The sequence below is a fragment of the Anabrus simplex genome, chromosome 1, assembly GCF_040414725.1.
Source record: "Anabrus simplex isolate iqAnaSimp1 chromosome 1, ASM4041472v1, whole genome shotgun sequence".
Lineage (NCBI taxonomy): Eukaryota > Metazoa > Arthropoda > Insecta > Orthoptera > Tettigoniidae > Anabrus > Anabrus simplex.
This window is the reverse complement of record NC_090265.1, coordinates 743,998,769-744,070,857: the sequence shown is the minus strand read 5'-3', so window position 1 is coordinate 744,070,857 and position 72,089 is coordinate 743,998,769. Positions and strand designations below refer to the sequence as shown.

The 72,089-nt window shown below is 39.8% G+C and overlaps 1 protein-coding gene across 1 annotated transcript; it reads right to left on the bottom strand.

Annotated features, from left to right (window-relative positions):
• Positions 1-40,934: 40,934 nt before the first annotated feature.
• LOC136857476 (uncharacterized) lies at positions 40,935-57,006 on the bottom strand. The gene is made up of 3 exons (XM_067136151.2): positions 56,967-57,006; positions 44,933-45,156; positions 40,935-42,290 (listed from the first exon to the last, which is right to left on the bottom strand). The coding sequence occupies exons 2-3, from the start codon at positions 45,142-45,144 to the stop codon at positions 41,447-41,449; spliced, it is 1,056 nt and encodes a 351-aa protein (XP_066992252.2). The 5' UTR covers positions 45,145-45,156; positions 56,967-57,006; the 3' UTR covers positions 40,935-41,446.
• Between the last annotated feature and the right edge of the window lie 15,083 nt (positions 57,007-72,089).

The window sequence follows — 72,089 nt, the reverse complement described above, 5'->3', positions numbered from 1 at the left end:
AGGGGTTGCTGTAAGGATGTAAATGAGAGGGCATATAAGTCTCTGGTAAGACCCCAATTAGAGTAAGGCTCCAGTGTATAGGACGATCACCAGGTTTACTTGATTCAAGAACTGGAAAAAATCCAAAAAGCAGCTCGATTTGTTCTGGGTGATTTCCGACAAAAGGGCAGCGTTGCAAAAATGTTGCAAAGTTTGGGCTGGTTAATTTGGGAGAAAGGAGGCGAGCTGCTCGACTAAGTGGTATGTTACGAGCTGTCAGCGGAGAGATGGCGTTGGAGGACATCAGTAGACGAATAAGTTTAAGTGGTGTCTTTAAAAGTAGGAAAGATCACAAAGTGAAGATAAAGCTGGAATTCAAGAGGACAAATAGGGCAAATATTCGTTTATAGGAAGGGGAGTTAGGGATTGGAATAACTTACCAAGGGAGATGTTAATTCAATTTCCAATTTCCTTGCAATCATTTAAGAAAAGGATAGGAAAACAAACGATAGGGAATCTGCCACCTGGGCGACTGCCCTAAATGCAGATAAGTAGTGACTGATTGATTGGTCAACAGTATTCTGTAAAAACGAAGTCAGCTCCCAGACAAAACTATCTTTACATCGGTCTGTTTTCAGACCAACTTTACTTTGGGGGAGTAAAAGCTGGATGGGTTCACGATATATCATTATAACTTAAAAGTAACAGACATGATAGTAGCGAGAATGATTGCTGGTACAAACAGATTGGAACAATGACAGGAACGTACTCGGAATGAGGTGATAGGGGCTGAGTTAGGAATGAACGCGATGGATGAAGATGTACGCATAAACCGGCTTCGCTGGTGGGGTAATGTGAGGCGAATGGAGGAGAATATTTTATCTAGGAGTATAATGGACTCTGTTATGGAGGGTAAGAGAAGTAGAGGGAGACCAAGACGACGATGGTTAGACTCAGTTTCTAACGATTTAAAGGCAAGACGTATGGAACTAAATGAGGTCACAGCACTAGTTACAAATAGAACATTTTGAAATCGTTTGGGTAAATTCAGAGAGGTTTGCAGACTGAACGCTGTAAGACATAACAGTATGTATGTATGTATGTATGTATGTATGTATGTATGTATGTATGTATGTATGTATGAATGTATGTATGTATGTATGTATGTATGTATGTATGCTTGTATGCATGCATGCATGTATGTATGTATGTACGTATGTATGTATGTATGTATGTATGCATGCATGTATGTATGTATTTTTAAAAATCATTTATTAACAGCATGCTACATTACGGAACGTAATATTACATGACTGTATATACATAATGACAGTACTAGTTAATATTCCATATACAATTATATACACAAGACTTTTGTTAATATTACACTTAACAGCTATGCCATTGTAAGATGTCCAAATATATTTGGTTTATTAATTTATGAGTCCTTTAGGTGTTTGTCTACCGGCCAGTGGTCCACTGACTTTATAACTCTTCTACAAAGTATATGTGATGAATGTAGGAATGAACGATATGAATCTACTGTATTAATGATCACACTGACAAATGAACTAATTCGTTACATGGATGAATTAACGAATGGATCAGCCTTTTAATTAATGCATTCATATTTTTAACGGCGACACATAAATGGAGAAGGGCAAGGCAAGCGGCTTCCTACCCTTTAGTGTTGGCAGCCCTAAGTCGAGGAGGGTTTTATGTTTTGTGTGGAAGACGCTGGAGCGGTGGTGAAAATGGGAAAACACGGGAATCCATCTTTAGGACTGCCGACTGTACGGTTCGAACCCAGCATCTCGTGACTGCAACTTTTCGACTCGAACCACATAGCCAATTCTCTCTTTAATGGATCATTGGAGTAAGTCACTATGTATTGCAGTTGACGCCCTATGAGAGCTACCTGCGCGGTGTGGGGATAAATCCAGCATCCGAGCCAGTGAATGTTCGGACGGGAAAGGCGAGCACGTTGCAGACGGTGACCGACTGAACCATCCAGACATGTTGCTAGGTCATGGCCACGTCTCGGAGGGCGACGACCCTTCATTGAGCGGCATACCTCAGGTTATCGCCCTCTATTTCATGTGTACAGGCCGGACCAAAATGTACCTCTCACAACATGCAGGCTCTTTAAGCTTTTTACAAATTTGAAACGCACAGTTTCGGTAGTTTGTCTCACACGAGCTCGGGATAGAGCCCGTAGTCTAGGGAACAGTATTACAACGACTACAAGACGATAAATTAAATATAATTCATTTTCTCCTTTCTCCCTCTAGTCTCAACAGAATCATATACAGAAAACTTACAGGTACTTCAACTCCCCATCTACACTCACAATGTGGCACGAAAGGCTGCAACGTCTATAACGAACTACATTCTACATTCATGTAAATTATGATTAAGTTCTATTTCTTATATAAAAATTACGGAAGTACGTCCTATATTACTAACTAAAATTTCTGAAATAAATAAATAAATAAATAAATAATAATAATAATAATAATAATAATAATAATAATAATAATAATAATAATAATAATAATAATAATAATAATAATATAGTTTAAGTTTGCTGTTGTACATTTTAAAGTAACGTATCCAGTCAATATTTGTGCCTAGTTTAGGTAATATTTAATTGCATATTTGAGTACTTTTATGTGTTAAACCCTAGTTTTGCGGTAAGATTAATGCTAGTCATAGGGTTAGTGTGGCCTAGTGAAGAAACCATGCCTCATTTTGGGCGCCGATGTAAGTTCTTGTGGTTTCTCTACTACCAAACGGCGTGCGGACTGATAGGGCTCACAAAGGTCTGCCAAGTGAAAATAAGCATTTACATGAAGAGATTATGATGGAAACCAAGTGTAGCAATGAAAAAGAGAGTGAGATGTTGCTAGTGATATACAGAGGGTATCTATTGATCATACAAGAGACAAAAACATAGCTGAAGCATATCCTGATGTGGTTCAGAATAAAACTATTTCAGGTCAATGTAATTGCACTTCCCTGTAGAATTGTCTTGCTGTTATCTGAGTGACGAGATTTTCTCGTTCACTTCCTCGCTCTGCTCTGAACGGACATGACAGAGTGGCGTACAGTTTCTCATTTCGTTAAGCAATAATTCATTTCGGAGCAAAGTTTCTCTCATCCCTACAAGTTGGAGTAGTGAATTTTATATTCACCAGATTAAAGAGGAATGATATTTAAAAAAGAAATTGAAGAGCACAATGTTTTCACCAACAGGATGATGAGACATGTGCGGTGCTTTTACTATGTGCGGAAACAGTAATAGAAACGATTTGAACAAGTTAATTCACGAACGGAGCTGCTTCACACATTTTTGGCAGGACATTATTCATCACTCGCTGTAGTTCACGTTGACGAATACTGGCAATTTCCTGACAAATGTTATGTTTCAGTTCTTGTATGGTGTGCGCTTCGTCTTGCACACGCCATGTTTAATTTAAGCCAGAAATAACAATCGGGGGACCGAAGGGTCCATAAATTCGCACTATAGAAATACTTTGTGAATTCCTCTCATGGAATGGAAGTATAAGCCGTACCACCCCTGTGAGGAAGTGAGTTAGTATTCACCGTAGCTTATTCCTTCACTACTGATTTTTGCCTCATGCAAGGGGTACAAGAGCTCTTGGTGTCACGCTATTGCTCGTTTTGACTGTCAACACCTTCGATGACATGTTTAGTAAGGTCTCTGTAGCAGATGTATTGTAATTATTCGAAATGTATCATTATTTAAAGATGGTAGGGAATAACCTTCCTTTTTCAATGTTTACCCAGGACAGGAGGTGAAAGAAATCAAAGAGGAATTTGAAAAATGAATCACTATGCAAGGAGAGATAATCAAAACCCTGAGATTTGCTCTTGATTTTATCTGTGTCTGCACAAGATCTGGAGAAGTCGCTGAATGTTATGGACACAGTGTTGGATAAGGAGTACAAGATGAAAGTAAATAATTCCAAAATCAAAGTAATGGAGTGCAGTCGAATGAAGTGAGGTGATGCAGGTAATATGAAGTCTTAAAGGAACTAGATGAATATTGTTACTTGGGTAGAAGAAGTAAGGAGGACATAAAATGCAGGCTAGCACAAGCAAGGTAGGCCTTTATTAAGAAAATAAAATTGTTCACATCGTACGTTGATGTAGGAATTAGAAAGATGTTTTTGAAGACTTGTCCGGAGCGTGGAATTGTATGGAAATGAGACATGGACGATAACTAGCTCAGAAAGAAAGAGAATAGAAACTTTTGAAATGTGGTGTTACAGAAGAATATTGAAGGTCATATGGATAGATTGAATCACGAATGAGGATGTACTGAATCAAATTCGTGAGAGGAGATCGGTTTGGATAAATTTCACCATAGGAAGGGATAGAATGATAGGTCACATCTTAAGACACCCAGGACTTGATCAGTTGGTTTTTGAGGAAGGTGCAAGCGGTAACAACGGGACGGGTAGATCAAGGTATGAGTATGACAAGCAGATTAGAGTGGATGTAAGATGTAGAAGTTACATGCTAGGGTGGCATGGAGAGCTGCACCAACCCAGTCTATGCCTGATGATCCAACGCACACACATATTAAGTCCATAGTTATCAATATAAACGTCTTATTTGAAAGATTGGCTTTCATAGTGTTCGTCTTGAGAGCAATACGGCTGTGTTGGTGCTTGGTCTGTGGTTCCACACAACAATAAATAAATAAATAAATAAATAAATAAATAAATAAATAAATAAATAAATAAATAAATAAATAAATAAATAAATAAATAAATAAATAAATAAATAAATAAATAAATAAATAAATAAATAAATAAATCATATGTAAAATCAAATACCTGAACAAACACATGTATACGCTCAAAAACATGAAAATGCGGAGCGGGCAAACCCCGTGAAAGAAACGAAGTAATACATAGAAACCGAAACTAACATGGAAATCAACAATCTCATAAAAACAAAGAAATAATAAAGGAAAGAAGGTGTAAAGTACCGAGTCCAAGTCCACGAGAGATTTGCGTTGGGGGTTGCTGACCTCGTTGTTGTAGGGGCACGTGTTCGCTGAAGGAGGCCGCTGGACCCGAGAAGTGTAGGAGGAGACCACGCCTGTGCTCCAGGCGAGAGGCCATTGACCACAAGTATGTGTGGTGATGTTCACGTATGTGGCAAGTCCGGGATCCAGTCACGATGATCCCCGACCTAGATTACCGAGGATAAGACTGCGGGCTCATCAGGGTCACCAGAGCATTTCCTTCTAGTCAATATTCTGCGATATTGACAACTTTATAGCCTTCGTTGAGTGCCTCAGGGAGAATCTCTATCGAAATTCCATTGTTGGCAACGTGTTTTTATTATAAAACTTATTGGATGATAAATTGCTTGAATGAAACATAATAGGGATTTCGAAGAGAATTCGCTGTGAGCGATGTTCCAACCACTCCAGCAAAATTATCGATGCCAGAAATCTTTCTCGCTACTTTCATATCTGTTATTTCTAACTTATGAATAAGATATCCTGAATTCACCCAGATGTCACTCCCGTACAGAAAAATTCGTCTGAAAACAGACCAATGTAAAGACAGTTTCTGCCTGGAGCCGACTTCCTTTTTACGGAATACTATTGATCGCAACTGTCAACTTACTGCATTGGTTTTCCTGTAGCTTGATTCAATCTCACTTACTATACTACCACCCTTGGAGAACACACATCCTAAATACTTGAAATAATCTACGTGTTCCATTTTTTTATTCCCAGTCATGTCATGCTAATTACCATCTCATTCTCATTGTACCTATATGCAAGTTCCAAGATATTTGAATGCAGGCTTTCATCACAATCTCCCATTAAGTCCAAGTCGCCAGCATACGTCAAACTGCTCACTACATCTGCTCCTAATTGAATCCTTCCCCGCCATTTTATAGCACAAAATAGATTATCCATATATACTACTATGAACATCAAAGGTCTGATCCCTGTAAGTATCAAGAACTCATTCTACCATCAGTTCTCCCCGCAGCCCAATTGTCAACATAAATTCCTTTCAGTGCTTTTAATATTCTACCACTAATCACAAGTTCCCCAGTACAGGTAACATCATTTCCCTCCGTACTCTGTCATATGCCTTCCCTACATCTACGAACCCAGATATAACTGTCTTTTCATCTCTTAGTATAGGTATAGAGTGGCCTGGAACCACACTGGTTTTCATCAATCTTCCTTTCAAGCACTGATTGCACCCTCCCTTCCAAGATAGACCTTACCTGATATACTGATCAATGAAATACCTCGATAATTGTTGCAATCCTTTCTGTTCCCTAGCTTAGAAATAGGTGTAATTACTGCTTACCTTACTAACACTCCATGCTAATTTTATTAGTCTATGAAACCATTTCATCTCTGCCTTCCCACTATACTTCATTACTTCAGGTGTAATTTCATCTATTCCTGTTGTATTGTGAAAATTATCTTCATTTACCACCCTTCCTCGAGGGTAATTTCACTTAAGTCATTCTCCTCGTTCCCGTGAATATGGTTCCTCGCTTCTTCCGCAGAAATATTCCTTTACACGTTAAAAAGATTTTCAAAATATTGCTTACATCTATCCAGTGATTCCATGCGATCTACTATGAGTTCACTTTCTCCTCACTTTCTGATATACTTTATTACTGTCCTGAAAGGTTTCCCAGCTGCTTGAGCTACTCTTTCCAGGCTATTACTGAAATATTCCCATGGCTCCTTCGATTCTAAAAAAAAAATGTTTTATCCGCTCTGTTTCCTTCATCTACGTACAATTCCTCATCTGTATCCGATCTTGTTCGGGACAATTTTCGATAGGCCTTGCATTTACGTTTCAAGAAGCCCTCACTTTATCATTCCACCAAATTTTCTTGGAAGTTTTCATTAATTATATCCATGTACTGCAACCATACCACCACGCCATTGCTCCATAGAACCACATGACAGCATCATTATCCCCATAATTTCGAGCTACCGCATATAGCACCATACGCCAAGGCGTTCGATGGTATGGGAACTTTTTTGTCTAGAGTCAAATGCCACCTCATCTAGGAAATGAAGAAAAATAAACTTCAAAGGGATGGGTGAGCAAAAGCTCTTTCGACCGTGCAAGGATCAACTGCACTCCTACGTTCCAAAGAATCAAACCAACGACCTCCCAGGGCCATGGTGCGTTCGCGACAAAAATCATAATATAACACTTAACTAACTTAAAAGCATAAATGAACGGACGGAAATTTAGGATGCAATGTTTTTCCGGCAAAATGACAAGCAAAGAAAAGTTTTAAAACCTATTTATAATTCCTTGATTAATTGAAATTAACCCAGAATAATTCTACTATAATGAAAATAAAATATACAATGTCCGATGGACTAAATACAAATTTGGAGATGTCACTCCTTTCATTGAGAAATTTTAATAATTCATATTAGTTAATATTTATCGATTAAATGTCGAAGTTGTTTGTTCCATTCCCTTTTTGACATGACAATAAGTATTACATTAAATAATCGGTACAAACATTCTTTTAAAGAACAGAAATATCCTTGTAAATGCGACGGTTCTCATTACAAGCCTTCTTCACTGTTAGAAGAAACCATTATCTATGCGAAAAATTGGAGACAACTTGGAGTGGTCGCCTGACAAATTAATTATACTACTATATGTAAAAATGGATGTATGTATGTGTGTAGATGACACATCTTCTAAACCACTCGAGCAATTTCAACCAAACTTGGTACACTTATGAGTGACGTACTATCCGGTGACGAGCACTGGGGGGGGGGAGGGTAAGCCATCCGTAGCTCCCTTAGGAGTGGGGGATCAGGGGGGGAAAGGTATAAAAATAATTGAAAAGTGTGTCGAATCCACAGTTTTCGGGGTCACTGAGATAAATAGCGACATTCCACATTTTTTTAAAAGTCGAAGTTCAGCTCTCTTTTGGTTAGGGGTGAGGGGGGAGCGGTATATAAAATTAAACGATTAAACGAAAATAGTGTCGAATACATAGTTTTCGTGGTCGCCGAGGGGAATTGTACACTCCGGATTTTAGTATCAGGAGACAAACCACGTGGGGGTAATACAGCCTAGGAACCCTTACGGGTGGGGGAGCGAGGGGGTCAGATATACAAATTAAAGAAAATAGTGTCTAATCCATACTTTTCGGGGTCGCAGAGATGAATAGTGAAGCTCCGGATTTTTTAAAGTCCAAATTTAGCTCCCTTTGGGGTGGGGGGCGAGGGGGGAGTGATATATAAAGTTAAACGAAAATAGTGTCGAATACATAGTTTTCAGGGTCGCCGAGGGGAATTGTACACTCCGGATTTTAGTATCAGGAGACAAACCACGTGGGGGTAATACACCCCAGGAACCCTTAGGGTCAGGGGGGCGAGGGTGCTGATATATAAAAATCATCGAAAGTAGTGTCGAATCCATACTTTTCGGGCTCGCTGAAATGAATACTGACACTTCGGAATTTTTTAACGTCCAAGTTCAGCCCCCTCGGGGTGGGGGCGATGGGTGGTAGTATATAAAAATAATTAGAAAATAGTGTCGAATCCATAGTTTTCTGGGTCACTGCGCTGTATAGTGACAAAACAGATGTTTAGTATCAGGAGACAAACCACGTGGGGGTAATACACCCCAGGAACCCTTAGGGTCAGTGGGGGCGAGGGGGCTGATATATAAAAATCTCGAAAGTAGTGTCGAATCCATACTTTTCGGGCTCGCTGAAATGAATACTGACACTTCGGAATTTTTTAACGTCCAAGTTCAGCCCCCTCGGGGTGGGGGCGATGGGTGGTAGTATATAAAAATAATTAGAAAATAGTTTCGAATCCATAGTTTTCGGGGTCACTGCGATGTATAGTGACAAAACAGATTTTTAGTATCAGGAGACAAACCACGTGGGGGTAATACATCCCAGGAACCCTTGGGGTCAGGGGGGCGAGGGGGCTGATATATAAAAATCATCGAAAGTAGTGTCGAATCCATACTTTTCGGGCTCGCTGAAATTAATTCTGACACTTCGGAATTTTTTAACGTCCAAGTTCAGCCCCCTCGGGGTGGGGGCGATGGGTGGTAATATATAAAAACAATATAAAATAGTGTCGAATCCATAGTTTTCTGGGTCGTTGCTATGAATAGTGATACAACAGATTTTTAGTATCAGGAGACAAACCACGTGGGGGTAATACACCCCAGGAACCCTTAGGGTCAGGCGGGACGAGGGGACTGAGATATAAAAATCATCGAAAGTAGTGTCGAATCCATACTTTTCGGAGTCGCTGAAATGAATAGTGACACTCCGGAATTTTTTGAAGTCTCACTTCAGCCCCCTTCTTGGTGGGGGGTGATGGGAGAGTGATACATAAAAATAATCTAAAATAATATTGAATCCATAGTTGTCGGGGTCGCTGTGATGAATAGTGAGACTCCGGATATTTTATAAGTGGTGGGGGCGAGGGGTATTGAACATAAAAATAATCGAAAATAGTGTCGAATCCATAGTTATAGGGGTCGCTGAGATGAATACTAACACACCCGATTTTTTAAAAATTTTAGCCCCTTTAGGGTGGGGGAGGGGGAGTGAGATATAAAAATAATAGAATATACTGCCGAACCCATAGTTTTTCGGGTCGCTGAGATGAATAGTAATATTCCGAATTTTTAAAGTCCAACTTCAGCCCCCTTCGGCATAGGGGGTGAGAAGGTGAGAAAATAAATTGTCAAAAATGACCGAGATAATGGACGTGTGTATGTTCCAGTATGACTTACTACCTGGAAAACATACTTTGGGAGTACTACGCCCCTAGAACCACTAGGGAAGCGGGTGAAATATAATCTCTATTAAGGAATAGAAGTCAGTTTGGAGCGATATATATATATACTGTATTATATATTGAAATTAAGGCATTAAGGGGGTACGGAATGCCCTATGCTTCCAATGATAAAATCGGCTGTTGATATTGTACATTTTCTCTGAAACCGCTGAAGGTAGACACTTCAAATTTTTGCAGCTTGTAGTTGAATATCTTGGTCTTCTACTGAAATAGGCATAATTTTTATAAGGACTTAATTAAGAAAGATATACATTTTTATTTTGAAACTAGATAGTTTTGTCATTTAAAAAGGGCTATTTTTAATGGCATTTTCAGCAGATCTTAATTCTTACCAGGTCGCTACGCAACATTGCATCAACAGTTCGACACCCAATATTCAACCCTAACATTTACCGAACTTTGTTTTGTGATGTTTCCCTGGTTAAAACTTGAAACAGTATCATATACGCCAAAATGAAGTGTGCTGATACCCACAAACACGGTTTTGAGTAGGCGGCTCCAGATGACACTATTGACACATTCGTTCGGGTTTTGTGTCCTACCGTGCAGGCATTTTTTCAGGAGATTATTGTCAGAAAGATCCATAAAAATTGGCTTCATTTCATCCACAATAGGTGGTGGCAAACTATGAGGATGGTTATAGCCTACTTCTCCCCTGTTACTTTGCTCCTGTTATATTTTCACCAGCTGCCTGTCCCTGAAGGACACAAGCCATGTACTGGATTTTCATTACTGGAATAAATGTGGAAATACCTAGGTATGATTCCCAGACAGCTTACTTCATTGCTTCCACATTACCAGTATTTTGCCTGATTTCCAGACCATAGTAATTCTGGAGAGTATCAATGACTGAATCAGTCAATCTGTTCTTACCATCTAATGTTCTACCAACACTAAGTTTCTTTCCCTTCATGCTTGATTTTAGTCGTCTCAATCTTGTCCCCATTTGTTTCATAACGTGACCAACACATTTCAGTTTGGTTATATTTACATCATTTCCATAGGGTTTAGAATCCTGAACCGCTTTGACAGCCTTAGAGTCACCATCCTCTAAGTAATATACTGTAAATACCTAGCGTTGTACCACTGAATAGAACGTTGGTCAAGTGACTTGCAAGAGACCGTCATGTCTACTAACAGCAGAAATCTAGCGTGCATCATCACATAAATTATTTTAAAAAGCACTCTTGTAGTTATCATATCATCATAATTCATACACCGTTTTAAAGAGGACATATTAAGAAAAAACAATAATAAAAAAACGACAAATTTTTGGCAAAATACCCATTCCGTATCCCCTTAAAATGAAAACAGACGTGAGTTAATGAGACCATTCTAGGCATCATAGAAACTTAAAACTTGGTACCAGACAAGCTGATGACTTCAGGATCCCTAGGAAAATCTAAAATTCTGAAAATTCTCTGAGGGGGACACGCTGAGAGTTTCAAATCTGCATAAGAACACAGTTGGTGATATTTATCCAGAACGATAACTTATAGGTTTCATGGGCTTAAAAGTTTCCTAAAGTCCTAATTTTTAACCACCTCCCCCATATAAAGATGGCGGCACAATCTCCCAGACAAGTTAGAAAATTGAAATTTGGCAAAATTATAGCTTTGTTGTACGTTAAATTTGGCTGTATTTCTGGATTTACCTCAATTTTCCACTTTGTACACGTATAATTGATGGTTTGATTCACTTATAGGAAGGATGGTATCATCAAATTCTACACGAATATTGGCCCACTCAGTAGCCATATGTGAGCCAAATTCTATGTCTGAAGCTGTCGCATAAGTATCTGAAAAGTAATTCACTGTGTGAAAATCTTACACAAATTTCACTCTATTCAACGTTTCTGCAACAATCTTACCTTCAAATAGATGAGATACGAGGAAATATCATAGGGCCAGCCATTTAGATTGCTAAATGAGGCCAGAGGTGTCTTACCGTACAATCCGCTTTTCGACATCATGCACCGTTTAGCAGCAGATATTCTGTAAATGTAGGTGAACATGCATACACTTCCGTATGTCGATCTACGTTTATTCATTGAAGTCGATTTGTAACGATCTAGAAGGGGGTGTGTCTGACATTGTAATTAATACTTTACAAATCAATAGTGACTGTCAGCTGGAGGACGTCTGCTGTTGTAATCAGTACTCGTCACATCGACTTTAAGTGGCAGTAGGAATGGGGACCTCCTCCAACGCCTGTGTACTATTGTAATGAATAATTCCCTTCTCGATTTGACTAGCAGAGAACAAGGGAGCGTGTATTTTTCAAAACTCTTTTAGCTGATTCTCTTTATTGTTAGAAATAGGTGCCCTCTTGCAAGGGTGCCACCGATTATTAAAAAAAATTACCCATCAAAATGTGACTGACGTTACGCATAGTGAATTGCGGTAGACAAGTGGCCTGTCATTATCATCACAACTCCTCAACTCGCACTTTACATTGGAAACAACGTCTGCGGACCTTCCTATGCTGTTTCTCGGATAACGTCAAGAGATATGCAATTTAAAAAATCTTATTCACTTCATGTACAGTAATTTACTTCGATATCCGTATACAATGTAGAATACCGTAGCGAAGCACGGGTACATTTGCTAGTAGTACTAAATAAATAAAGAAAAGAATAAGCGAACACTAGTGGATAAAATCATAATCATCAAAATAATATTTGACTGATGTCGAGTCCAGAAATCGAACCCACATTACAATGAATCCGATGACAAATAACGAGACAGAACCCGTCTTGGAATCCAAACAAACAAATTAAACACAACTCAAGGAACATATTAAAAAATTATGTACACATATTTTAAAACAAAGTATAAACAATGTACGCATGTAACTGGCTGTATAACGTAAAATAAATATTGTGTGACAAAAAATCCGTAGTCTGCCTTGGAGTTCGAACCTATGATCACCAAGATGCCATCGACAAACTGGTCTCTAAAAACTCCCTATCTGAATTATTCATAAAGGCAACAAATCAATAATAATACTGGCGTTCCAGTTATTTAATTTCTTTATAGAAATAAACATGAACGAGTTAAAAAGGATATTTTAAATGTAATCGGGTTTATGTGAAACTCCAAACATTCAGTCTTAATGGACAGGCTTGAACAATAATATTGGCAGTGACCCTACTCAAAAGGGAAGGGCTAACGCACCTTTCTAAAATCATAAATCATACAACGTCTAACCACGCCAAATAATGGTCGGCCGCAGAATACTTCTTATCAACAACTCAAGGCGAGACGAATCGTCTCCCTGAAAATGCATCATGGTAAATAATATCATTTCAACTGATATCCTCATATTATATTCCAAAGCTCCACTGGCTTATTAATTCTCTGCCCTGTTACAATTCTTTAATTCAATATCAAGCCACTATTCATCTTTTCAATTTCACATCCATGGACTTAAAATGTCCAGGTTCACATCCATCCGACTACATAGAATATCTCAGCCTATGTTTTTCCTACAGTTTGAACTCAGACAAAAATCAAATATGGATTTAAACGTATCCATAATAATATTCTAATATTACAGAAAAACAAATACTTCACATAAAAGGAAAACTTTTATCTTCATGATTATTATGCCGATAGTGGCACTTTGAAGACACTATCACCATGCATTACCAAAATAAGCTTGAATATTCCATAAAATAAAATATACATATCACGATTTGAAATCATCAATAATACAAATCTATATTTTGCCCTCCTAATCTAAAGCACTCTTAGACTTAATGATATTTTTCCATTAAATCACGTACATGCATTACATTAAAATTATATTTTACAGGCCCGAAATTTTAGCCCATATAATAGAATTTCCATTCCCATCTAGCTGAATATATAAACAATATGAAGACCACTCACAAGTCTTTCTCTAATTCAAGAATACATGCAATTTACATTACAAACCTAATTTATGTGATCTACATATTACATAACTGTGCATTTATTTAGATAAAAATTTATATTTTCTGTACTTTTCATCATGTCGTGAAATCCATGGTTCGCGCCCAGGAAAAGGCCCTTATCGTTACATAGCCTCTCATAGCGCCGACGTGGATCACAGGTTCGAATCCACTTCTATTCCTGCTGAGCACGTTCATAATCCCAGGATCCTCTTCTTCACTGTAACAACTCTAATGACGTTGAAATAAGTTGCGTCACTCAAAAACACAATTTTTCAAAACTGTAACACAGTTCTCGCGGTCACGTTACTTAAATACTTTCAATACTATCACTTGGACAAAATTTTTCACTCCTCGTATTTGCAAAATGTATATTATCACTCTCGAATATAGGTAAGGTCAGAACACCAGCGGACCGTGGGTCTGCCTTCAATCTTTCACGTCAAGTGGATATTGTATCACCATGGCTGCCCATTTTATAACATTACCCCTACACAAACAATAGACGGCGGTCAGTCCCCACCACATTTTTTCAAATTAGTGGTTCTACGTGTTGTATGACATCGGTAATGCGCTCAAATGTGTGACTCAGACTCTTAAGTACTCCTGTTATATGCAGAACACGCATCGACCGGCGGTTTATTTAAAATTTATTATCAAAATGATGCCTTTACGGGAATCCCCCGTGCGGAGTCTGCGTACTTAGTTGGCGTGGGGACGCTACTAGTGGTTATATAATCAAATGATAGCGTATTTTTCCACATGTTAACATTTTAAAAACAACTCAAATTTTGGCAGAGGTCTATTATGAAAACGTATGACGTGCCAAGGTTTCCCTTACTAATTGTCATGCACATCTCGAAATCTTACCATATAAATCAATCTTGCACGTTATCATTGCCGTGTTTCGGCCATTTTTAGTGGGCGGAGTTATTAGTATTGATTTTCTTTCCTTGTCATTTTTCATAGTTCGCTCTCTATCTGAGGATTCCTCCAGCTATGACGGACTCGTGTTTACCAAGTTAGAGGCGTTGTGCAAACAGATGCAACCTAATGCAACTTTATGTGATATGTACAAGGGAGCTTAGCAAAAGTTTTCACTGCCTAAAATCATTATTAAATAAATAGTACACGACCGATACGGTCACAGTACGTCCTTCTAATTAATTCGTCCTGTAGATTATTTAAATTTATTTTTCTGCAGAGGGATTTCATTTCCTCTGTCGTAGGGAAGCATATAGTTAGTTCACTACAGATCAGATACTGGTCTGTACCACCGCAAAATCACCGCAAAGCCTGCACACATCTAACTGATTTCTTGAATTCAAATGAATGTGGTGCTCCTACCATCCCATGTGTTGCGGTGTTGCTTGAAGAATATATTCTTCACTGATAATTGGATACAAACATAGCAGTCCGGTGAATGTTTGCCAGTCCTATTGGATTCCATATCCCTCCCTCATTATTATATCATTCAGTTCAATTCCAATTCGCCCAATCTACCTACATCATTCGCTCAGTTACCTGTATAACAGAAACTATGTTGCGATCTGCGGTGTTCCTGATGTACAACTGTATAACACCCGTTAATATCCTCTCTCTTCCCTGTTATCTTTCCTCATACGATTATCATGAACTCCTAGGTTACAGAAAGCCATTCTCTTTGCTGACGCAGCCGCTTCTTCCTTCTTTACTCAATAAACCCCATTAGTATTCACAGCTGTCCATCGAATTACATTTCGTTCGTTAAGTTGTTTCCAAGGAGACCCTCTCCTGCAAAATGGAAGTGGGACTGCTTTACTCTCATTGGTCCGAGGCTTGCTTAAAATATTCTGAGCTCGGTACATTCTACCGTTCTTAACGCAGTCTCACTCCTGTTCCATGTCCCGACTCTCAGGACCGCTTACTAGCCCACAAACTAGGACATGACTACAGTAACCCACAACAAATAATTTATTATAGGAAAAGCACAACAATACATACTCCTTTTATAAATGTTATATTTTATCAATCTGTTGTTATAACACATTTTCAAAATTGTTTTCGAAGACTATTTGAAATAGGAACAAAAGAATTCGACTGTAAATATCGAAAGTGCAACGCCTGTATTGATAGACACGCCATTGTGACATTTATCAAGACTATACGTACATTCTGGCGAAAGTCGTCGACGTCACTGAAGTATGACCAGTGACAAAACCAGTAGGACCACGCGAGGCAGTCCACACTGGGCAGCTGAGAGGGGCATCATCTATTAAGAAGATGTACACGATATTTGAAACACATTTTGTTATACTTGTTCGTAATATTCATAAATTCCTCTGAAATGGATATTATCTAGGTTCTTCTTCTTGAGCTCATCTTGTGGGCATTCTGATATTCTTTTCTCTTATTGTTCCAGTGAATTGAACGAGTAAAATAATTGTCAAAGAATACAGGAAAACTACAGGTGACCCTGAGGAACGTTCTTTCCGATAATTTCCTCCTGCATGCTCCATACCCTGCGCTGATAGTTCCAGCCCACAGGTTGAATCCAAAACGAAGTGGTTTCCCACGGATAAATGGTTCACCGTAGCCTCATCAACACTGTGGTATTCATTATGAGGTACATACTCCTGAAATGTTTTTATTTCGGCACATTGAACATTGTAAATTCTCATTGTCACAACAATGAAGATGGTTCCGAATGAATTCAAAGCGTTTTGTTTACATAGAATTAGCAACAAGTTCATTGTAAGGATCGCGACTGCCCTCCCAGTACATTCTCCTTCTTGAAACATACGTGGCCACATTTTCACATTTCATTCAGGGAAATATCTCTCAAGCGAGTCCTGCACGATGAGTAACTATTAGTATGTGTAACAAGACGTTGGTCAAACAAAGATGAGAACTTTTCTAGTGGAGTGAGATTATTAGGAAGAAAACTGAAACTGGGCCATTCAAAGTTTTCAGTTTTCCAGTCATGTTTTGTCCATGTTATAGAAGACACAGTCAATTTAGTGCGAATTTCCTCAACAATGCCGCAGATGGAGGTTTTATTTACAACCTGTTCATCTACTACATCATCATGGCCACTGTAGGAAGATCATCCTCTTCACCCAAGTAGATGTTAGCACAGCAACAGTGTGGTTCTTTCTCGAGAATTGATTAAATGCCATTCAAAGACAACCTGCAATAGAGGAAAAAAGCGACACCTTATGCTCACTGTCCTATAAGAACCACGCTCAAATATAAATAAAAACCACACGGACGATTATTCACCCCCGAGAACAGAGACTTGATATATTAATTATTTGTAACTTCACCAACACCAATATTGGTATGCAAATATGAACAAAGTCCACAGTTCTAGCTCTTTAGACAAGCAACTCAATGTTGAAAACATCCTAGGGATATGAGCTACGAATTTTAGGTAAATAAAATATAATAAATTATGATAATATATTCTTTATTTATTCCTAAAAATTACAAACTTTTTGTTAATCGTTGTTATTCGGTCGATTAGATTAGCAATTTGCCTTTTTTAACCACTACGAGAGCTAATGTGAGTCGGTGCATTGTTTCAGTTAAGCACCACTACTAGTGCTAATGCGAGTCAGTGCATTGTTTCAGTTAAGCACCACTACTAGTGCTAATGTGAGTCAGTGCATTGTTTCAGTTAAGCACCACTACGAGTTCTAATGTGAGTCAGTGCATTGTTTCAGTTAAGCACCACTACTAGTGCTAATGTGAGTCAGTGCATTGTTTCAGTTAAGCACCACTACGAGTGATAATGTGAGTCAGTGTATTGTTTCGGTTAAGCACCACTACGAGTGCTAATGTGAGTCAGTGCGTTGTTTCAGTTAAGCACCATTACGAGTTCTAATGTGAGTCAGTACATTGTTTCAGTTAAGCACCATTACGAGTGCTAATGTGAGTCAGTGCATTGTTTTAGTTAAGCACCACTACGAGTGCTAATGTGAGTCAGTGCATTGTTTCAGTTAAGCACCACTACGAGTGCTAATGTGAGTCAGTGCGTTGTTTCAGTTAAGCATCACTACGAGTGCTAATGTGAGTCAGTGCATTGTTTCAGTTAAGCACCACTACGAGTGCTAATGTGAGTCAGTGCATTGTTTCAGTTAAGCACCACTACGAGTGCTAATGTGAGTCAGTGCATTGTTTCAGTTAAGCATCACTACGAGTGCTAATGTGAGTCAGTGCATTGTTTCGGTTAAGCACCACTACGAGTGCTAATGTGAGTCAGTGCGTTGTTTCGGTTAAGCACCATTACGAGTGCTAATGTGAGTCAGTGCATTGTTTTAGTTAAGCACCACTACGAGTGCTAATGTGAGTCAGTGCATTGTTTCAGTTAAGCACCACTACGAGTGCTAATGTGAGTCAGTGCATTGTTTCAGTTAAGCACCACTACGAGTGCTAATGTGAGTCAGTGCGTTGTTTCAGTTAAGCACCACTACGAGTGCTAATGTGAGTCAGTGCGTTGTTTCAGTTAAGCACCACTACGAGTGCTAATGTGAGTCAGTGCATTGTTTCAGTTAAGCACCACTACGAGTGCTAATGTGAGTCAGTGCATTGTTTCAGTTAAGCACCACTACGAGTGCTAATGTGAGTCAGTGCGTTGTTTCAGTTAAGCACCATTACGAGTGCTAATGTGAGTCAGTGCATTGTTTTAGTTAAGCACCACTACGAGTGCTAATGTGAGTCAGTGCATTGTTTCAGTTAAGCACCACTACGAGTGCTAATGTGAGTCAGTGCATTGTTTCAGTTAAGCACCACTACGAGTGCTAATGTGAGTCAGTGCGTTGTTTCAGTTAAGCACCACTACGAGTGCTAATGTGAGTCAGTGCATTGTTTTAGTTAATCACCACTACGAGTGCTAATGTGAGTCAGTGCATTGTTTCAGTTAAGCACCATTACGAGTGCTAATGTGAGTCAGTGCATTGTTTTAGTTAAGCACCACTACGAGTGCTAATGTGAGTCAGTGCATTGTTTCAGTTAAGCACCACTACGAGTGCTAATGTGAGTCAGTGCGTTGTTTCAGTTAAGCACCATTACGAGTGCTAATGTGAGTCAGTGCATTGTTTCAGTTAAGCACCATTACCAGTGCTAATGTGAGTCAGTGCATTGTTTCAGTTAAGCACCATTACGAGTGCTAATGTGAGTCAGTGCGTTGTTTCAGTTAAGCACCATTACGAGTGCTAATGTGAGTCAGTGCATTGTTTCAGTTAAGCACCACTACGAGTGCTAATGTGAGTCAGTGCATTGTTTCAGTTAAGCACCATTACGAGTGCTAATGTGAGTCAGTGCGTTGTTTCGGTTAAGCACCATTACGAGTGCTAATGTGAGTCAGTGCATTGTTTTAGTTAAGCACCACTACGAGTGCTAATGTGAGTCAGTGCATTGTTTCAGTTAAGCACCACTACGAGTGCTAATGTGAGTCAGTGCGTTGTTTCAGTTAAGCACCATTACGAGTGCTAATGTGAGTCAGCGCATTGTTTCAGTTAAGCACCACTACGAGTGCTAATGTGAGTCAGTGCGTTGTTTCAGTTAAGCACCATTACGAGTGCTAATGTGAGTCAGTGTATTGTTTCAGTTAAGCACCACTACGAGTGCTAATGTGAGTCAGTACATTGTTTCAGTTAAGCACCACTACGAGTGCTAATGTGAGTCAGTGCATTGTTTTAGTTAAGCACCACTACGAGTTCTAATGTGAGTCAGTGCATTGTTTCAGTTAAGCATCACTACGAGTGCTAATGTGAGTCAGTGCATTGTTTCAGTTAAGCACCACTACGAGTTCTAATGTGAGTCAGTACATTGTTTCAGTTAAGCACTATTACGAGTGCTAATGTGAGTCAGTACATTGTTTCAGTTAAGCACCATTACGAGTGCTAATGTGAGTCAGTGCGTTGTTTCAGTTAAGCACCATTACGAGTGCTAATGTGAGTCAGTGCATTGTTTCGGTTAAGCACCATTACGAGTACTAATGTGAGTCAGTGCATTGTTTCGGTTAAGCACCACTACTAGTGCTAATGTGAGTCAGTGCATTGTTTCAGTTAAGCACCATTACGAGTGCTAATGTGAGTCAGTGCATTGTTTCAGTTAAGCACCATTACGAGTGCTAATGTGAGTCAGTGCGTTGTTTCAGTTAACCACCACTACTAGTGCTAATGTGAGTCAGTGCATTGTTTCAGTTAAGCACCATTACGAGTGCTAATGTGAGTCAGTGCATTGTTTCGGTTAAGCACCAATACGAGTGCTAATGTGAGTCAGTGCATTGTTTCAGTTAAGCATCACTACGAGTGCTAATGTGAGTCAGTGCATTGTTTTAGTTAAGCACCACTACGAGTGCTAATGTGAGTCAGTGCATTGTTTCAGTTAAGCACCACTACGAGTGCTAATGTGAGTCAGTGCATTGTTTCAGTTAAGCACCACTACGAGTGCTAATGTGAGTCAGTGCATTGTTTCGGTTAAGCACCACTACGAGTGCTAATGTGAGTCAGTGCATTGTTTCAGTTAAGCATCACTACGAGTGCTAATGTGAGTCAGTGCATTGTTTCAGTTAAGCACCATTACGAGTGCTAATGTGAGTCAGTGCATTGTTTCAGTTAAGCACCATTACGAGTGCTAATGTGAGTCAGTGCATTGTTTCGGTTAAGCACCACTACGAGTGCTAATGTGAGTCAGTGCATTGTTTCGGTTAAGCACCAATACGAGTGCTAATGTGAGTCAGTGCATTGTTTCAGTTAAGCATCACTACGAGTGCTAATGTGAGTCAGTGCATTGTTTCGGTTAAGCACCACTACGAGTGCTAATGTGAGTCAGTGCATTGTTTCAGTTAAGCACCACTACGATTGCTAATGTGAGTCAGTGCATTGTTTCAGTTAAGCACCATTACGAGTGCTAATGTGAGTCAGTGCATTGTTTCAATAAGCATCACTACGAGTGCTAATGTGAGTCAGTGCATTGTTTCGGTTAAGCACCACTACGAGTGCTAATGTGAGTCAGTGCATTGTTTCGGTTAAGCACCACTACGAGTGCTAATGTGAGTCAGTGCATTGTTTCAGTTAAGCACCACTACTAGTGCTAATGTGAGTCAGTGCATTGTTTCAGTTAAGCACCATTACGAGTGCTAATGTGAGTCAGTGCATTGTTTCAGTTAAGCACCATTACGAGTGCTAATGTGAGTCAGTGCATTGTTTCGGTTAAGCACCACTACGAGTGCTAATGTGAGTCAGTGCATTGTTTCGGTTAAGCACCAATACGAGTGCTAATGTGAGTCAGTGCATTGTTTCAGTTAAGCATCACTACGAGTGCTAATGTGAGTCAGTGCATTGTTTCGGTTAAGCACCACTACGAGTGCTAATGTGAGTCAGTGCATTGTTTCAGTTAAGCATCACTACGAGTGCTAATGTGAGTCAGTGCATTGTTTCGGTTAAGCACCAATACGAGTGCTAATGTGAGTCAGTGCATTGTTTCAGTTAAGCATCACTACGAGTGCTAATGTGAGTCAGTGCATTGTTTCGGTTAAGCACCACTACGAGTGCTAATGTGAGTCAGTGCATTGTTTCAGTTAAGCACCATTACGAGTGCTAATGTGAGTCAGTGCATTGTTTCAGTTAAGCACCATTACGAGTGCTAATGTGAGTCAGTGCATTGTTTCAGTTAAGCACCATTACGAGTGCTAATGTGAGTCAGTGCATTGTTTCAGTTAAGCACCACTACGAGTGCTAATGTGAGTCAGTGCGTTGTTTCAGTTAAGCACCATTACGAGTGCTAATGTGAGTCAGTGCATTGTTTCGGTTAAGCACCATTACGAGTGCTAATGTGAGTCAGTGCATTGTTTCAGTTAAGCACCATTACGAGTGCTAATGTGAGTCAGTGCGTTGTTTCAGTTAAGCACCACTACGAGTGCTAATGTGAGTCAGTGCATTGTTTCGGTTAAGCACCATTACGAGTGCTAATGTGAGTCAGTGCGTTGTTTCAGTTAAGCACCATTACGAGTGCTAATGTGAGTCAGTGTATTGTTTCAGTTAAGCACCATTACGGGTGCTAATGTGAGTCAGTGCGTTGTTTCAGTTAAGCACCATTACGGGTGCTAATGTGAGTCAGTGCGTTGTTTCAGTTAAGCACCACTACGAGTGCTAATGTGAGTCAGTGCATTGTTTCAGTTAAGCACCATTACGAGTGCTAATGTGAGTCAGTGCATTGTTTCAGTTAAGCACCATTACGAGTGCTAATGTGAGTCAGTGTATTGTTTCAGTTAAGCACCACTACGAGTGCTAATGTGAGTCAGTGCATTGTTACAGTTAAGCACCACTACGAGTGCTAATGTGAGTCAGTGCATTGTTTCAGTTAAGCACCACTACGAGTGCTAATGTGAGTCAGTGCATTGTTTTAGTTAAGCACCACTACGAGTGCTAATGTGAGTCAGTACATTGTTTTAGTTAAGCACCATTACGAGTGCTAATGTGAGTCAGTGCGTTGTTTCAGTTAAGCACCACTACGAGTGCTAATGTGAGTCAGTGCATTGTTTCAGTTAAGCACCACTACGAGTGCTAATGTGAGTCAGTGCGTTGTTTCAGTTAAGCACCACTACGAGTGCTAATGTGAGTCAGTGCATTGTTTTAGTTAATCACCACTACGAGTGCTAATGTGAGTCAGTGCATTGTTTCAGTTAAGCACCATTACGGGTGCTAATGTGAGTCAGTGCATTGTTTCAGTTAAGCACCATTACGAGTGCTAATGTGAGTCAGTGCATTGTTTCAGTTAAGCACCACTACGAGTGCTAATGTGAGTCAGTACATTGTTTCAGTTAAGCACCACTACGAGTGCTAATGTGAGTCAGTGCATTGTTTCAGTTAAGCACCACTACGAGTGCTAATGTGAGTCAGTGCATTGTTTCAGTTAAGCATCACTACGAGTGCTAATGTGAGTCAGTGCATTGTTTTAGTTAAGCACCACTACGAGTGCTAATGTGAGTCAGTGCATTGTTTCAGTTAAGCACCACTACGGGTGCTAATGTGAGTCAGTGCATTGTTTCAGTTAAGCACCATGACGAGTGCTAATGTGAGTCAGTGCATTGTTTCAGTTAAGCACCATTACGGGTGCTAATGTGAGTCAGTGCATTGTTTCAGTTAAGCACCATTACGAGTGCTAATGTGAGTCAGTGCATTGTTTCGGTTAAGCACCAATACGAGTGCTAATGTGAGTCAGTGCATTGTTTCAGTTAAGCATCACTACGAGTGCTAATGTGAGTCAGTGCATTGTTTCAGTTAAGCACCATTACGGGTGCTAATGTGAGTCAGTGCGTTGTTTCAGTTAAGCACCATTACGGGTGCTAATGTGAGTCAGTGCGTTGTTTCAGTTAAGCACCACTACGAGTGCTAATGTGAGTCAGTGCATTGTTTCAGTTAAGCACCATTACGGGTGCTAATGTGAGTCAGTGCATTGTTTCAGTTAAGCACCATTACGAGTGCTAATGTGAGTCAGTGCATTGTTTCAGTTAAGCACCACTACGAGTGCTAATGTGAGTCAGTGCATTGTTTCAGTTAAGCACCATTACGAGTGCTAATGTGAGTCAGTGCATTGTTTCAGTTAAGCACCACTACGAGTGCTAATGTGAGTCAGTGCATTGTTTCAGTTAAGCACCATTACGAGTGCTAATGTGAGTCAGTGCATTGTTTTAGTTAAGCACCACTACGAGTGCTAATGTGAGTCAGTACATTGTTTCAGTTAAGCACCATTACGAGTGCTAATGTGAGTCAGTGCGTTGTTTCAGTTAAGCACCATTACGGGTGCTAATGTGAGTCAGTGCGTTGTTTCAGTTAAGCACCATTACGGGTGCTAATGTGAGTCAGTGCGTTGTTTCAGTTAAGCACCATTACGAGTGCTAATGTGAGTCAGTGCATTGTTTCAGTTAAGCACCACTACGAGTGCTAATGTGAGTCAGTGCGTTGTTTCAGTTAAGCACCATTACGGGTGCTAATGTGAGTCAGTGCGTTGTTTCAGTTAAGCACCACTACGAGTGCTAATGTGAGTCAGTGCGTTGTTTCAGTTAAGCATCACTACGAGTGCTAGTGTGAGTCAGTGCGTTGTTTCAGTTAAGCACCATTACGAGTGCTAATGTGAGTCAGTGCGTTGTTTCGGTTAAGCACCATTACGAGTGCTAATGTGAGTCAGTGCATTGTTTCAGTTAAGCATCACTACGAGTGCTAATGTGAGTCAGTGTATTGTTTCAGTTAAGCACCACTACGAGTGCTAATGTGAGTCAGTGCATTGTTTTAGTTAAGCATCACTGCGAGCGCTAATGTGAGTCAGTGCATTGTTTCAGTTAAGCATCACTACGAGTGCTAATGTGAGTCAGTGCATTGTTTCAGTTAAGCACCACTACGAGTGCTAATGTGAGTCAGTGCATTGTTTCAGTTAAGCACCATTACGAGTGCTAATGTGAGTCAGTGCGTTGTTTCAGTTAAGCATCACTACGAGTGCTAATGTGAGTCAGTGCGTTGTTTCAGTTAAGCACCATTACGAGTGCTAATGTGAGTCAGTGCGTTGTTTCAGTTAAGCACCATTACGAGTGCTAATGTGAGTCAGTGCGTTGTTTCGGTTAAGCACCATTACGAGTGCTAATGTGAGTCAGTGCATTGTTTCAGTTAAGCACCACTACGAGTGCTAATGTGAGTCAGTGCGTTGTTTCAGTTAAGCACCACTACGAGTGCTAATGTGAGTCAGTGCATTGTTTCAGTTAAGCACCACTACGAGTGCTAATGTGAGTCAGTGCATTGTTTCAGTTAAGCACCACTACGAGTGCTAATGTGAGTCAGTGCATTGTTTCGGTTAAGCACCATTACGAGTGCTAATGTGAGTCAGTTCGTTGTTTCGGTTAAGCACCACTACGAGTGCTAATGTGAGTCAGTGCATTGTTTCAGTTAAGCACCACTACGAGTGCTAATGTGAGTCAGTGCATTGTTTCGGTTAAGCACCATTACGAGTGCTAATGTGAGTCAGTGCATTGTTTCGGTTAAGCACCATTACGAGTGCTAATGTGAGTCAGTGCATTGTTTCAGTTAAGCATCACTACGAGTGCTAATGTGAGTCAGTGCATTGTTTCAGTTAAGCACCACTACGAGTGCTAATGTGAGTCAGTGCATTGTTTTAGTTAAGCACCACTACGAGTGCTAATGTGAGTCAGTGCGTTGTTTCAGTTAAGCATCACTACGAGTTCTAATGTGAGTCAGTGCATTGTTTCAGTTAAGCACCATTACGAGTGCTAATGTGAGTCAGTGCGTTGTTTCAGTTAAGCACCATTACGAGTGCTAATGTGAGTCAGTGCGTTGTTTCAGTTAAGCACCATTACGAGTGCTAATGTGAGTCAGTGCATTGTTTCAGTTAAGCACCACTACGAGTGCTAATGTGAGTCAGTGCATTGTTTCAGTTAAGCACCATTACGAGTGCTAATGTGAGTCAGTGCATTGTTTCAGTTAAGCACCACTACGAGTGCTAATGTGAGTCAGTGCGTTGTTTCAGTTAAGCACCATTACGAGTGCTAATGTGAGTCAGTGCATTGTTTCAGTTAAGCACCACTACGAGTGCTAATGTGAGTCAGTGCGTTGTTTCAGTTAAGCACCACTACGAGTGCTAATGTGAGTCAGTGCATTGTTTCAGTTAAGCACCACTACGAGTGCTAATGTGAGTCAGTTAAGCCCACATTCGGTGTGGATACTTCTCAAACATGCCCGAGGGTATTGAACCAAGGAACAGGGAGAATTACGTAAATAACTCAATTTGGCAAGGATTTTAATAAAAAAGAAAACGAGTAAAGAAACGAGCGATTTTAAACGGTTTTTCCGGAACTGTATTTAGGCCGGAAGTGATTTTAGAATTATATAATAGTTTGATAGACCTACCCACGACTGGCAATTTAAAACCTTTCTGGGCCCTTTAGCCCTTTAACTTTCGGCACAATTGAGGAAATTGCTTAATTGCACCGCTACTTTGTCTGCCAAGAAATAGTTTCAGCATTAGAAAGTACTGCGTAACTTGTATTTCCTTTTTCCAGGGCACGAGCTTTTGCGTGGTGCCACAGTAACGCTATCAACAACGTACATTGCTTGAAACAAAATAAATGTCAGTGTCCTACCAACATAACAATTAGCTCCTCTACTTACCTGACAGCTTAGGCAGTACTGCCTTTAAAATAGGACCGTGGGCAGATCTTCCAGATCAGCAAGAAAAACGTTGAAATAATACGTGGACGACACTGTTCAGGAGGAAGGAGCTCGATGTGGCTTGACTTGTACAACTGCGCAGCCAACAAGTAGTGTTTCTCCGGTGCACGGAATAGAACAGATTCATGGATGTGCTTTGCACCTTAGCGGACGAGAGAGTGGCACTGCCGTGTTGGTAGCCTGTACATTTATTATTATTATTATTATTATTATTATTATTATTATTATTATTATTATTATTATTATTATTATTATTATTATTATGATTATTATTATTATTATTACTATGGACAGTTTACGAGGCTAGATGACAACCGACTAACAAAGAATATATTGATGTACTCACAAACATTAAAGACGACAACGGTTTGGATCAAACAAGTCCAGAATGATCTCAGTAAGGCCAACATCACACCTACAGGTATCGAAGACCGCAAAACTTCAGACGTAAGATCTGCACTTGGAAAAATGCTTCAGAAGATAACCCCATCAGATCTAGGGGAAAATGGACTAACGAACGTCGACCTAAACATAGCGACATGATAAAAGAATTCTGGATGAACAGGGAAAATGACAACGACTCTTAATTTGCTTTATGGGTTGAAAAGAGTAAATAAATAAAATAATAATAATAATAATAATAATAATAATAATAATAATAATAATAATAATAATAATAATAATAATAATAATAATAATAATAATAATAATAATAATAATATTATTTACATCGTTATGCCCTACTCAGGAGCACGGTTGAACTTGCTTAGCTGATGTGTTGGCCTTCTTTTCCTCCCAAAATCTCTTCATCCTCTCGCTGAGTTTCTTCCAAGTTATAGTAGCTCTGGTGTTGGGTTTCTCTTCAAAGTGGTGATTGTCGATTTTGCTTCTGAATTTACACCTGTCCTGTACAATGTCTTCTGAGATGTTGATTTCCTGGAGATCTGTTTCAGTTTCACAAAGTCAGCTGTTCTTGGTTTTTGACGAAAGAGCCAGGTTGAAAATTCTTTTAGTTAGCCTGTTAGTGTTCATTCTGATAATGTGTCCATAAAATTTCAATCGTGTTTTCCGAAAAGTGTGAGAATTTTTTTCAGAATGACAATATATCTCCTGGGATGATTTTTTTCCTCCATATTCCATCTATACAAACTGGGCCAAAATTTTTTTCGTAAAATTTTCCTTTCTTGTTTCTCAGTTTCTTTGGTTAAAGATCCACCACCAATGATTAAGGTTTCTGAGGCATATAACGCTTCAGGTCTAATCACTGTATTATAGTGTCTAAGTTTTGCATTCCGAAATATTGATTTTTTTATTATACCTGTTCCAAGTGATCCTGTATGCTTTCTGTAATTTTGAAATTCTTTCTTTATTTGCTTCGCGGTTTAAACCAGAGGGCTGAATAATTTCTCCCAAATATTTAAATTGGTTCACTTGAAGAATTTTGCCAAATTTAGTTATCACAGGTTGTCCATCTAAGTATCGCGAGGCTCCTTCCATGTACTGAGTTTTCTCATACGAAATTTGAAGTCCCGTTTTGATGGCAGTTTCATGCATTTTTTCAATGGAATGAATTGCTTCATGCCTATTATCGTCATCAGCAAAGGCCAGACATTGCACGTGAATTCTGTCTTTACGTAGTCTTCCAAGGGTTATTCCTTTAGTTTCCTTTTCCCAGGTCCTGATTACTTTCTCAAGTACCAAGTTAAACAGTAACGGCGATAAACCATCCCCTTGACGGACCCCGGTGTTAACAGGAAAAGGCTCAGATATTTCGCCTAGGAATTTAACTTTTGAAGTTGCGCCAGTTAATGTTTGTTTGATTAATTCTCTTGTTTTTTTTTATCCACTTGAAATTCTTCTAGAGTATTGAAAAGTGTTTGACGGTCTATAGAGTCATATGCTTTTCTGAAATCTACAAAAGTAATGACTGTTTGTCTGGTTTTGCGCATTTGGAGGATAGTTTTGAGATTAAGGATTTGTTCTGTACAAGATCTTCCTTTTCGGAAACCTGCCTGGTATTCACCGATTAGATGGTCTGTTTGTTTCTCAAGTCTAGTGAGCAAGGCTTTGGAAAAAATTTTGTAAGCAACTGGTATCAAGCTAATTTCTCTAATAATAATAATAATAATAATAATAATAATAATAATAATAATAATAATAATAATAATAATAATAATAATAATAATAATAATAAATTATTATTATAAATTATTATTATTAACGACTCCTGTGGTGTAGAAGTAGCACTCCTGTCTCTTGTTCCAAAGCGCTGGGTTCGTTTCAAGGAGTTTAGACTGAACAGTCTCACTTGAAACCCGCACAGTGAGAAGCTGACTGGTCGCCATGGTTACAACAGTGACGTCTCCTCGGCCAAACACAAGTCCATGTTGAGTTTCGTGACATATGCATTCGAAAGAATGGAGATGCTTGTCAAAATGTCGAGCTCCACGATCTACACAATGGAAAGTAAATACATTATTTCGACAATACCTGCAGCCGTTCGAATTTCTAGCTAAAATCTTAAATTTCGGTACAGGAGACATATCTTGAGTATTGTGAGATCAATGCACACAGCTTTTGAACATCACATTCCAAATTTCAATAAAATGGCAATGGAATTTGTCGAAAAAAAATACATTTAATAGACATATTTTACAATTTACATAGCACCTACACAGATAGGTCTTATGGCGATGATGGGATAGGAAAGGGCTAGGAGTGGGAAGGAAGCGGCCGAGCCCTTAATTAAGGAACAGCCCGAGTATTTGCCTGATGTGAAAATGCTAAATCACTGAAAACCATCTTCAGGACTGCCGCCAGTAGGGTTCGAACCCACTATCTCCCGGATGCAAGCTTATACCTGTTTGCCCTCAACTACACGGTCAACTCGCTAGGTAATTTCAAATGTTTTCCCTTAGCCATATCTCCAGTAGGGTTTGGGAATATCTTCCTTCTGAAACCGTCATGCAATTTCACACGTAAGGTACAAGTGATCTGTTTTACTTCTAGGCTACGTGGCGGTAGTTGGGGAAATGGCGGCCTGGCGTAGGGGGGGGGGGAGGGTGTGGCTACATCAAAATTAAAAAACAAACCAATATCTACAAAATGCTAAGTCTCTTGATGCTCTCTGAGCGAATTTCGAATTTCAAGAAGTTAAGTGCTGTAATAATATTTTTAGACAGACATTTTGATTCATTACTGTGCAGTGAAACTTTCACCAAGGGAGCAGTAATTACAATTAAATATAAGTACATAAGTAAATGTAAGTACATTAAAATCATTTATTATTTGACAAAACAAGCCCGTCTGGTGGCCATGATCGTTAAGGTGTTCAACTGTATGCGATCTGACACCGTGGTTATTTTGTTCGAGTCCCACTTGTCGAAAAAATGTTCACCATCAGAATGTTGACCGGTAGGGTAGGAGAGGGGGTGTTATACAATAAATTATTTATAATCGTTAGATTGCGTGCCAAAAGCCTAGATTTAATTCCAAACTTGTCCATCGTATGGGGACGTTAAGCCTTGAGTAGACTCCTTGGTGCTGTTCGAGAGGAGTAGGCTATGTACCGACACCGGGTTTCAGCCTCTCCCTTCCTACTAACATATATCACGTCATTCATTTCATCTTATTAACTCCTCTGATGAAGTTGAGGTGAGGAAGGGCATGACTTCATACCCGATCCCGTGGTGAAACAGACAGTGACTGCGTGAGACTGCGCGGCACATGCTACAGTCTCCACCACTTTATGTGGCGTTGTACGAATCGTTTAGCTGTGACGAATCACTTGTTGCGCGCATTTCCGCAAAGTATTTTTATTAATAATTAGCAAATGTACCCGTGCTTCGCTACGGTATTTCACACTGTATACGGATTTGTACGTAAATTACTGTAGACGCAGTGAGCGCATACCTCTTAGCGTTATCCGAAAAGCACCAGTGGCAGGATCCCATCTTTTGTTTCCAATGAAAGGTGCGCTCAGTCGGATAGGACAAATAAATACCAAGTCGATATATTGGGAAAAATGAAATGTTCCTCATTAAATTGTGATAATATGAGTCATGGATTCAAGAAAGCGGAAATAGAGAAGAAATTTAGGCGCAGAAATTCTTAGATAAGAAGATGGTGTCGTGTTATTACTTAAGCCTAAAGGGGCAAGGCAGAGGCAAAATATTAAAGCAGAAAAGGGAAGTAGAAGAGAAATACACTAAAAATTATAGCAAATTCCAGAAAACACCTTCTGGTGTCAAGTAATATTACGGGCTACAGTCTGTTGAAATATGAGCAGCCTCCCTTAGAGCTATTCGAAGACGATTATAACCTCCAACGTTATTCCGCAAATATCCCGCAGAATGGCAGCTTGACGTCTCTCTCGCCTTCTTCCCAACGAACGACCGCTGTTTTACAGGAATGATGACGTTATTTCCCTGCTGGCAAGCAGTCAGAGAAGTTATCATGGTGACCGGTAAGTTCGTTGTCGGTCTCTCAATGCGGAGCTTGAAGCCCGCAGATCTCCGCCATTTGAAGAGTAAGTGAAATTATTTACGTAACAAAAAGTGTTTAAAATGAAGGGACAATTCACATTAGTCTATGGATTTTAGCGAAAATCAAAATATAAGAGAAAATTGAAAATCACCTGTTCTGGTTTTCCTATGAATCCCCAGTCTATTAAGTGATTTTTAAATAATATGCATATCTCAACCAGATTCTGGATGAGCATACTCAAAATATGAAGTTTGGTCGTAATCTATGAAGTCGTTTCGCCGTGACGGTGGAACAGACAACCTGACAAACAGATACACGAACACTGAAAACCACTGATACGGTCTTGACTTGACCTAAAACGGATAAATATCTAAAAAATAGCAAAATAAAGGAAATTACAGACAGCGGACTCCGTACAACTTTATTTATGATTGCAGACGTTAAAGGCGAGACAACACAAACTGCTTTTTTAAATAATTCCAATTTTGAGGTGGCTAAGTGGATTACAAGACAGGAGAAGTCACAGTAATACAAGAACATTGGTAGCAGCGCCAGCATAGGCTGCAAAAAGAACAAGTTCTCATCATCTTCTTCTGGTCATATTTCTCACCTACTCGATTCAGTATTCTTCTGTAAGGCCACAATTCAGAAACTTCAGAAACTTCTCTTTCTTTGTGAGCTAGTTGTTAATTATTCTACAACCCAAGTAATCTACTTTCTTTAAAACCCCATTTCCAATGTTTTGATTTCCTCTCTTTCGATTAGGATTTTTGTCCCAAATTTGTTTCGATTCCTTTTACTGTCTTTTCTGTATAAACATTTAAAAAGAAGGTGATCGAACTGCAACATTGCCAGAGTCTTTTCTGGTTAGCTGCTTCTTTGTCTAATCTTATCGTTTCAGATATTTTTTTCTGAAGATTGTAGATAAACCTTCTTTGTCTGTATTTCATCGGAATCACCTTTAGAATATCAAATAACCAAGTATTACCTTCCAGTCTACTCTTTGAACCTTGACCTTGACCTTGCCGCGATGTGGTTAACATGGCTTAGCTATGTCGATACTGCTATACGGCTGAAAGCAACGGGAAAATACAGCCGTAACTAACTCGCGAGGACATGCAGCTCTCTCTGCAATGAATTAATGATGTACGGATGATGGCTTCCTCCCGGGTAAAATATTCCGGAGGTAAAATACTCTCCGGGTGGGGACTACACTAGGCGGAGCGATCATCAGGAAGGTGGATACTGACATTCTGCGAGTCGGAGCGTGGGATGTTAGAAGTTTGAATCGTTGTGGTAGGTTAGAAAATCTGAAAAGGGAAATGGATACACTAAAGTTAATGTTGGTATAAGTGAAGTACGTTGTGTGACGTTTTATTTACCTTCGCCGCTTGCTGCCTCTACATGGCTCTGCACTCTCACCATGCAAATCAACCACTGAACCGTGCTCACCGTTGACGTCACGGATCGTCTCTACTTTTCGACTCCGTGATTCACCTCGACCGGTATACTGTATATGGAATTCGTACAGTGACAGTATTCGACAGTCGAGGACGAGGAGGAGATTTGGGAGCTGGACTCCCAGTATGCTGCACCTGCCTTTTGAAAAAGGTAAGAGGATTAAGAAGACTCTACAAATGTTTGAAGAGAGACTATATTAAGTTTTCTAGCAATACTTGCTTCACTACCACCACTTTCTATTGGAACATATAACATTGAGAACTTTCCGGAACTTGAAGAAGTACTGACGTAGTTATGAGTTGCCTTGTCTATTATCATGAAATTGATGATTTTGTTCATAAAATTAAGTAAGACAATAAAATTTCCTTGTAATTAATGAAGTTTTTGTGTGCCACAAGTTTTGTGTACAGTGACCAAACTTCCATGAACAAGTATAAGTATTCGATGTTTAATATCCTAGGTAATCGTAATGTAGATCACCCTCTTTTGATATCATTGTGCAAATTTGTATCGTCTAGTTCAATTTCGTCTTCCCCCTAATTTCTCTTAACCTTTGGGAGTGCATGTTAAGATTTTGTGCTTTATAATCAGAACATTTGACTCTGTGTATTAAGTGTCAATGCTTCTGTCGGGGGAAATCTGTTTGATTGTAATATGTTCTCACATGTAGGCCTAGCCACTTAATTTTATCAAGTTGTCAATCGTTCAATCTGTTGTGCGGAATTTACTAATATTTCAATACGAAATCACTTCTGTATGTATTGTAACCGTTCAATACCATGCTAATAGACATGTCATGATGCCCAACAAGACATATGCGCCATTTTCACATTATTATACGAAATATTTCGTTATAACAAGCATTTAATGCCCAGTTCGGAATACGAGCGACGGTGCGCGAGCTCGAAGGTTGAGGCTCTAATTGCGCGTACCGAGAGGAGAGCCCTCAGTACTGCGAGACCTTTGAACTACGCTCTCTATCGTGCAAGCTAGAATTAAGTAGGACGCCACGCTCAACTTCTGCCTATGTCAGACACGGAGTTAACTTTACAGGGTTCTAACTTAAGGACTGATTTCCCTGCAAATTCTGGGATACCAACCCACAAATTTCACGCGTCAAGTAATAATAATAATAAGAAGAAAATTCGTTACAAGCCTAAGAACTTTAAAAGTACGGTCTCAGTGAACTCAGCATAATTCATAATATATGATAATGTAAGAAGATAAATTACTTATCGAGAATATTCTAAATGACGCACGGTGATGGGAACGATCTGTTCCTAGTACTATGAAATGCAAGAGGTTGCTTGAGAGATTACCATAAAACCTGCGATACGATTTAAACGAAAGTAGATCAGTAAATAGAGTACGTCAAGGTCTACAAAATGAATAGCTCTGTGAGACAATTATTAGCGGAGCGATCTTTGGGCGGAGTGTACCCTCTCCATAGTTGAAGATTTATATATCTTTTGTATATAGCACACCAGAAGCCTCCGTGGCTTAGGTGGCAGAACGCCGGCGTCTTAACGCTGGGTTCCGTGGTTCGAATTCCGGCCAGTCATATGAGATTTGTTCTGGACAAAGTGGAGGCGGGACGGTTTTTCTCCTGGTACTCCGGTTTTCCCTTGACATCTTTCATTCCAGGGACACTCTCCAATACAATTTTCATTTTTGGTAAAAATGCAGCTCTACCAGAAAGATTTCAGCATTAGAAGTCAATTTTATTCTAGAACTAGTTCTGTTTGACCCAGCGTGTTTGGAACTTCTAAGTTTGAAAGGTCAAATTAAGCACAAAACTTGAATTTTTCCACGGTCTTAAAATAACATTTCCCGCCTCTTTGACTTGCACTTGCGAAGTCCTGTTCATAATGTTCCTTCCCGTCTAACCAACAGTTGGAAACAACAATGAACTTTCAATACTCCGTCAGTGAGTCACTGTTGCTTAGTTACGATTTTATCACTTCTTTTTAGATTGTGTTGGTCTATATTTTGCAATGTCCCCCATGCCAGTGTCAGTGTAAGTGTGAAGTGGGTGATTATTAGCATGCATAAGGCCGATCAGTCTCTTAGCATAGGAAAGGAGTTAAAAGAGGTCAAAAGTTGCGTGGAAAGAAATTTAAAGTGACCGACAGTGCAGCTAATGGTCACAGATCTGGACGACCTAAGAGAACTTCACTGCGACAGGACAGAGCTTTGATCCTCAAACGCAAAGCAAACAGTACGCCTACTTTACCTGAATTGTGTGCGGTTATGAGAAGGGATTTTGGCGTGGAAATCAACACTTTCACTGCGTCAAAACGACTCCAAGTGGCTGGATTGATGTCTTGCTCTGCTTTACGTAAAGCACCACTGAACAACCTCCACAAGGAAAGGCGTCTTATATGGTGCAGGGAACGAAACAACTGTATTTTCCGATGTAAGTCGGTTTGAATTATACCTACGAGAGCGGAGAACAAAAACCGAGAAATTTCTGTCTGCTCGCCTAGCTCCTGCAGTTCAGCAAGGGGACGAAACTGTGATGATTTGGGGCTGTATCACCAGTGAGGGCCCAGGAGAGGTAACATTTTTCGATGGAATCATGAATTCCTCTCAGTATTGTGATTACTATGGAAGAGGTTGTGTTACCATTAGTTAATTGACTAATGCGTGAGAATTTCTTGTTTCAACAAGATAACGCATCATGTCACAAGTCCAAGGCTACGGTGGCATTGTTTCAGAATCACGACGTGGAGGTCCTACCCTGGCCTGCTAGGTCCCCCGACCTAAACCCGATGGAGAATTTGTGGAACTCCATGGCCGCCAGAATTCAAGGCAGAAAGCCCAAAAACAAGGAGGATATGAAGCATCAACTTGTTGAACTCTTACGTACCATTTCCAGGGATAAATGTCGAGCCATGATTAAGCACAAATTAAGCACAAAACTAACTACTAACAACAGTAGTAAAATTTTCTGTGTAATGTGAAAAGAAGCAATTTTTGCTTGGTGTTCTTATATTTTTCTAAGTCACTGTACATTAAGGGAATGCAGACAAGCAGTATTATTGCAGGCTAAATGTTTAGAAAGAACGGGTAATATTACAAACAACGTCAAGACGTAGTTAGTTATTGACTATAGAGAACCAGTAGTTATTGTATTGTGATTAAGGTATGTGCAGTAGTAGGAGACAATCAGCCTAACAACTAAACATTGTTAGATTAGCCAGGAAGTGCTCCATAAATGAACAGTAACGCTCAAGTAAGAACAAATAAAACCAATAAATATTTCTCTCTATAACGAACGGGAATCGGGTAGCGATCTTCAGGGGCAGTAACCACTACTTGTATAGTCCATTCGAGTCTATGAGTGGATATATATATATCATATGGTTGTAGAAGTACACAAATGTTTACAAATAATCAAATGGAAATATCCAAATTTGACAACCATTCCAGAGTACATGGTGTCACTTGGTGTAGAGTCTTCAGACCACCTTCAAATGCACGAAGTGGACACTCCTGAACAATGTGCTGTATTGTTTGGTCCTCCACTCCACAGTCACAGGCAGCAGATGTATGGAAACCACATTTCTTCAAGGTGTGACCACACCTCCGCTGACCCGTTCTAATGCGGTTCAGCTTCGACCACTTTTTTCTTGGTAGTTGGAATCCCTCTATCTTCTTTGTAAGATCTTCAACCAGGTGAGCATTCTTATGTGGATGTTCGTTCCAACGTTGTTGTCACTTGTAGGTCATGTCGAAAGAATTGATACCTTCTAAATCAACCCAGGGTGGCTTGCGTGATTTCAAACGTGTTTTTGGTGGATCTTGCAGGGCATCATACAACGGAGAGTTCTTATGAGAGGTGATTTTCTTGAGCAAGCTTACCTTAGCTGCTTTCCTCCTTAGATCTTGCGGAGCGATATTAGCTGGGACTGGTAGCCACTGTGTGGGAATAGATCTAACAGTACCAGTGATAACCCTCATGGTCTCATTGAGTTGCAAATCATTGTTAATGGTATGAGTGCTGTTTTCCCATACAGGGGCACAATATTCACCAGCAGAATACACAAGAGCGAGTGTAGCAGAACATAGAGTATTAGCGTCTGCACCCCATCTGCTTCCGGCAATCTTGCGGAGGAGATTCACTCTTGAGCTAAGTTTCCTAAATTTGTTCTCATGTGTGTGAGTGCTCGTCGAACTCAGGATTCAATGCTACAAGAACGCGCCTGTGTGCCTGAGAAGCTCCTGTTTGAAGAAAACGCAGACCTTCCAACAGTAGGAGACTGCAGATCAAGACACCATGGATTCAACTCCGAAGGAGATGAACCCAGAACTCCCTGCCAACGAGACGCCAGTTATGGATAACTAAGTCGGTATGGGTACACCCAGATGACATCAGGTTACACACAGCAAATGATAAGTGCATTCCATGACATTCTTAAGCATGAAAATCAGCCGTGTCGCATTAATCTGTAAACATAACTTTGTAAATAGGATCTATCAGCATGCATTTTGATGTCCATCTACTCGCAGAAACCACATAAGATGTTTTTTTCCATTTCACACTGTACTAAATGTTCACGTGTCAGTAATTTGTTACCATCAGTGCTGTACGTTTTCATGATCCGACATGTGGTGTACACTCTTCCAATTTATATAGTTAAATAAGACCAGAGTTACCACGTCCTTGGATCGATACCGGGAGATCAGAAAGGGGTCACAGATTCTCAGAAAACATTAAAGTGTGTGGATTGTATATTGTGTTTATGTGTTTACAAGGTAATGCTTCATTGTAATATGTGCTTATATTTTATGTATTGTGGCAGTGTATGTTGATTTCTGTGGAGATACAGGCTAACCAACGTCTTGTGTCCGTTTTGTAAATATTAGAATAAGTTATTACCTCGGAGGAATGCGTATATTTCGATAATGTAATGAATAATTAATGTGATAATGTAGACTTTATTAGCGAAAAGCGACGACGTGATTTACATGAGAGTATAAATCTGCGGGAATGATTTTTTATCGTTATGTCAGAGCAGGACGATGCTGTAAAAATATAATTGTTTTTCTAACGGAAATGCCAACCTTTTAATATAATTTTTGTGTTGTTATCTAATAATATAGTGGATACCCACGGGTATCAAGATTAAGGTGGAGGCACAGTGCCCTATTAACTAATAATGGAAATGTATATGCGCAGTGTTAATGATTTTATATGGGAATGCCAGAATGTGATTTAGAAGTGACCAAGACTGATACGACATTTAACGGCATTACCAATATAATAAATTAAAATTACATCCCTGTCGATTAGATTTTCTCAATGTGTAAATAACGTGGATTTGGGGTACACGTGTGTGAAAAAGAAGGGTGAATCCGTACATGTGAAAATGTTCCAGGCGACTATCTCCTTTATTGTGTTTCACATGTACGTCCACGGTATGGCATTTCTCGTGTGTGTAAATATTTTCATGTGATGCTCTCAGTAATTAATATTGTGTTTTGAATTGGGAACAATCCATTCATATCATTTAGTAGATTTGCGTATTCCTCTTACTATCGCACCCTACTTTCAATATATTTAGATTAAGTGCCTACTTTATTTAACGAACAGAACCATTGACCCGTATGCTCTTAAGCGTAGCCGTTGTGCCAGTTGAAAGTAGGGAGGATGGGACTTCGATGCCCGGGTTTGATTTCCGAAGTTCTTCAACCAGAAGATTTCCATCCAAATATTTATTTGTAAGGTTAATTTTTATATTCGGCTCTTTGTTGAGCCCGGGACAGGTGCAGTATCTGCAGCATTTCCAAGTCTTTTAATATATATTTGCGAACTTTTCGACTCTCAGTTTGATTGTTATAAATGTCCATGCCCCTTTTCATCCTAATCACTGTAAAAGTACACATTCAAGACTCTAACGTTTGAAATAGGATACATATTAATCATTCCCAGATCTATGATTGGATCTTTGCTTTTGTACCGGAACTTTAAAGTTGTTGCATTTCAAATCAGACTAAAATAATTTATATTCAATATATCGTGTTGGAACTCTGTTTCGTTTATGTATTCAATTTTTATGATGGTTATCCATAATATCCTACTATGCCCTTCATTGTGTTTCATATTTACGTCCACGGTATACTCTAGCTTTGGGTACCACTCACTTCCGGCGACAGTATTTACGGGCAGGGTCGACATACGCTTTAATGATATCATTTGAATTTGAGTTGATATATCGAAATTGTTTGAAATTCTCTTCCACTTCCATAAATTCGGATTGGTAACATAGAATATAGATACATTAGCAAATCATGTGTTCAAGGTAAATAAGTACATCGCAGTCATTTTCAAATGGCCGAAATATTTTAGATAATAACTGTGGTCATCATGACTTTAATAGAGTTAGGTCGTAATAATTTTTTTTATATATTTCTTGATAGATCTTTCTCGGTTGTCATAAATGGTATGAGCCTATCTTTGTCTCTCTTGGTAACATTTACACCTGGAAGTTTTGGAGAAAAAACATAATTAAACCTTATCAATCTTTATAATACCATACACGGTTAGAAAGTGTACTTCTACCATGATGACAATAAACAGCGTCACGGGCCGATGACCTAGATGTTAGGCCCCTTTAAACAGCAAGCATCACAGTTGGCAGGAAGAGCAGGATTTTTGGTCAGGCGACTACAGAATTATCAACACAAAATCAAACAGAGAAATGCAGAAGTTGGTTTAATAATTTTGATTATTGATAACATAGGGCAGCGGGTAAGCTACTACGATCAGCATAGTGAACGAATTATTGTTCTCAAGGTAGTCACAAAGCCAAACCCCACCACAATCGTGCAGGTATATGTGCCTACTAGTTCAGCGGATGATGAAAAACTCGAAATATTTAATACAATTTATGTAAAATGAGACGAGAATCGAATTGTGATGGGAGACAGGAGTGCAGTATTTTGGACTGGGACAAAGGAATGAGAAAGAATTCTGCACCTCAAAATCTCTCCGTCGTTGGAAAGTAGAGAGTGGAACTCAGTTTTCCCAGTTCCCAACCTGTCCTTCCATAACTACCGAACACGTGAAGTAGATATCACGAGAGAGGGAAGAGGCACAAGAGATACAGGGTGGACAATCATGAAGACTGACATTAGTAGGGCTGGTGAAGGAACACAAGATCAAGTAAGAGTCAGTGGATACCTCAGGAGATATTTGACTTCACGGGGAGAGTACAAGAATGCAAAAAGAGGAGGGCAGAAGACGATACAGGCTGTTGAAGGATGACGTAGACAGGAAGAGCAGGACAGCTAAGGATGAATGGCTGAAAGATAAGTGCGAGGATGTTGAACGGTGTACGTGGTACATATAGGAACATCAGAGAAACCTTTCAAGGAAATAAAACTAGAGGTTTGAATATTAAAAGCTGAGATGGAAAACCACGTGTAGGGAAAGTAGATAAGGCAGAAAGGGGGCAGGAACTTATTCATCAATTGTATCAGGGAAGAACTAGATGTAACATGTAGAGTTCTTTGATGCTTACGCTGCAGAAGAATATGAAAGTGAATGAAGAACTTGAGAAACATCATTCCGTGTTCCTTTGCGGTAAAGTTAATACAGTTTGAAAGGCAAGCTTCAGCCGTATAAAACAACTAACCTATATTTTGCATTTTTCTTTTTACAGTAATTGAGTGTTGTTTCAAGACAGAATAATCAGGCTTTCCTATCAAACTGCCTTCAACAGGTTGATCAAAACATTGAACAGTTCGCCGACTTGTGGAAGAGTTTGCCAGGCAGTTTTTTCTGCCCATGGGGGCAATATTATGTGTAATTTCTTAATGTACATTCTGAACGAAAAACACCGTTCAATAATTACCAGAACGTGATAAAGTTGGTTGGAGCAGCTTAAGTCCAGAGTCGTCGTTCTAAAGGAGGTTTCCAAAAGAGTCCGACGAAGTCTTAAATCACAATGATGTTGTGAAATCCACTACTGGTCATGAAACCTCAAAATCTCTCCGTCGTTGGAAAGTAGAAATTGGAACTCACTTTTCCCAGTTCCCAACCTGTCCTTCCATAACTACCGAACACGTGAATTAGATATCACGAGAGAGGGAAGAAGCACAGTAGTGGAAGCCAGTTAATTATCCCTCTACTCTCCCCGCTACAACATCTAGTTGGCTACTGGTGGCTACCAAACTCAGGCATGTTTGAGTTTAGTGGACGCCAGTAAGAGGGTCACGTGACCTAGTGGCAGCCATTATTGGACGTGTCTTAAAAGGTACTGTCTGCCAGTAGAGTGCTAGACTCTCTTGAAGGAGGAACTTCGCTTGTGATTCACAGTACGTATTTACATTCGTTTAGGAATTTGTTCACAATCTGAAGAAGCGAAGACAAAATTAACTGCTAGTGTACGTACAATATCGGTACATTTTTGAAAGCTTACATAACCTATGGAACGTTGGTAATTCTGATTATGCCAACACGGCGAAGAAGGAGACTTCAATAATAAAGTTAAAATGTGAATTATTAGGACTAGGATTCACAGTTTCCGATTTCAGTTTTTTGAGAGACCATCTACAGGTGAATAAAAAGGAAGTCGAGCGAACACTGATGATATATACTTACCCTTTTTTGGTTAATATTTCTTGAAGGTCTTCGCTTAAACATTGTACATTACCACTTACAGCCTCATCAAGAACTTCCTCGTACTCTTCATCAGCCTACTCCATCACACATCCTCTGACAATGTTGCACTCACCACGTCCACACAAAAACTAGCTACTGGCTGCTACTAGAATATTAAATTAGAAGCCATTACCTTCCCCGTGTGCAGGGGCTCAAGGTCAGCAAGTAATACATAGAGGACAATGTGGTGGATGAACTGTACGAAAATCATCGTCCAGTAATCACCAGGTTTGGTTTGATATCCTTCTGCACGTTCTCTTCGAAGTTATCACTTACAAGGGTAAGAAATGTGCAGAATAATGAGGTGAACACATTACACTTATTCAATTAAAACAATAGAGTAGCGTATAGAAACTTTTACTTTATATGTACCGGACAACACACGGTGAAACGCTTTCTCTTCATTAGAACAAAGTCGTGGCTGTAAGGCGGATGATCAATAAGAGCGCCCATTGTCCATTGTTGACGTACTACGACAGTTGAACATGAAATATGAATGTTGCTTCAAATTTTCCCTCTACTTAGCAGACATACATCTCATCAACTATAAATATACATTGCTGCCAACTGTGTCTGTGTTTCAGTTGAACAACGTGTTGTGACATGTGGGTTACTATTTCAAGTTGATATGAGGTAGGGGTAGGGGTGGATGCACGAGGGTGCATCACAGTTGCATATGCAGCTGTATTTACACTTCTGCTTGCAACAGATGGCACACATTACTTGTATGTAATTCCACCAGTCGTGTAAGGTTGGGTCGTCAGGCTCCGGGTAGGGAAAATGCGGTACTGGAAAGTTATGGTTCATTGCTATGTGTTGATAACCAGCTCCGTCGTGTTGGTAGAACGGACCAGGATTACCTCCCCCGCTGTATCCGTAACTGCATCCTCCAGACTGACATCCACTCCATCTTCTGCTGTATCCTCCCCTTTTACAACAATTATTTCCTCCATTTTGTCCATTTCGATTTCCACCACCTCCACAATTACATCCTCTGTTCTTTGAGCCATTTCCTCTTCTGTTGTTTGAGCCATTTCGTCCTCTGTTGTTTGAGCCATTTCGTCCTCCGTTGTTTCCATTACACTTGTTGCAGCCATTTCCTCCTCCGCGGTTTGATCCATTTGAGCCTCCACCGTTCTTTGAGCCTTTTCCTCCTCCGCCGTTCGAGCCATTTGAGCCTCCTCTGTTCTTTGAGTCATTTCCTCCGTTCTTTGAGCCATTTCCTCCTCCGTTCTTTGAGTCATTTCCTCCTCCGTTCTTTGAGCCATTTCCTCCTCCGTTGTTTGAGTCATTTCCTCCTCCATTCCTTGAGTCATTTCCTCCTCCGTTCTTTGAGCCATTTCCTCCTCCGTTCTTTGAGTCATTTCCTCCTCCGTTGTTTGAGCCATTTCCTCCTCCGTTCTTTGAGTCATTTCCTCCTTCGTTCTTTGAGTCATTTCCTTCTCCTTCCTTTGACTCATTTCCTCCCCCGTCATTTTCATTACTCTGCTCCGAACGCCCCTGGTTACTTCCTTCAGCGTGAACAGTTCTCCTGTATTGGAATGTGGATACGTCGTAGTTGGAAAGCGCTTCACTGGTCTCCTGATAGAAACAGCTGCATCTGTCCAATTTGGAGGACCCAACGATGCTGTTGTGAAGAACATCCATAAGGATCTGAAATAAATAAATAAATAAATAAATAAATAAATAAATAAATAAATAAATAAATAAATAAATAAATAAATAAATAAATATGGGAGAAAGACTGGCAAAAGTGGTGACTGGAAATCTGCTCACATGGAGTAAGTTTTGTGTTTCCGGGTGGAAGTTTTAGGTTTCTTGTCCGTCCACGACAACGCTTATGATCTGCTGTACCAGACAAAAGCTAATTTCCAAAAGTTACCAAATCAAAATAATTGAAAATTCAGATGATGGTGGAAAACATCCGTTAGTATGAAGATCCATAATATGAGAGAAAAAGAAAGAGTCAAAACGGCCGAAATCCATCTCTAACATAGCGTTGGCAATCACGTTTGATACCATTAAGTATCAAATTCCAGGGATCAGAACATAACGTATCCATTCAGCCAATGAGGAACCACTTGCGGGGTACATGACCAGAATACCCTGTTTAGTTTCTATTGTTGTGTTCGAAAATTTGATCTGTATTTTAAACGAGTTTACTTTGGCAAATCCGTCCGTCCGTTCTACTGGACCGGTTTGCTTCATTTCATTACCTGCCAGTGAATCATGGGACATTGGTAGTTCAGCAAACTTTGAGTAATCATAAAATCAAGCCAGTAAATTATCCCTCCAATAATAGCAGGTGAAGGCTTACCCTAACCTGCAGTACATTATGTACTTAGGAAGTTGCTAAGCGACTAACACTTTCATTAATATTCCAAGATATGATTTTCTTCCTTAGTAATGTCATTGCATTCAGCCATGTTTGTTTAGTACGTGTTGTATCATTACGCTATCACTAAAGTGAAAATATAAAGGAGATCGGAACAAATACAATGGCCGGCGGCGACATCAAACAGAGTAAATGAACATAAAACGTCACCGAAACCCAGACTGACATCAATCATAGCAGTAGGCATGGAATTGCGAGGGCCATGTAAAAGACCTCGAAACGGGATCAGAATTAAAAAAAAAGACTTCTGAATCATTTTTTACCGAGAGAGACACGCAAGTAAGCTAAGAGAAAATCATATCATATCAAATCATCGTGATAAATCAAGCAAACACATTTAAGAGAAGACTGACGAGTAATTATAACCAAATAGCACATAAACAGCGAGAAATACTGGAAGAAAATCCAATATTTCAAGAAAAGAAACACTGAACTGTGACATCGGGGAAAAACAAGTGTGCCACACGCAAGAGGCGATCCACTGTAAGAAGAGAAAGAGATGAACCAAGTACTTAATATTCACATTAGCCATGATTTAGAGTTAATGATCAGAAACTATATATATATATATATATATATACATCGCCAATAGTTGGAGAAATAAGTATATTAGAAGCTAAATATACAGCATCAACATGTATTATGTCATTCGAATTGTATCTTATGATTTTATGAACAAGCTTGACACAAAGGAGTCTTTCTAAGACGTGGGAGTGGAATGCCCAAGATTACATAATTTGGCTCAAGATGACCGATCGTAACAAGAGATGACGTTCGGAGGACCAGCGACCAGTCACTAGGATCGCATGTAGCAGCTGGGAAGAAAGACTATCTCAGAGGGGCGAAGGAGGCGCGATAAAGTTTCTTGTTTCCAAGATTATATGTATTATAAGGTATAGAATTATTACAACAGCTCAATTGCAAGTGACACATAACCTATATGCCAGACATGACCTACAGAGCTAACCTATTTCATGTAAAAATGATGATTGTATTAGTCAATATGTATATTGGTGTAGGAAGTGACATCGTTTTAAACGAATTTCAATCTTAGCCAGAGTTTGGTTAATGCCATAATAGAGTGTGTTACGTATAGATATAAGATCCCAAATAATATGGAAGGGCTATGTTGTAATTCAACGAGTTTTGGGAAGAATACACGGTGTATGAGATTTAGATGGATTCTAGATAATAATAATGAAAGACAGGCTGTATAATACAAAGAAGAGGTATATCCTATGTGAATTATGGGCAAGTGTAGAAGCAATAACGTCGAGGGAAGTTAAATGTTATGAGCAACGAGAGGTTATTAAGAAGATTTGAGATGAGTAAAGCATTGACTACGAAGTGATAGAGTTGAAGTGAATAAATATGGAAATATAAAAGGTACGATGGTAAGAAGTGAGTCTGTCGGTAATTACGAGGAAAGAAGAATTAATTGTGATATTAAATGGCACACGAGAGTAGGATCATATTGGATAGTTATTGTATGGCAAGGTTTATGTCGAGAAGAGAGTATATAAATATGATCACAGCGTATTCCCATCTTAAATAAAAACTCATAGTAATGTACCCTAATTAGCTGATAGCCTCCATACTTGAAATAGACATTGATATAATGGATTGTAATAGGATTAATCGTCACATTCAGAACTACAACTTCCCAAATCAAGTTAAGATCAAGGTTATGAAGTAATTCAGTAAAATGGCACAATATATATTGTACCCGTAAAAAGTGTTCATATCTTTAAGGCGCTTGATATTAAATTAACGAGCATGGATCTTATCCTAGGGAGTGGCTTTATCATTGGAGTTGGTACAGAGAGGGGTATAGTTATCAATTTTAGAGATTCTTTTGATAAATTGAGTTTATTGATCATCAAAGGCAAGTTCATATCACCTTCGTACAACAGCATGGAAGTGTCGTGGCTGGTTGGTACCTCCGAGTCCTGGGATGGCGCTGGACATCGCCTGGGCAGGGACCACACCTGCTCGGATGAGGAGTTCTGGAATGTCTCGAGGTTCTGGAATGTCTCGAAGATTGGCACACGTTCCTGGGTTAGATTTGAGACGTAATTCACACCTGAGTTTTCTGCACGGCACTCCACACATTCATGGCACTGTCTGAACAGATATGACCTTTTAAGTATGGTTACTGCACTCTAGATATTAAATCAAAACGTTCTGGAATAATCACTCGAAGAACAAGATGATTTTGACTTCGTACCGGTGGAAATGCAAGTTCATAACACAAGCTTACTGTAAATTGGAATGTTCTAGAGGATTATAGTCACCACAGTTCTTAATGCATAGTTTCTGAAGATTTAAAACACATTGGCAATGAACTGAATAAATAGCACTCGGAAACTGTCTTGTTCCGTCAATAGGCGAAGTGAATAGCCATTAAAGAATGATATTTGAAAGAAAAAGTCTGACTTCATAAATTATGGATTCACTCAAACTACTGGAAAGTTCTAGGCTTTCTGGAGACGTGACATGCGTATTCTGAATTGTCACAGTCCTTAATGAGGACAAGAATCAAAACACAAGTCCCAGTGCAGCACTTGGAAAGTATTGCATATTTCACAGTTAAACGTAATGTTGAACGTCCCCTAAGTTTCACAGTTTTTACAAGACGTAAATTCCATGAGGCACTTGGGAAAACAAGTCATATCGTTCACACGAAAGTTTATGTTGGTAGGGCACAAGTTCATCCTACACGCTCGGAAAATTTCAATGTTCCAGAAATTGATTCACAAAATACAAGTTCGAATAAGTTCGAAACGTAAGTTCAATGTGGTACACAACACTCGTGAAAATTCAAAGTCCTTTCAATCGTCGTCGAATAAGTAAGTCCCTATGTGGCACTTCAAAAAAAATAACAAAGTTCCAATTTGTAGAAATAACAAAGTTCCGATGTGTCAAAATATTAAAGTCCCAACACGACACTCGAAGAAAATAAAGTTCCGATGTGTCAAAATATTAAAGTCCCAACACGACACTCGAAGAAAATAAAGTTCCGATGACAGTGTTCCAGAATGTCACCTTAAGAAAATAATAAAGTCTTACCGCGACACTTGGCGAAAATAACTAAGTTCCAATGAGACGCTTCAGAAAAATAACGAAGTTTCTATATGGCACTTTAAGAAAATATCAAAGTCCAATCACGATACACGAAAAATAACAAAGTTCCAATGTGTCAATATGACAAAGTTCCAACACGATGCTCGCAGAAAATAACAAAGTCCCAATCAAGCACTTCAAGAATATGATAAAGTCCCGACACCACACTTAGAGAAAATACCGAAGTTCCAATACTTGATTTCGAAGACTGTCAACTAGAAGTTCGACACACACAATACTCCTCCTGTCACCCATGTCACAGAGACGGCGGAGTGACAGATACTGAATTCGTAGGTCGGGTGGTCCTCCTTTTATACACGTTCGCATGGAAGTGTCTAGAACTCGGGTACTATCTACCCTTATAACTCCTATAATACTCGGTGGATTTTCTTGAAATCTTGACAGGTTACGTCCATTGTAAAGGTTTTTAAGATGGCAGTGTCGAAATAGCGATAAAGTAGCGCAAAATGTACTTTTGAGGGTAAGCTGGAACATTACCAAATATGGCACGTATAGCTGGCTTACGGCGGCCACGTCACTCGCTGGGTACGTCACTGCGTTCGGCGGGCTGCCTACCTTCCACCTCGCGCGAAGTTCAACAAACATACTTCGGACTTCTCTCGTAGCGGCGTTCCCGGTACAATATACATATATATATATATATGGATGTCAGCTTATAGTATCACCAAGGAAGGAAACACAATACATATAGACACATATTTGAGCCCTGATGCTAATTTATGTTTAATGTAAGAGAGGTTTGGGATAATGAACTTTGCTAGTGTGATATATCAATTAAACACATGAATCGTAGGCAAGTGTAGAAGCAATAACGTCGAGGGAAGTTAGATGTTATGAAGAATGAGAGGTTATTATGATTTGAGATGAGAAAAGCATTGACTACGAAGTGATAGAGTTGAATTGAATAAATATGGAAATATAAAAGAAGAATTAATTGTGATACTAAATGGCACACGAGACTGTGGAAATATTTCATTGACAATGATTCCAGATAATAAAAATTTCAGATAATAAAGGTGTTAAATAATAAAATACAGAGACAAATTTCAGATAAAACAATTTAGATCAGAATAGGTTCAGATTATTCAATCTAAGTAGGACGTTGTACTGATGATATTAAAGGACATAATATTGCTTAAATGTGATGCTAAACTCCAGTTTTCAGTTAGAGGAGTAGACCAAAAATGAATAAGAAAGGTTTAGAATGGTGAGAATTGCTAGATGTAGATGATAATTGATCAACTTAACTTACAAGAAAGCACATTAAGGAGAAGTGAACCTATTTCAATTATAAGTATGAAGCAAGTAGAATATAAGTTACGTAGGTAGTTGTACAAATCAGCAGTTCAGCGGTTGCTTATTTAATCAAAGAAAACAATTTGTACATAACAATATATTTCTCTTCCTGGTCTTTTTCGAATCATGATGTTTAATAACAATTGGAAGTAATGGTTAACTTGGTATAATGTTTATAAGGATTATGATAGAATAAGATAGCTAGAAATATGTTTTCGCATGTATGTGTTGGATATCATTGCCAAGATGTGTCAAATGGAGACGTCCATCAGCAAGACTGAGTCTCATGATATAGTGATCGACACGTCAGATAGTCTCTTTTTCGGATCCCACGATAAATCGAACCAAACTACGACATTCCCTAAGAAGCTGGCTGGGAATCCTTTACGTCGATCCACCTGGACGCAGGAAGGTGTAAACTGTCAAGCCGGAGAGTATTGACTTCCTGTGGTCACGGAAGAATACTATTCCCTGATAAATACTCTTTGATTATGTAAACTTTCCCAGCTTCCAAATATAGTCAACAGATGGCAGAGCGTTCCTAATAACTTACGTGCTGCTAAGAGAAACAACGTACAAACAGACCCCATCATGACATACGCCTTAGACATTATGTGTTAACACCTATCGAAGGATAACAAGCTACACTAGCCTGGCAATGAGAAACGCTCCTTCGAGACTAATCTATGAGCTCACAAGACAACCATTCTATATAGGAGAACCGCGATTAAAAATACCATTGCGTTCTACGACACAATTCCAAGCTTTACATCAAGAACTGCAAGATAAAAAAACCGACTACATGGATAGATTTTTACCAAACCCACGGCATGATGACGTCAGAATGGATGAATTGTGACTACGATCTGCGGCATACCATAACGTATATCAAGACGAGTTATCTGATCTGTTTAAAACGAGTGCTGCAGAGCAGGACGGGTCCTCTAGTTTAATATTATTGAACTAAGTTATGGGTTCACTGTAAATTTGGTTAATGCAGTCAGTGTCCTGATGCCTTTCAGGTGGATGTATTTAGAGTGTCAGTTAATACTTATTAAAATGCACACGTTTTAGCATTTATTCTATCTGAAGATAATAAAAGTGAGCTTTTTCGTGTGAACATTTACTTTTGGATCTGGTACCATCAGCTTCTCACCTGTGACTGTGTTTTCCGAGGGTCAACACTCCTCCTCATCCACATCCACATTTCAAAGGTCAGCCCGCAAGCTGCTTGCATCTTTGATAGACCTACATTCTCCAAACATAATCTTCTTCTTTTCCATACCCTGGGTGTACAAGAAGAAGATTGTGTTGAGTCACAGATTTTAACCAGATGTGATTAATAAACCCCACACGTCCAGAAATTGACCCGTACTCCTCTGAAAGGACGCTGACCATTCATCGAAGGAACCAGACAATGACGTAACTTAAAATATTCATCAGACCAAACATTCCATAAAATAGTGAACTTCGCGGTGTACTTCCTTTATGTCACTAAAGTTATTCACAACACTTTTGACAGACAATTCGCTTTCTCCTGACACCACTGCCCTGCACACTAAGTTCGTGTTAGACGGATTTCAGTTGTTTGTATAGCTTTGTTCCATTCTGGAATCTTTTCACATTGTATGGAGTGGCGTGTGAATGTCCAGTGCGGTTAGGAACGACCTGTGTACTGGCACGGTCGGGCAGTGTGTTACTGGGTTAGAACGTTATCGCACAGAAATTCTAGAGACCTTTCATGGCTCAACTCAACAACAGGACTGCAGGTCCCAGAGAAAACTACAAGTATGACCTCGAATGTCTAGTTCAAGAACTCAATAGGTGCCTATGAGGCCCTCATGTTAGCTCGCGCTCCTTCCTGTTAGTGAAGAAATACGAAAATTAAACCCACTCCACCAACACTTGCAAGCCATTCACTTATTTCCTGGTACAGTGCAATTGATTGCATTTTTCAATATTGTCAATCACTATCAATCGAACACACTTATGTGCATTTAGGGCAGTCGCCCACGTGCTAAGTCTTTACCAAGTCTTTTGTAAACTAATTTCAGAGAATTTGGAAATGTATCCAATATCTCTTTGGTAAATTATTCCGATCCCTAACTCCCCTTCCTATAAATGAATATTTGCCTAAGGATTTTCTCTTGAATTCTATCTTTATCTTCATATTGTGATCTTTCCTACTTTTAAAAACACCAGTCAAAATTATTCTTCTACTAATGTCATTCTACGTCACCTGTTCACTCACAGTTCGGAACATACCAGTCAGTCCAGAAGCTCGTCTTCCCAGCGCAAACTTCGCAGTATTTCCGTAACGCCATCGAGGTCGTTTCCTTTGGGTGTTTTGAATTAATCCTGGTGAGGGTCACATACAATGAAACCACACTCTAGATGGGGAATTACCTGTGACTTATGTGCCCTCTCCTTACCGCAATCGCTAACCATGTGAACAGATCTGTAATCTTTATTTACAGTCCCGTTCGTGTGATGACCCCAATAAAGATCTAGGTGCTTACTGTGATCTCCACAAGGAACTTTCACCCCCCCCGCCCCCAACGCAGCAATTAAAACTGAGAGGACTCTTCCTATTAGTGAAACTCACAACCTGACTTTTAAACTCGTTTATGATTGTGCCATTGGCGGCTGTCTTCTTGCAGTTGCTCACAATCTTACTTTGTAGTCGATCCACAGCCACAGCTGATTCCAGTCCTTTACTCATCTAAGGAAAAAACAAAGGTCCAGTAATACTGCCTTGGGGAATTCCCCTCCTAGTGATTAAGGTTGGCTATAAGGATAACATAGAACAGCTGAATATTCTAGCGAAGTACTGAAATGTTCCTATGATCATAACCAGAGTGATACAGTGAGTCCATTCTGCGAGAAGTGACAGAATCCGGAGGAAACTCATCCATCTTACTTCAGACACATGAGCTCACTGAGAATAGTACGAAGGGAGAAAGTGCACGAGAAGTTTTCAAGACGTTTCGATAGAAAACTTGAGAATATTGTGTCTCTCCTGTTTCTCTGTTATTCACAATTACTTTATAAAGTAACCACGATAGAATCAATATCTTCATAGTCCATCAATTTGCTTAAGTGGCGTGACCTATCTCCTTACCATTTCGACTGTGTATTTTACTTCTCGCCTGAATCAAAACATTGTATGTGTCACCCTGTTTACAATACTTCGCCCCTGCTGCGAGTGTGATGTGTGCAAACTACATCCAGTCTCTGACTATCACTACACCACAAGTCCTCAAAACTGCGATGCAAAGTTTTGAAAACTCCGGGGAGAAAAAGAATATTTATTTGCCGCTTACTTTCTGTGCCCTAAGGTAGAAAAAGTAATGTAGCCAATTTCTGAAGTTCTATTTCTTACTACCAGCTGTACGTCTAGGGAAAGTATCTGAGTTGTACTTCAGTCGTTTGAAGGAATCATGTGTTCATGTGTGCTGCAATACCTTGTTTGTTAATACTGTTCATACCTGTAGACATGGAATTGCAAGTGCTGGCTCTCATTTAACACAGTTATTGTTATTATTATTATTATTATTATTATTATTATTATTATTATTATTATTATTATTATTATCATCATTCGATGCAGACATCTACGGGATACGACGACACAACAAACTCATTCAACTTCATTTCCTGCCTCAGATACGTGAAATTTCTTAGTCCCTGTGTTGCAGAAACAGAACTCATACTTTTTCATGACGATGGGTTGGGGGATCATATACTTGTACTCACGGGTACTAGACTAGACGGTATGGGTCACGCGCAGGCTCGCTTTGGCTGGTGACGTCATTTGGACTTGCAGTGAACACGACCCATTGTAATTGTGCTTTTCTATTAATGATTTGCTTGTTTTTATTTAACCACTTGCTTAATATTTTTCAATTTTGTCAAATATAATTGACAGTTCTTATGTGTAAGTAATTATGTTGTAATTTATTTCAGTATTTTTCAGAACATTACAAGTAATACAGTATAAAAACACTGCTTAACACGAACTATTCCACTAGCTTTCTCAGTACTAAATTATCTTTCACCTCGCAAATAACGTTTTTGCGGTTCGGTTTTCGTATTTTCTATCCATCCAGTGATTTCAGAACGATTTTATACGTTGTTTTGTTTCTAAAACTAGTTACTAAAATAAAATTAAAGAAACATGACCAATCGCTTTTTACCGTTGCATTGGTGTTACGTAGTATTGAAAACGCCTACTTATAAATGTGTATTGGCCGGTGGAATGTTGGTAAAAAGCCCCTGAAGAAACGTCAACCTCTTTCACCATATTCGGGGTCACAAGTTTTTTGGTGGAGTAGAGGCTTCCATAGGCTTAGACCATATAGAAATGTGGTATGGAGAAAACCCTCACAGTCAGAAAATGCTATCAAAAGTTCAATATTTAAAAACACCTAATGAATACACCTAATTAAGATTATGGTAGTAAAACTGTATACATATTTACATTATATAGGTACCACACAAAATATTTACACCTGGATTTTTACTTGGTTCTTTTACATTACTTTAAAATAGGTCTATCCATCGACTTTCTTACTTTTTTCACACTTTTCCTTTTTCCATTAGGAGTTCGTTTACACTTCTTGTAAGAATTCTTGTGCCTATGTTTGTTTATGTTTTTCATCCTTACGAACTTTCTCGTTCTAACAAAACATAAAAAAGAACATAATCCTCAAGATCAGGAATTTTTTTCCTTTAATAACCTAAAAACTCCTGGACATTTCTTAATGTACTTTCCATGGAAGGCACTGAATTCATTTTCCATTTTCTTCTTCTTAATCTGTTTACCCTCCAGGGAAGGATTTCCCTCGGACTCAGCGAGGGATCCCACCGCTACCGCCTCAAGGGCAGTGTTGTGGCGCTTCAGACTCTCGGTCGAGGGATACAACTGTGGAGAATGTCCAGTACCTCGCCCAGGCGGCCTCACCTGCTATGCTGAACAGGGGCCTTTTGGGGGATGGGAATATTTGGAGGGATAGACAAGGAAGAGGGAAGGAAGCCTTAAGTTAGGTACCATCCCGGCATTTGCCTGGAGGAGAAGTGGGAAACCACGGAAAAACACTTCCAGGATGGCAGAGGCGGGAATCGAACCAACCTCTACTCATTTGTCCTCTCGAGGCTGAGTGGACCTCTTTCTAGCACTCGTACCACTTTTCAAATTTCGTGGCAGAGCCGGGAATCGAACCCGGGCCTCCGGGTGTGGCAGTTAATCACACTAACCACTAAACCACAGAGGTGGACCATTTTCCATTTTAATAATAGGATTAATGCACTCATCCGTGGGTTTCATTAAGTACCCTCTTGAAATGGTTTCAAGCCAATTCCTAGCTGAAGGAGAAATGTTCACGGTTTGCTTCCAGGAGAAATAGAAAACTGCCTTAGCCGTCGTTTGACTGTAACTTCGCTAGGAAGAGGGCAATTAATTACGTCTGTAACAAAACACAATACTTTATAATTTGATATATGCGAGTTGGCCCTGCGATTAGGGGCATGCGGCTGTGAAGTTGCATCCGGAAGATAGTGGGTTCGAATCCCACTGCCGGCAGCCCTGAGGATGATTTCCCATTTTCACACCAGGCTTTAAAGCCACGGCCGCTTCCTTCCCACTCCTAGTCCTTTACTATCCCATCGTCGCCATAAGACTTATCTGTGTCGGTGCGAGGTAAAGCAACTAGCAAAAATATAACATGATATAGACCGTAAAGTGACCGCCTTAGCAATGTCCTCATCCTTTTACTAAAGCTTGCTGTTCACTTTTAGAAAAAGCACCCTCAAAAACTTGAACATATAACTTTGTTATCTCGGTATTAGCTGCACTAAGACGGCCCTGAAAATCCTTATTTTGCTGTTTTAAGTCACAATTTTCTAGTCTAATTAACTCAAATTCTGCAGTCTCTTCAGCAATTTTTCATCACAGAAACACTGATGTTTGTTATCTAATTCCTTCCTCAACATTTTCTGCTTCAATTGGCGCCTGCGGTTGTAAAATTTTCCGTATCTCCTTTGCGAAGATTTCGCTTTTATGCCCTTATTTCACGATCTTTACAGGACTGACTTTCTAAATCATTACTACTCAGTGGCAGATTCAAATGTGGTACGGCGTCAGGCCTTAAATCACGTCTAATTGGAAGTTTTAACAACTCACCCTTCGAAGTCCCTTATGTAGGCGCTCTGCTTGCTTAAGCGAAATTGGGGACCGCGTGACGTCAGGAGGCGTGGCCTGCTACTGCGCACCCAACTGATGACCCCTACCGTCTAGTCTAGTAACCGTGCTTGTACGTTTTAACCTTCATCCCTTACAAGTTCTGTTGTACTTCTTGAATCCGGGGATGTTGTAAGTTCCACAATCTTGTTTTCTTCTCTTCAACGATTTTTATTCTATGCCGCTTGTTCGTAAACCGAATATTATCTGACATGTTTGGAATTCTTGTTTTCCTCTACATCCCAACTGAAATAGCTAGTGAATCAATCAATCAATCAATCAATCAATCAATCAATCAATCAATCAATCAATCAATCAATCAATCAATCAATCAATCAATCAATCAATCAATCAATCAATCAATCAATCAATCAATCAATCAATCAATCAATCAATCAATCAATCAATCAATCAATCAATCAATCAATCAATCAATCAATCAATCTGACTTAAAATTCCGACGAACTTTCAGTGTAGTCTATGATCCAAGAACTCTTTAAAAATCAAGGAGCTTGTTAGACCAAAAACCTTGTTATATTTTTTATGATAGATCACATTTTCCTTTGTCTCACATTCATCTTCATTACAGACTGTTATGGGTCTGCAAATTTACTAATCTCCTCCACAATCCTCTATTTGTAGCTAGTTCTGTGTCCTCGCTTAAATTGTTAGGAACTGTCTAACCCTCCTCCACTTCTTTCTCCCTCAATTACCGACACCATTATTCTCCTACGTAACCTGTCCTGCTCCATTCGGTTTAACCTTTATCACCTCATTCAGAGTACCCTGTTGCGATTGTTCCCATCTATTTGGACCAGTGATCATTTTCTCTACTTATTTCTAACTTTTCTAAGTTTTCACTCCCGTAAAGCAAAGTTGGTCTGAAAACCCGATCAGTATAATGATAATTTCATGCGGGAGCTCTTTTAAAGAATACTGTTGATCGCAACTGTGAGCTCACTCCATTAGTTTTGCTGCACCTTGATTCCTATACTACCATCCAGGGAGAATACGCGTCCTGAATACTTGAAATGATCTACTTTGTATTCCTGACGTTTCTTACCTACTGACAACACTTTAGTATTGGTAAGTCCAATTTTCATATCATACTCTTAGTACTTTTTTCGAGTTACAAGATACTAGATTGCAGTCTGCCACTAACACCAAGTCGTCGACATGGGCATTCCACCCCACCTCCTTCCACTAAATACCTTCCATGTAAATTATGTACAAGAAAGGTGAAAGATTACAGCCTTGTCTAACTCCTATAAGTACCTTGAACCAACAACTCATTCTACCATCAATTCTCACTGCAAGCCAAATGTCAACATAAATAAATATGTCTTTGATTTTAATACTCTGCCTTTAATCCCATATTCCTCCTGTAGTCTGCTATTTGAATTTTCTCGACCTACGAAACATGAACAGAACTCTCCCTGTTCCTTTCGTAACATTTTTCAATTTCTTCTGGGCCCACGCAAGTTTTCATCCAAATTACTCTCAACCACTCCCTTACAAACAAGAGTTTGCCTGGTATATTGATCAATGGAATAACACCATAGTGGTTGTAATCCTTCCTGTTCCCTTTTCCAATCACAGAGTGTCTTACTCACATTCTATGCTAAGCCATTTCATTCCTGTCTTTCATCTAAATTTTAGCATTTCAGGTATAATGTCATCTATCCCTGGTGCTTTCTGAGTTTATTTACCTCCCTTTCCAGTTCCTCATCATCATGCGGTGAAGTGTAAGAGAGGGTCAGGTACCACCACAAAATAAATTAATAAATAAATAAATAAATAAATAAATAAATAAATAAATAAATAAATAAATAAATAAATAAATAAATAAATAAATAAATAAATAAATAAATAAATAAATAAATAAATAAATAAATAAATAAATAAATAAATAAATAAATAAATAAATAAATAAATACATCATTGTCCTTCCTCTTCGCGACGTGAACAGATTTTTTTTTTTACAATGAGAATATTTTCAAACAGTTACTCCCATTCAGTAATTCCCTGGGATCTGTTGTGAGTTCACCTGATTTACCTAAACCACGATTCATTTCCCTTTTATCTCCCGTTCTAAGATTGTTTATTGTTGACCACAAAGGTCCCTTCGTCGCTTGACCTAGTGTTTCCAGGTCATTACCGAAAATTTCTCTCAACTTCTTCTTGGATTCAATGATTGTTTCGCCATGTCTCTTTCATGTATGTGCAATTCCCTGTCTGTTTCAGTCCTTACTTCGAGCCTTTTTAACAGTCCTTTTTACGTTTATAAGCCGCCCTCACTTCATCGTTGTACCATCTTCATACACAATGTAAGTCATACTTGCTCCCAGATATGAACATATTTTGGAACTACGAGACTTTAACACAAACATTCTAAAATGCACCAATGAGACGGTATGGCCTTATGATCGACCTTCCACACCAGTTTACACTTGATTTGATAGTAACAAATAAACCCGACAGTGTCATAGCACACGAACAATTACTGTTCCGGAATTTCCCATCATGACACTGTTATATGTAGTAATTTTTTTTACAGCATGTTTTACGTCACATCGACACAGATAGGTCTTGTGCTAACGATGGGACAGGAAAGAGCTAGGAGTGGTAGGGAAGCGGCCGTAGCCTTAATTAAGACCTGGAGTGAAAATGGGAAACCACGGAAAATCATCTTCAGAGTTGCCGACAGTGGGGCTCGAACCCACTATCTCCTGGATGCAAGCTCACAGCTGCGCGTCTCTAACCGCACGGCAAACTCGCCCGGTATATATAAGTTGTATATTCACTCAAAATCCACAAATATAAACCGCATTGAAATCGCCCATTAGCACTATCATATCCTCTGCTGCTCTCTTTGTCAATGATTAAACAAAGAATCATAATCAAGCTATTGTTTGCCTGTTTATTTCATAACTTAATTGGATTAATTATCATTTAGCAGAATTCTTTGGAGGTTCCAATTCTCGAGGGTGAACCAAGGACATCACATTTAATATTATAAAATCTATATATACGTAGCTGTTAATCTCCCGGTGGGCCATCTTCTAAGAAAGTGTCTTCGCTTTAAACAGGTGTGGAAAAATCTCCCATTTCTGGTTTATTTTCGCGGAGAATTTAATATGGGAATAAAAACCTCTAATAACGAGTCGTACCAAACAATATCAGACACACCGTCGGGTGCTACCTCGAGAAGTGCCAGAAATATTTAGTGAAACATGGTTTAATGTTGTGTACGTACCTGAATGTTCCAGGCCACGAAGGGCAGGATGACCACCCATCGCAGACTCCTCATCACTAACACTCTGGTACTGGTATCACGCGCTTACGTTTTATATAGGCCGCACCGCGATGCACGCGTGCGCTATCATTATCAAGACTGACCACCTGCATTGAAACCAGTCAGCGTTCGTGGCCGATAGAGAGTTTCCCGTGAAGTGTAATGCACAGGCATTCCGTCCTGCACAATCCCTTTCCTTCAATTCCCATTTGTAACTGAACATTTCTAATGATGTGAGTGGCAAGAGGAGTCGCAGAAGTGGGAATTTGGTTTGGGTGGTGTCAGACAGTAGCAATGGAGTACGACGGTCGTTCTGTTGGGACCTTTCTGACGATGCTGAGTATCTCACAAACAACATTGCTGATTTGTGGAAACTGGAGGTCATGGGAATCTGCGAACCCTCCTTGAAAAAGACTAAGACAGACTTGGAGAGGCGACCATACAACATTTCGCCGAAAATGTTTCGTCTCTTTAAGGAAGATATGTTGTTTGACTTCCTTGGTGATATGTCGTTTAAGATCTTCCAACTAATTGAGAGCGGGCTGAATCAAGTCTTGTGAGTACAAGAAAGAGATTGAAGGATTCTGAAACCCTCATCAGAGGGTATGATGGCCTTCTTCAGGAGCGGAGGACACTGGACATTATTGAGGAGGTGGATGACGAGGTTATCGGTCACTTCCTTCCTCACAGGTCTGTCTTGAGGTAAGGTAATCTGTCACTTCCTCCCCCACAGGTCTGTCTTGAAGGAAAGTTATCGGCCACTTCCTTCCACACGGGTCTGCCTTGGAGGAAGTTTATCGGTCACTTCTTTACACACAGGTCTGTCTAGAAGGAAGAATATCGGTCACTTCGTTCACACAGGTCTGTCTTGAAGGGAGGTTATCGGTCACTTCCTTCTACACAGGTCTGTCTTGAAGGAAGGTTATCGGACACTTCCTTCCTCACAGGTCTGTCTTGAAGGAAGTTTATCGGTCACTTCTTTACACCCAGGTCTGTCCTGAGGGAAGGTTATCGGCGACTTCCTTCCTCACAGGTCTGTCTTGAAGGAAGGTTATCGGTCACTTCCTTCCCCACAGGTGTCTTCAAGGAAGGTTATCCGTTACTTCCTTCCACACAGGTCTGTCCTGAAGGAGGGTTAACGGTCACTTCGTTCCATACACGTCTGTCTTGAAGGAAGTTATCGGTCACTTCGTTCCACACAAGTGATAGCAGAGCGTGGTTACATGGGTCTCAATTTAGCCCCTTTTGACGGCTAAACATTGCTTTTGATTCGAACTCTAACAATTTTCTCCGTCGCTGGAATTTTTCGATTTTTCTAAATTTGTAAAATATCTGTCATCATGTCCGGCCCTCGCGATGGCCTCCATCCCGGCTATTTGCGCAAGGAGGAATTAATTTATGAATTAGCTATTAGAAATGTTCAATCTGGAGGCACGGTTGCGGCCGATACCTCTAAGCTTAAGGATTCTCTTGATTTGCCGATTACCACCCCAACTTTGGGAGAGAAAGAGATTGACGACTCTCTCTCCACGATCACTGACAATACTACTGAGCTAGCATCCGTAGTTAGTTTTCTTGAAGGAGGGGATCCATCCCCAAATCAACTCAAAAGAGTACAGGCCAGATTGTACCATTTTTCTAATAGAGTTAACGATCTATTGTCTCTAAAGTTGAATGACATTCAAGGGAAGGAGGCTAGTGCTCTTCTCGAAAACATTTCTAAACTGTCCAGTAAGGTTAGCCTATTGTTAACTGGAGCAGTACCCCCCAAAACCGACAACCCACTCTGGTAAACGTAGTTAGCGAGGAAGAGTCTTCTAAAGGAGAAGAAAATAGGAAATCTGTAGTAGCTCAACAAACCTCTGCCCCATTAGACAATGAATCTGAACGTCGTACCTCGTTGAATAATGCACCTTCTGAAACAGCCTCTCCGCCACTTAGGCCTCTATCTACTATGTCGCCTGGCTTCAGCAGTTTGCCCCATCCTTTAGCAATGTTGCTCAGAGGTATTTCTAAGTTCTCCGTCAATTCCACCAGTGATGTCATTGCCTTTCTAAGATTTTTAGTTGAGTTTCAGGATCATGCTCTTGTTTTTTCTCTTTCTCCGTGTCAAATCCTTCAAATTATTTACCCTTATTCCATTGGTGTCCTCTCAGACAAGATAGTTAGGGCAATTGCTGAACAATCATCCATAGAAGACTTCCATGCCCATCTGTTAGCTAATTTTATTCTGGCCCGATCTAGGTCATCGCAAATTCAAAAGTACTACTACCGAGTACAGCGTCTGGATGAAAACCTTGCCGACTTCATTCAAGATATCAAATTCTATACTAGGGTATTTGCTCTTCACTTCCCTGAAGATCAAATTGTACAAGCCATTGTGGATGGCATTTCCCCATCATATAGATCATACTTGCGTTTTGCGTCGCGTCCGCAATCTTTTGCCGAGTTGGAAGCTATGACTGTCTGAGCCGAAGGGGTTAGATATGCCGACACCTTACGTGTCGCGAAGGAGCCCCCTCCAACTTCGAGTAATTTTCGGCCTCCACCTCGCCGAACTCCCCCAATCCGCAAATGTTATGCTTGTGGGTCGGCAGACCATCTACGTAATAAGTGTCCGTTAATCAAATCTAGCGGGACAAGGAATGGAACAGGGTCATCCCAAGGCTGTTTTAAATGCGTCGCTTTCTCCCATATTGCCAAAAATTGCCCGAATTCGAATAGCACTCCCTCCTGCTCAACTTCGGTTGCAACTTCCACCAACAATCAAAAGTGACTAGTGGCTTCGGCTGAGTCGACTAACTCTTCTTTCCGAGGCTCAGCCCCAAGTAAACCTGCCGAAATCTCAGGGAAAACTCAGTCCTCTAATTTATCTTTTGAAGGTCCCAAAGAATGTCTTAAGATTGCGGCGGATCCCCCCGCACCTGTTCCATTTCTCAAAATTGAATTAAATAATGAGCCTGTAACTGCTCTTTTAGACTCAGGCAGTGTTTGTTCCATTATTTCGGCCGAGTGGTACTCTAAATTAAAATCTGTTTGTAAACTTCCTAATTTTTGTTCGTCTTCGGTTCAATGCATTTCGGCTAATAATTCCCCGTTAGAAATTTTTGGTTTTCTGTATGCCAAAATTAGAATTGCTGAATTTACTTGGAAAGTTAAACTGTTGGTGGCTAAACACTTGTCTTGCCCCATTATATTGGGAGCGGATTTCATGTCGCACACTGGTCTAGTGCTCGACCTTCAGAGCAAGTCGTGCACTTTCAAATTTGCTGGTAATTTCAAAATCCCCTTACTTAAATGTAGTTCTGTATCATGTTCATCTGTTTCGCCTACCCAGGATGAGATGTTGTTAGACCTTAGACATCTACCTGAAGGGCAGGCAGAGAGTATTCGTAAGTTGTGTCAGTCGTTTCCAGATGTTTTCTCTGATACTCTTGGTGTTACGGACCTTATCGAATACAAGATGGAGGTTACGGATTCGAATCATGTCCGCTTTCCTCCTTATAGGCTATCTCCACCTAAAATGAAGGCTCTAAAAGAGATCATAGATCAGATGCTAAAAGATGGTATTATTCGCCCCTCTAAGTCGGCATATTCTTCGCCTATTTTTCTAGTCCCGAAACCCCAAGGTGGCTTCAGGCCTGTGATTGATTACAGGGCTCTCAATCGGAAGGTGGTGTTACAATCCGTACCCCTTCCCGACCTTCATTCTTGTTTCTCGTGGTTTCGGAAAGCTAAATTCTTCACTATCTTAGACCTCAATCAGGCTTATAATCAGATACCTCTGGCGGAAGAATCTAAACATCTTACAGCGTTTGCCACGGATTGGGACTTGTATGAGTACAACCGCGTGCCTTTCGTGCTCCCCACGGGAGCAGCTGTGCTTACGAGACTGCTAGATAGGGTCTTCTCCGACATCAAATTCGAGTATCTATACAATTATCTTGATGATGTCGTCGTATTTTCTGAGACCTTTGAAGAACACCTTGATCATCTGAAAGAGGTCCTTAATCGCCTTCGTACAGTGAAGCTGTCCAAAGTTGCTTTCGCTAAACCTTCCGTGTCATTTCTAGGGCACATTGTGTCGCCCGATGGTGTTGCTGTAGATCATTCTAGAACACAGGCCATCCGTGATTTCAAACCTCCTAAGGACATCAAAGGAATTGCCAGATTCATTGGTATGGTGAATTTCTTCAGGAAATGTATTCCTAACTTCGCTAATAGAGCGGCACCCTTGAACTTACTTCGTAGGAAAGGCGTCAAATTTGAGTGGGGGCCTTGTCAACAAGCCGCTTTCGAAGATCTCAAATTAGCTCTGTGTAATGCCCCTGTTCTTGCCATGCCTGATTTTTCGAAGAAATTCATCGTCCAAACCGACGCGTCGTCGTCGGCGGTGGCTGCAGTCCTTCGTCAAGAGACTGAACTAGGGAGGCGACCCATCGCCTATGCATCTAGGACATTATCGGCTCAAGAAGCCAAGTATTTCATCTATGAACTTGAGGGTTTGGCTGTCTTATTTGCATTGGAGAAGTTCTGCCTCTATCTGGAACATGTCAAGTTTGATTTGGAGACAGATAACCAAGCCATAAGTTGGGTCTTAGCTAGGCCGCGTCGTACGGGTCGTATAGCCCGCTGGGTCATCAGAATTTCTGCCTTCCAATTTGACGTTAGGCATATAAGAGGTACTGAAAATGTTGTAGCGGACGGACTAAGCCGTATGTTTTCCAATGATGTAAGAGACCTCTGAACAGGAAGACAGTTCTTCACTTCCCGAGTCCATATCGCCTGGTGTAAATGCCATTCTAACGGATGCTCCCATGTTATTTAGGTATATTGAAAAATATCAACCTGAAGATCCAGTGCTGGCTCCTGTTATGGAAACCCTTTCTTCTGGGGAACATGTAGTCCCTTATGTATTGAGGAATGGTGTTTTATTGTCCCGTCGGGGCATGATAAGAAGATGAAAGTTATGGTTCCAGCCGTTCTCGTGCCCATGATCTTCAAGTACTATCATGAGACCCCATTAGGGGGGCATTTAAGAATCTTTAAAACTCGAGAAAAGATCAGAGAAATGTTCATTTGGAAAGGTATGGACGGCGAAATTCGTGAATTAGTAAAAGCTTGTAAATCTTGTTGGCTTAGTAAACCCACCATGTCCACTAATCTAGGCCTATTGTCTTCTCACCAAGCGTCGCGCCCCATGGAACGTCTTTACATCGACTACGTAGGACCCTTCCCCCCCATCAAAGGGGAATGCCAATAAGTTCATCCTTGTGTGTGTAGATGGCTTCACTAGATTCTCATGTTTATTTCCGACTAAGCTGGCTACCGCTGAATCCACCATTTCTTGTTTAAATTCCATCTTCGCTTCTTTTGGTCCGTGTCAATATATCGTTTTGATAATGCTAAAGCCTTTACCTCCAATCTTTTCCGTAAATTTTGTTTTGATCTATCCATCTCACATGTAACAACTTCTTCATACTATCCTCAACCCTCTCTTGCTGAACGGGTCAATCGTAATCTGAGGTCGGTTCTTATTACCTATCATCATGATGATAATTCTAGGTGGGACACGTCCTTGCATTGGTTAGCTTTCGCTTTAAATTCGGCGGTTCATGAATCCTATAAGTTTACTCCAGCTTCTTTGATGTTTAAGTTTGTTCCCAACACGCCGCTCTCTAACCTTTTGTCTCTTTGTGATATTCTACCTGAGACAATAGATCCAGATAATATTAGAGATCTTTGGAAGGAGGCTAAGGCCAACCTTAAAATTTCTCATGAAAAGGTTAGGGAAAGATATGATCGTGGACGGAGGCCCACCAATTTAAAAGTAGGAGACCAAGTTATGGTCAAGAATTTGGTTCCTGCGGGCAAGCTTGCCCCCAGATTTCATGGGCCGTGCATAATTTTGGATTTCCTAACCCCAGTAACATTGTTAGCAAGCAATCCAGCCACCGAGAGGATCTTTAGGGTACATATATCTCAAATTAAACCCCTGTAGGGTCATTGTTAACTTAGCCATCTATGTATTGCAGCGGCGTAAAGGTTATATTTTGGCTCTTTTTCAAAGGCCTTCTGCCCAATATAGTTTAATTGTTATTGTAATCAATATTTAATGTAAGACCTTACCCGCAGGTCATTCTGCTGTCTTTCCTGTACGGCCATTACCTAGCTCCCGTCTCCTGCTAAACCACACCAGTGGCAATAAAAATAAAAGTTTCCTCGCCGCTGGCCCCTCAGCTTCACCACCAAGACAGTACCCTAAGGCATTTATTCCAACAACAATTCTGCCGCCGAGATTTTAATGTTTCAGCGCCCCGCAGCCGTTCGTCGCCCTACCCCCACTGTGGTGGGGTATGGGCCCACTCCACTCCCGTGATGTTCTTCTGGGTGCGGCGCGCCGGAGGCTACCTCCAGGCACAGGCTGATGTGCGGCGCACCATCCGTCAGCTCATCTCTGGACTGTAAACAAACCTTGCATTTGCGGCGTGCTTCACGACTACTCCTCTCATAGTGCGGGAGAGAGGTATCTCAGGGCACTTGAGGGGTCCGAGCGCCCTCCACTGGATACAGGCAGCGGCGGCAGGTCTTGCCGTCAAAATTAATCGGCAGCTAATGTACTTCAACAGTTACATGGACACTCTATATCTGCAATTAATACATTTTTGCTTCAAATCAACCTTTGGTGAACTTAGAAAAATATTACTTCCACGAATTAATGTTTTTGTTTCGCAATTCTACTACAACAAAGAAACTCTAAAGCTGGACTTAAACTAGTCCCACCCATCTATATCACACAACTTAAGAGACCTCCGACTACTGAAAAATTGTATTTTCTCTTCTAAATTCTTCTTCAACTAATCAACAACAAACTTGGACTTTTGTTTTGAAAAATGTTTTTTTTAACATTCTTCTGTGTCACCCCTTGGAAATACTTTTTTGGGTGGGGGGGGGGGAGGTCTGTACCGGGCGGTACACCTCTAGGACGCAAGTTCAAATCTTGCGCCAATTGAAACTTTTCTACAGGAGAACTCTGAACTTTAAAAACGGAATCAACTCAACTGTTTATCAGAAGATGTCACTAGGTGTTTTTGAATTGCTTTTGTTGATCAAGAAGTGTGGACATTCTCTAACAGATGTCTCTACTAAAAAACTATGATAATGCACTCAGGTGCGAAGGAATGAACTTTCTTGGAGAAATTTTGTATTCATAAGTTTTGTCTTTACTAAATTTTGTTCTTTCATTTGAGGGTTGGCAATATTAAGCTTTCTTTCCGCCTGTTTTGAATTTAACCACTCCTAAATTTCTGTAATTAATTTCCCACCAATAAAGTGTTTCTTCATCGATTTTTGTGTAATTTTGCTGTTAGCCAATAAACTTTTGTGGGCGGGTCTTAATAATTCATGAAAGGTCTCGAATTTTCCGCGAGGGTATAAAAACTGTTGATTTTCTTGTATCCGGGCCACTTCAACAACATCTTGCTTGGTGTATAGAAGCATAGCAGGGGGCGGGTAGCGCCTCTTTTTTTGGGCAGCAGCTCTTCTACAAGGTAATGGCCGATTAACATCTTTGTTTCCTCTTTGCTAGCTCAGCAGTTCAACTCGCGGGGAAGGTTCGAAACCCCTAATATGTAACCTATATCTTTAAAATGTAAATCCCTTTTCAGTCTATGTAAAAACTACAAATTTCTTCATCTGTAAATCGGGGATAGAGAGTGCTTTACCCTCTCGAGCTCCCCTTCATTTTGAAGTTTAGGTGACCACATTTTCATAACCGCTTCTTCTCTTCATTAATGTGTTAAAGTTTTCTCATACGAGTCACCTCCCTAGCTTGGGATTAGCCCCTGTGTATTCGGCCGAGAGCCACTTAGGTTTTAAAATGTGTATTTAGGAGTGCAAGTTCACGCCTCCAGTCCTCAATGTACTTTGGGCCAGTAACTTACCCTGTTGTTTTTCATTCATTGCGAAGGCCCTGTAGGTTGGGTACAAGTTACCCCTGTTTCTTTATAAGTTATGTCTTGACGGCAGTTTAGTGTAATAGTCTGTTATGGCCTTTATAGACTCGAAAGATCGAGAGCGGGTCAGCTCTTTATAGTGTTGTGGAAAAAGTGCCTTAGAGAGGCTTGAGATGTGAAGTTGGGAGCAAGTGCTCCATGTAATGAGGGGTTTTCTGCCCTTTGGTAATTTGTGGTTGTGAGCTGAGAGCTCAGACTTTGGGGCTCGTAGCCCAGAATTTGTAATATCCTCTTAACTTGTGCTGTCGTTTGTAAAGTTGCATTGTACCTGATTTTTCGTTGTTATTCCACCTAGTGAAAATTGATAAATCTTGTTATCAGTTGAAAATATAACATTTATTTAAATTTTAAAATTCAGCTTTCGGACTTGTAGTTAGACCCATTCCAGCCCGCACCTTCTTTCACCTCTGCCTTCCACGGATAACTCCGTAACAGTTTCTATTGTTGTGTTCGAAAATTTGATCTGTATTTTAAACGAGTTTACTTTGGCAAATCCGTCCGTCCGTTCTACTGGACCGGTTTGCTTCATTTCATCACCTGCCAGTGAATCATGGGACATTGGTAGTTCAGCAAACTTTGAGTAAACATAAAATCAAGCCAGTAAATTATCCCTCCAATAATAGCAGGTGAAGGCTTACCCTAACCTGCAGTACATTATGTACTTAGGAAGTTGCTAAGCGACTAACACTTTCATTAATATTCCAAGATATGATTTTCTTCCTTAGTAATGTCATTGCATTCAGCCATGTTTGTTTAGTACGTGTTGTATCATTACGCTATCACTAAAGTGAAAATATAAAGGAGATCGGAACAAATACAATGGCCGGCGGCGACATCAAACAGAGTAAATGAACATAAAACGTCACATATTTGAGCCCTGATGCTAATTTATGTTTAATGTAAGAGAGGTTTGGGATAATGAACTTTGCTAGTGTGATATATCAATTAAACACATGAATCGTAGGCAAGTGTAGAAGCAATAACGTCGAGGGAAGTTAGATGTTATGAAGAATGAGAGGTTATTATGATTTGAGATGAGAAAAGCATTGACTACGAAGTGATAGAGTTGAATTGAATAAATATGGAAATATAAAAGGTACGAACGTAAGAAGTGAGTCGGTCGGTAATTACGAGGAAAGAAGAATTAATTGTGATACTAAATGGCACACGAGACTGTGGAAATATTTCATTGACAATGATTCCAGATAATAAAAATTTCAGATAATAAAGATGTTAAATAATAAAATACAGAGACAAATTTCAGATAAAACAATTTAGATCAGAATAGGTTCAGATTATTCAATCTAAGTAGGACGTTGTACTGATGATATTAAAGGACATAATATTGCTTAAATGTGATGCTAAACTCCAGTTTTCAGTTAGAGGAGTAGACCAAAAATGAATAAGAAAGGTTTAGAATGGTGAGAATTGCTAGATGTAGATGATAATTGATCAACTTAACTTACAAGAAAGCACATTAAGGAGAAGTGAACCTATTTCAATTATAAGTATGAAGCAAGTAGAATATAAGTTACGTAGGTAGTTGTACAAATCAGCAGTTCAGCGGTTGCTTATTTAATCAAAGAAAACAATTTGTACATAACAATATATTTCTCTTCCTGGTCTTTTTCGAATCATGATGTTTAATAACAATTGGAAGTAATGGTTAACTTGGTATAATGTTTATAAGGATTATGATAGAATAAGATAGCTAGAAATATGTTTTCGCATGTATGTGTTGGATATCATTGCCAAGATGTGTCAAATGGAGACGTCCATCAGCAAGACTGAGTCTCATGATATAGTGATCGACACGTCAGATAGTCTCTTTTTCGGATCCCACGATAAATCGAACCAAACTACGACATTCCCTAAGAAGCTGGCTGGGAATCCTTTACGTCGATCCACCTGGACGCAGGAAGGTGTAAACTGTCAAGCCGGAGAGTATTGACTTCCTGTGGTCACGGAAGAATACTATTCCCTGATAAATACTCTTTGATTATGTAAACTTTCCCAGCTTCCAAATATAGTCAACAGATGGCAGAGCGTTCCTAATAACTTACGTGCTGCTAAGAGAAACAACGTACAAACAGACCCCATCATGACATACGCCTTAGACATTATGTGTTAACACCTATCGAAGGATAACAAGCTACACTAGCCTGGCAATGAGAAACGCTCCTTCGAGACTAATCTATGAGCTCACAAGACAACCATTCTATATAGGAGAACCGCGATTAAAAATACCATTGCGTTCTACGACACAATTCCAAGCTTTACATCAAGAACTGCAAGATAAAAAAAACCGACTACATGGATAGATTTTTACCAAACCCACGGCATGATGACGTCAGAATGGATGAATTGTGACTACGATCTGCGGCATACCATAACGTATATCAAGACGAGTTATCTGATCTGTTTAAAACGAGTGCTGCAGAGCAGGACGGGTCCTCTAGTTTAATATTATTGAACTAAGTTATGGGTTCACTGTAAATTTGGTTAATGCAGTCAGTGTCCTGATGCCTTTCAGGTGGATGTATTTAGAGTGTCAGTTAATACTTATTAAAATGCACACGTTTTAGCATTTATTCTATCTGAAGATAATAAAAGTGAGCTTTTTCGTGTGAACATTTACTTTTGGATCTGGTACCATCAGCTTCTCACCTGTGACTGTGTTTTCCGAGGGTCAACACTCCTCCTCATCCACATCCACATTTCAAAGGTCAGCCCGCAAGCTGCTTGCATCTTTGATAGACCTACATTCTCCAAACATAATCTTCTTCTTTTCCATACCCTGGGTGTACAAGAAGAAGATTGTGTTGAGTCACAGATTTTAACCAGATGTGATTAATAAACCCCACACGTCCAGAAATTGACCCGTACTCCTCTGAAAGGACGCTGACCATTCATCGAAGGAATCAGACAATGACGTAACTTAAAATATTCATCAGACCAAACATTCCATAAAATAGTGAACTTCGCGGTGTACTTCCTTTATGTCACTAAAGTTATTCACAACACTTTTGACAGACAATTCGCTTTCTCCTGACACCACTGCCCTGCACACTAAGTTCGTGTTAGACGGATTTCAGTTGTTTGTATAGCTTTGTTCCATTCTGGAATCTTTTCACATTGTATGGAGTGGCGTGTGAATGTCCAGTGCGGTTAGGAACGACCTGTGTACTGGCACGGTCGGGCAGTGTGTTACTGGGTTAGAACATTATCGCACAGTAATTCTAGAGACCTTTCATGGCTCAACTCAACAACAGGACTGCAGGTCCCAGAGAAAACTACAAGTATGACCTCGAATGTCTAGTTCAAGAACTCAATAGGTGCCTATGAGGCCCTCATGTTAGCTCGCGCTCCTTCCTGTTAGTGAAGAAATACGAAAATTAAACCCACTCCACCAACACTTGCAAGCCATTCACTTATTTCCTGGTACAGTGCAATTGATTGCATTTTTCAATATTGTCAATCACTATCAATCGAACACACTTATGTGCATTTAGGGCAGTCGCCCACGTGCTAAGTCTTTACCAAGTCTTTTGTAAACTAATTTCAGAGAATTTGGAAATGTATCCAATATCTCTTTGGTAAATTATTCCGATCCCTAACTCCCCTTCCTATAAATGAATATTTGCCTAAGGATTTTCTCTTGAATTCTATCTTTATCTTCATATTGTGATCTTTCCTACTTTTAAAAACACCAGTCAAAATTATTCTTCTACTAATGTCATTCTACGTCACCTGTTCACTCACAGTTCGGAACATACCAGTCAGTCCAGAAGCTCGTCTTCCCAGCGCAAACTTCGCAGTATTTCCGTAACGCCATCGAGGTCGTTTCCTTTGGGTGTTTTGAATTAATCCTGGTGAGGGTCACATACAATGAAACCACACTCTAGATGGGGAATTACCTGTGACTTATGTGCCCTCTCCTTACCGCAATCGCTAACCATGTGAACAGATCTGTAATCTTTATTTACAGTCCCGTTCGTGTGATGACCCCAATAAAGATCTAGGTGCTTACTGTGATCTCCACAAGGAACTTTCACCCCCCCCGCCCCCAACGCAGCAATTAAAACTGAGAGGACTCTTCCTATTAGTGAAACTCACAACCTGACTTTTAAACTCGTTTATGATTGTGCCATTGGCGGCTGTCTTCTTGCAGTTGCTCACAATCTTACTTTGTAGTCGATCCACAGCCACAGCTGATTCCAGTCCTTTACTCATCTAAGGAAAAAACAAAGGTCCAGTAATACTGCCTTGGGGAATTCCCCTCCTAGTGATTAAGGTTGGCTATAAGGATAACATAGAACAGCTGAATATTCTAGCGAAGTACTGAAATGTTCCTATGATCATAACCAGAGTGATACAGTGAGTCCATTCTGCGAGAAGTGACAGAATCCGGAGGAAACTCATCCATCTTACTTCAGACACATGAGCTCACTGAGAATAGTACGAAGGGAGAAAGTGCACGAGAAGTTTTCAAGACGTTTCGATAGAAAACTTGAGAATATTGTGTCTCTCCTGTTTCTCTGTTATTCACAATTACTTTATAAAGTAACCACGATAGAATCAATATCTTCATAGTCCATCAATTTGCTTAAGTGGCGTGACCTATCTCCTTACCATTTCGACTGTGTATTTTACTTCTCGCCTGAATCAAAACATTGTATGTGTCACCCTGTTTACAATACTTCGCCCCTGCTGCGAGTGTGATGTGTGCAAACTACATCCAGTCTCTGACTATCACTACACCACAAGTCCTCAAAACTGCGATGCAAAGTTTTGAAAACTCCGGGGAGAAAAAGAATATTTATTTGCCGCTTACTTTCTGTGCCCTAAGGTAGAAAAAGTAATGTAGCCAATTTCTGAAGTTCTATTTCTTACTACCAGCTGTACGTCTAGGGAAAGTATCTGAGTTGTACTTCAGTCGTTTGAAGGAATCATGTGTTCATGTGTGCTGCAATACCTTGTTTGTTAATACTGTTCATACCTGTAGACATGGAATTGCAAGTGCTGGCTCTCATTTAACACAGTTATTGTTATTATTATTATTATTATTATTATTATTATTATTATTATTATCATCATTCGATGCAGACATCTACGGGATACGACGACACAACAAACTTTCATTCAACTTCATTTCCTGCCTCAGATACGTGAAATTTCTTAGTCCCTGTGTTGCGGAAACAGAACTCATACTTTTTCATGACGATGGGTTGGGGGATCATATACTTGTACTCACGGGTACTAGACTAGACGGTATGGGTCACGCGCAGGCTCGCTTTGGCTGGTGACGTCATTTGGACTTGCAGTGAACACGACCCATTGTAATTGTGCTTTTCTATTAATGATTTGCTTGTTTTTATTTAACCACTTGCTTAATATTTTTCAATTTTGTCAAATATAATTGACAGTTCTTATGTGTAAGTAATTATGTTGTAATTTATTTCAGTATTTTTCAGAACATTACAAGTAATACAGTATAAAAACACTGCTTAACACGAACTATTCCACTAGCTTTCTCAGTACTAAATTATCTTTCACCTCGCAAATAACGTTTTTGCAGTTCGGTTTTCGTATTTTCTATCCATCCAGTGATTTCAGAACGATTTTATACGTTGTTTTGTTTCTAAAACTAGTTACTAAAATAAAATTAAAGAAACATGACCAATCGCTTTTTACCGTTGCATTGGTGTTACGTAGTATTGAAAACGCCTACTTATAAATGTGTATTGGCCGGTGGAATGTTGGTAAAAAGCCCCTGAAGAAACGTCAACCTCTTTCACCATATTCGGGGTCACAAGTTTTTTGGTGGAGTAGAGGCTTCCATAGGCTTAGACCATATAGAAATGTGGTATGGAGAAAACCCTCACAGTCAGAAAATGCTATCAAAAGTTCAATATTTAAAAACACCTAATGAATACACCTAATTAAGATTATGGTAGTAAAACTGTATACGTATTTACATTATATAGGTACCACACAAAATATTTACACCTGGATTTTTACTTGGTTCTTTTACATTACTTTAAAATAGGTCTATCCATCGACTTTCTTACTTTTTTCACACTTTTCCTTTTTCCATTGGGAGTTCGTTTACACTTCTTGTAAGAATTCTTGTGCCTATGTTTGTTTATGTTTTTCATCCTTACGAACTTTCTCGTTCTAACAAAACATAAAAAAGAACATAATCCTCAAGATCAGGAATTTTTTTCCTTTAATAACCTAAAAACTCCTGGACATTTCTTAATGTACTTTCCATGGAAGGCACTGAATTCATTTTCCATTTTCTTCTTCTTAATCTGTTTACCCTCCAGGGAAGGATTTCCCTCGGACTCAGCGAGGGATCCCACCGCTACCGCCTCAAGGGCAGTGTTGTGGCGCTTCAGACTCTCGGTCGAGGGATACAACTGTGGAGAATGTCCAGTACCTCGCCCAGGCGGCCTCACCTGCTATGCTGAACAGGGGCCTTGTGGGGGGATGGGAAGATTTGGAGGGATAGACAAGGAAGAGGGAAGGAAGCCTTAAGTTAGGTACCATCCCGGCATTTCATTAAGTACCCTCTTGAAATGGTTTCAAGCCAATTCCTAGCTGAAGGAGAAATGTTCACGGTTTGCTTCCAGGAGAAATAGAAAACTGCCTTAGCCGTCGTTTGACTGTAACTTCGCTAGGAAGAGGGCAATTAATTACGTGTAACAAAACACAATACTTTATAATTTGATATATGCGAGTTGGCCGTGCGGGGCTGTGAGGGAGATGAGTGGCAGATTCAAATGTGGTACTGCGTCAGGCCTTAAATCACGTCTAATTGGAAGTTTTAACAACTCACTCTTCGAAGTCCTTATGTAGTCCGAGTCGTCGAAGTGTACAGAGCACACACGAACATTCTCAACAATAAACGAGTCAGCCCGTTTACATGCATTAATCCACTTTAATTTAATGCCACTGTTCTTTGGAAAACGATGAAATTCAATGTCCAAGTCTTTCTGGTGTCTGTCGTGGTTAGAGCTACCAGCGACAGCACAACACATCATGGTACAGCACAGAAAAATATTCT

Coding starts and splice junctions, on each gene's coding strand:
- LOC136857476 (XM_067136151.2), bottom strand. CDS start 45,144: ATGTGTGGAGTGCCGTGCAGAAAACTCAGGTGTGAATTACGTCTCAAA. Junction 42,291..44,932: donor TTCCATGCTGTTGTACGAAG/GTGATATGAACT, acceptor TATTTATTTCAG/ATCCTTATGGATGTTCTTCA.